At 42.3% G+C, this 72089-nt stretch overlaps 1 protein-coding gene across 1 annotated transcript; it reads right to left on the bottom strand.

The window, feature by feature from the left end:
- Positions 1 to 7258: 7258 nt before the first annotated feature.
- Positions 7259 to 53706, bottom strand: DIPK1C (divergent protein kinase domain 1C). Its single transcript, XM_075270765.1, has 4 exons — positions 53341 to 53706; positions 41149 to 41826; positions 13267 to 13431; positions 7259 to 7550 (listed from the first exon to the last, which is right to left on the bottom strand). The coding sequence occupies exons 1-4, from the start codon at positions 53515 to 53517 to the stop codon at positions 7359 to 7361; spliced, it is 1212 nt and encodes a 403-aa protein (XP_075126866.1). The 5' UTR covers positions 53518 to 53706; the 3' UTR covers positions 7259 to 7358.
- Positions 53707 to 72089: the final 18383 nt, after the last annotated feature.

Raw genomic sequence — 72089 nt, forward strand, 5'->3', positions numbered from 1 at the left:
ATGGTCATTTTGTAATGCATATATCAGCTATGTGTACCTGACTTCTTCTCATGCCTTTTCAGCAATTGGAACTGTTAACCTGGACATACACATACAGTGTTGGCCAAAAGTATTGGCACCCCTGCAATTCTGTCAGATAATACTCATTTTCTTCCAGAAAATGATTGCAATCACAAATTCTTTGGTATTATTATCTTCATTTAATTTGTCTTCAATGGAAAACCACAAAAAGAATTGTCAAAAAGCCAAATTGGATATAATTCCACACCAAACATAAGAAAGGGGGTGGACAAAAGTATTGGCACTGTTTGAAAAATCATGTGATGCTTCTCTAATTTGTGTAATTAACAGCACCAGTTACTTACCTGAGGCACCTAACAGGTGGTGGCAATAACTAAATCACACTTGCAGCCAGATGAAATGGATTAAAGTTGACTCAACCTCTGTCCTGTGTCCTTGTGTGTACCACATTGAGCATGGAGAAAAGAAAGAAGACCAAGGAACTGTTTGATGACTTAAGAAGCAAAATTGTGAGGAAGCATGAGCAATCTCAAGGCTACAAGTCCATCTCCAAGACCTGAATGTTCCTGTGTGTACCGTGCACAGTGTCATCAAGAAGTTTAAAGCCCATGGCACTGTGGCTAACCTCCCTAGATGTGGACGGAAAAGAAAAATTGACGAGAGATTTCAACGCAAGATTGTGCGGATGGTGGATAAAGAACCTCGACTAACATCCAAACAAGTTCAAGCTGCCCTGCAGTCCAAGGGTACAACAGTGTCAACCCATACTATCCGTCAGCGTCTGAATGAAAATGGACTGTATGGTAGGATACCCAGGAAGACCCCACTTCTTACCCAGAGACATAAAAAGCCAGGCTGGAGTTTGCCAAAACTTACCTGAGAAAGCCAAAAATGTTTTGGAAGAATGTTCTCTGGTCAGATGAGACAAAAGTAGAGCTTTTTGGGAAAAGGCATCAACATAGAGTTTACAGGAAAAAAAAGAGGCCTTCAAAGAAAAGAAGACAGTCCCTACAGTCAGACATGGCAGAGGATCCCTGATGTTTTGGGGTTGCTTTGCTGCCTCTGGCACTGGACTGCTTGACCGTGTGCATGGCATTATGAAGTCTGAAGACTACCAACAACTTTTGCAGCATAATGTAGGGCCCAGTGTGAGAAAGCTGGGTTTCCCTCAGAGGTCATGGGTCTTCCAGCAGGACAATGACCCAAAACACACTTCAAAAAGCACTAGAAAATGGTTTGAGAGAAAGCACTGGAGACTTCTAAAGTGGCCAGCAATGAGTCCAGACCTGAATCCCATAGAACACCTGTGGAGAGATCTCAAAATGGCTGTTTGGAGAAGGCACCCTTCACATCTCAGGGACCTGGAGCAGTTTGCCAAAGAAGAATGGTCTAAAATTCCAGCAGAGCATTGTAAGAAACTCATTGATGGTTACCGGAAGCGGTTGTTCGCAGTTATTTTGTCTCAAGGTTGTGCTACCAAGTCTTAGGCTGAGGGTGCCAATACTTTTGTCTGGCCCATTTTTGGAGTTTTGTGTAAAATGATCAATGATTTGACTTTTTTTCATTCTCTTTTGTGTTTTTTCATTGCAAGCAAAATAAATGAAGATATTAATACCAAAGAGTTTGGGCTTGCAATCATTTTCTGGAAGAAACTGAGTATTATCTGACAGAATTGCAGGGGTGCCAATACTTTTGGCCAACACTGTACCTGATGTCTTCTCATGCCTTTTCAGCAATTGGAACTGTTAACCTGGACATACACATAATACAGTCAAAATAAGGTACAAAGAAATAGTTGTTGGAATTGAATAAACTTTATATGTGTGAATGTGTTTAACTTGTCCAAGTTAGCGTCCCGGCTAGTCCCATGAATGCTTGATTAGAGATAAATCTGGCATCAACATACTTGTAGTTGGGACTTGGTGTCACTCTACAGCAACATGGCCACCATAATCTGTACTTGAACCCAACCATCTTTGGATACCAAACACAACTTGGATTTTTCGCTATACACATTACAGTTCCAGTCCACAGCAGTCCAGGTTTCTCAATCAAAACACCACTACAAACAAAGACGACAGTGGCTGTAAGTCAATGGCAAGACATGTAATGAGTGCCGTATGAACATGCAGATAATTCTTCTGCACAGTATCTCTGACTTCTTCCAATTCCTATACACTCTTTATTCCAAGAGCTGCAGCCTCCATAGCTCCATTACATATTCATTGTATAATGGCCAATGTTGGTGGTGCCTACTATGGAGGATATGACTGTCCGCTTCACTGTTGAAAATTACATTTCCCAGGCGCACCCTATTTTATGTGCTTCCTAGCTGGCACATTGACCGTTTGTCTTAATTATTCATGCCCTGTACATGGTCCATCTGTTAGGACTCGCAGACGATAGAGGAGAAAAAGAGAAGCTGAGCATGCCCATAATGGATGAAGATGGAATACAGGATGTATCCAGTGGAAAAAGTGGTAAGGAGAGGGGGATTTTATTTGACTTTTTTTTGTGGTATATGCAATTTTTTGTTGTGTGAATACACAGTATCTAATGGGAGAATTTTTATTTTAATACATAAATTGCCACCCCACCCCCAGCTTGCTCTGGCATCAGATCGATTCTGCTTGGTAACGTATATGAGGGAATTGTAATAATGATATTCACAATCTTATTGTGCTTTATTTCTATAATATCAGAACAGAGACAAGTCATTATTATAAAGGAATCATATCATAAGCATACACAAATGTTTAATTAGTCTCATTTACATTAATGTTTCATTACATTAAATATTTATTTCCCCCTAACCAGTAACATTATCGTTTTGATAAATTCATTATGCGGAATTTCCTATCAACTCCAGAATGGTAAATGACTGAATCAATGGCGCCTACTTAAATGCTTTGTGGATCACTTAATTTTTAATGCCAAAGCACATTGTGAACCATCATAAGGCCTTCTTAATTACAGTGTAAGTGCAATCCATTCACTCAACTGAAGAAATCGATGACACTGATATGTTAAAAGAGCTAAATGTAATTGACTGACAATTTAACTTTTGGGGGCTGTCAAATTTCTCCTCGCTCCTGTGTTTAATGCAAGCTCAGCAAAGCGTACAGACGTGTTGTTCTTTATCACTCTGCGTCCAAGAATAGCAGCATGATACAGTAAATTCCTTGTAAATCACTTTGCGTTTATGATAGTGTATCACATAGTGTCCACAAGCAAAGGGTTAAATATATATACACATAATATGTATCTGGTAATATCTGCAAACAATAGAGGCAGGTGCAAAGAGAATAGAGAAACTGATGCATGTGGGAATCGAAATTAATCTTTGGCACATAGTAATGACTCTCCCGGCCAGTCAAATAGTTATATCATTTGCAGATGCAGGATTTCTTCTAATACACTGTTAGCATATTGGAAAACTTTTATCAATAGTGTTGTAGAATGAACGAATTAAGGAAAGGCAAGAGGTATGCATCTTATTATAGAATACATTTTAGAGCAGGTCTTCCCAAACCTGGATAAATGACCTATAATTGGGTATAAAATGTTTTTTTTCCTTTGGGTAAAGGACCCATTCCTAAGCAATTGCAACAAAGACCATTGAACTGAATTAAAGAGGACCTTTCACCATCTCCTTTAAGTTTACCCTCTAGCCCTCACCGTTCCCGAGCAACAAGTGCAGTTAGTTTTGATGTCTGATGTGCTATTTAAGCTCTATAATATCAGGAGGGCGGTGTCAGGCAGGGGGTGTGATTCAGAGCTCCAATCAGAGGCAGCTAGTGTCACTCCTGGTCTTAATAGTATATCAGGCACCAAAACTAACAGCATTGATTGTTAGGAATGGTGGTTGGTGAGAGAAAAATTCCAACCAGGGCTGGCACCAGAACCCTGACTTGCTATGGTGCCGAGGCTGTGACCTTAGGGGGCCCCCCTGTTTTTTTAAAATTTTCTTAGAAGGCGTTACCTGCTGGAGTAACCACAGCAAGTAATAGGCTCTATTTACTTACTGGTCCCTGCTCCTGCCGACGCCCGCTTGCACGTCCCCTTCATCCTTCCAGGGGGCCTCAGGAATCCCATATCACGTTGCTGATGCTGAACAGTGTCAGGACGCCGCTGACAGCAATGTGATAAGGGATGCATGGGGCTTCCTGGAGGGATGAAGCAGAGGTTCGCCTGATGGTTTCATTGAGACAGAAACGGCTATTATTATTCTCTGGGGTCCCTTCAGACCTCAGAGTATAATGGTCAGAGGCTGAGGGGAGGTCAAACATAAAAACCACTCTTCTTACATCATTGAAGAGGCCCAGGGACCCATGCCAGAGGCCAGGACAGGTGACCAACACTGTTTTTTTTATGTTTGATCACCTCTCCTTGGCCCAATCATTGTACTCTGAGACATTATACTATGGGACCTACTGTGTGGAGGGGCCACTGTAGGACATTATACTGTGTGGATGGGCTGCTATGGGACATTATACTGTGGGAAAGGGCCACTATGAGACATTATACTATGTAGAGGGACCAGTAATGGACATTATACTGTTTGAAGGCCACTTTGGGACATCATAGTGGGTGTATATAGGACGTTATACTGTGTGAGGATTGGAGAGTGCTATGGGGAGAGAGGGAGGGAGCATTTGTGGGGGTCCCACTCAGTTTCTGCATTGAGCACTTCCATTAATACAGATGAAAGCATTAAAAGTATCAGGCCCCGTTCACACAGTGGAATCTGGTGCTGATTTTGTATTGAATTTTACCCCCAAATCAGTGGAGATTTTGCCCTCATTCTGCCTCAACTTGTTTTAAAAAAAATCATCCTGTTCAATGTTACTGCAGATTTTGCAGCTGCTTCATAGGCCGCAGCTTGAGACTCCCCACTCATTAGGCTCACTCATTGGGACCTAGTCAGTGGTGGAAAGCTGCAATGAAATGAGGTTGCTTTGTATCAACCATTGTGAGCCAGAAAATAAAGAGGAATCCAAGGCAGATGCCCGCCACAGATTCCTCTTTACTTTCTAAAGTCTGAACATGTTCTATCTACTTGTATGGAGACAAAAGGAGAGAACAGCATTGAGCTGTATATGGGGACGTAACGTAAGGTGAGTATAGAGTAATTCAGATAGAAAGCTTCTCACCTGATGTGGTTGTGATGCACACAACCACCATAGAGCTTGTGAACCACTTAACAGAGGGTTCTTCCCTAGGTGTTGGAGCTGCAGGACCTGTACCACCCAAGGTGTCGATACGATGCCAGTAGGACCAGAGGAGAATGATCGTGCTTCACCCTTTTTTTTTTTTTTTTTTTCAAAATGTAGATTGTGAGCCCCATATAGAGTTCACAATGTACATTTTTTCCCTATCAGTATGTCTTTGGAATATGGGATGGAAATCCATGCAAACACGGGGAGAACATACAAACTCCTTGCAGATGGTTTTCTGCCCTTGGCGGGATTTGAACACCAGGACTCCTGCGCTGCAAGGCTGCAGTGCTAACCACTGAGCCACCGTGTGGCCCCTCGTGCTTCACCCTTTTATTAGTAAATTTATTTTATTGATGTCCAAAATAAAACCACAACACGTTTCGGGCGCTCTGCCCTTTCTGATGTGTGTGGACTTCAACGTCGAGCTGAAGTACTTGACACAGGGCAGAGTGACAGAAATGCGTTGTGGTTTTATTTTGGACATCAATAAAAGAAGTTTAGTAATAAAAGGGTGAAGCATGGTGATCATTCTCCTCTGGTCCTACTGGCACACTATCTACTTGTATTGAACGGACTGTATTACAGTCCACACCAGTAGGTCTGCCTGTTTTAGCCTGTTCTACCTAAGTAAACACAACAAGATACTTTGTTTGTAAACCCTTTCTCCTGAGTCTCATTCCTGCACCTACCATCATGAGCACTCCAACCTATATCTAGCTTAGGAAAGCTTTCTACTATTAGGGTATGTCTTGGGGGAACACTACTACCACCATCTGACAATCTGCAGGCCCCCTCAGCCCTGCACCAGTCTAAGAGGGGAATCAGAGGATCTGGTTGAGATCCTTACCACTGAGACCACACTGACCACTACTCCCATCTCCTTGGCCTTTCTTTCAATAGACTTCTGCAATTGTATATACATGTTCTAGAGAGGTCCACACTTGTTAAGAACCATTCTTCACTGTTTCCATTGGTCCAATACAATGAGTAACTCCCAGGTCCAAAACTCAATCTGTCACTAACACTTCTGAGACTACAGTAGTACCATTTGTCACAGCCAAGTCTAGGCCTAACCACACAGCCTAAACTGATACCCCCCCTTGCCACAGGGGAGAACCATTACCAATCGACATTAATACTAGAATGGACAGGGTATATTATTTAGATTTATGCAAAAGACATTCTCATTATTGATATAATTCTAGAGAGAGAAATTTCGAGGCTGTTCACACAGAGTAATTTGCAGCTATCTCCTCCCATTATATTCAATGGGAGGTAGTGTAGGACGCAGAAAAAAAAAAAGGATCCTATTTGTTCTTTCTACGGATTCCTCAGCTGATTCTGCCACAGAGCCACAGCATGAGATCACTGTACCGTTCTTTTGCCATTGTATCATAAGACCGATCTAGTAAAGCTTCAGATGCTCAAATCACAGACCCCACCCCCCCATACCCACCATTCTCCCCCCTCCAACCCCAACTCTCCCCCCCCCCCCCCACTTTACTTGCTTTGGCAATGCCAAATATCTATTCGGATGTGCCAATAAAGCTTCTTTGATCTGATTTGTTACCAACAGATAGGTGTTCACTGCGTTCGACCTACAGAGTGCTCGCCCATGTGAAGTGTCTTTCACATGCAGGACAATAGAACTGTAGTAGATCCAAAGCTTACAGCATCATAAATGAATAAATGCTGTAAATTCAGTTTACAGGAGCCAAAATCAAACCACAAAATAAAACTGACAGACAGTATTTCTCGGTCTGAGCACAGATTTGTGACAGGGTCCTGACTCCATCGATGTTAAATACCTATTAGGGGACATTCAATAGATGTGTAAATGAGAACCTTTCCCTATGACCGGGCACTGAATGAATAACTAAACCTGTTTATAGGAATGGGGCTACGGACTGTCCTATTAATGTATCTTTACTAGCTCTCCAGTTAAACATACAGTGATATATTTTGCCGCTATGTTTCCATGAAGTGGTAATAACTATATAAGATACACCATGTTCTCTTTTAAATAACACTGATTTATTTTAATGTCTTGTGCCTTTATATGTAGAAAAGATATATAACTTCTCATGGCCATGCCCAGGTCACTTAGCACTGCCGAGTTCACATATTTCTATGTAGCTGTTTTTGACTTTCTTGTAATAATGAATATAAATCTGAAAAAAGTGCTTCCATATTTGTAGCCTCAGCACATTTCTGTACCGCCTGATGTAGTTCGGCTTGAAGGGGAAGGGGACGGATAGACCCCATGATGCTCAGAGTAAACCAGCGCCTGAATATCTTGTCACAGATGACCTAGAAGAAGAGAAATATAATACATTACTCTATGAAACTAATGACTCTTCTCTAAAACTGGCCAACCTCCGATACATCTTATTAAAGAGATGACACTGCAAGGTAACCTCTGATGTCTATGCACTTTCTCTCTTAAAGGGATTATCCTGGGATTAACAAAGTTTACCAGTGCATTATTAATATACAACTTGGTCTCCTGGGGCCCCATTTACTACTTTGTTTTACAAGTGAGAAGTCTTGGCCACATTTCCAAGCAGAACTTTATGTCTGCCCTGATGTGGTTGTTAGTCTATGTAAGACGTATTACCAGCGTGTGCATGGTATTGACAGACAAGATGTGAGCCCATACAGAAGTATTTATAAAGCTTATGTACTGAGCTACATTCTACCATCACAAATACAATCCTGGACCCAACGAGCATCAAAAGATAACTACAATAGCTGATGAGACAACTAAAAGAGATGTGATCCTTATTGTTATTGATGACTAATCCTTATTAGTTATTAAAATATAATATAAACAACTTCAACAATGAGCAGAGAATATTTTAGAAATGCCAAGTTGAAGTCATATTGTGCTGGTGCAATGAAACAATGAAGGTCATAGTGCCAAAAGCCTGTTACATGATCCTGACCCTAGAGCCAAATACCAGAAATAATGCTCTTAGTCTGGTGTCAGCTGGCAGTCATGTGGTTCTGACTCTATTGCCAAGTTTCAGTAATGTTCTGACATCCCTGCTGCCGTTGGTCCACCATGGTATTTACAGCTGCTGACAGCTGAGGACACATACTGTATGCAGGAGGTCTGAAAGTGCTAAACGCCTCCTAAGCTACTGGTTAGTCCTTGTTATGTTGCTTTGTGCTTAAGTATTGACATTGATTTGTGGAAAAAATTCAGTATACACAGGAGTTTATTAGTATAAAGGGTTTTTAAAGGGAGTCTGTCAGCAGGAAAAATGACATCAGTCTACTGACATTACCTTGTAGGGCTTCTGATATTGTTTCCAAACACGTCTGTTATTCTGGACTGCTGTTTGGTTGCTGAGAATTTCAGTGTTTTATAATTATGCTAATGACATGAAAAGGGCTTTAGAGACGTTCGCTCTGCAGTGTGGGCTTCTGTAAGTGCTGACCCTTACCCATGTGATGTTTTTATGTTTGTCACCTCTCCTGAGCCTCTCTGGTGCGTGAAGAGACCCTGGAGTATAATAATAGCAGTTTCGGTTCAGACGTGTTTGGCATGAACTAAACCGTCAGGTGAAGATTCTTTTCAGAAGGTTGTTTGCTTGCCCAGAAAAATTCAAGCGCCTACTTACTAATTAGAGATGAGCGAGTAGTGAAATATTTGAAAATTCGAAATTCAATTCGAGTAGACCTCAATATTTGACTATTCGTTTGAATATCGAATCCCATTATAGTCTATGGGAAAAACATGCTCATTTCAGGGAAACCAAAATTTGACCAATTGTAGTCACCAAGTCCACAATGACACCACAAGAAATGATGCCAACACCTCTAGAATGCAACTGGGACAGCAGGGGAAGCATGCCTGGGGGCATCTAACACGCCCAAGTCCCAGGATTATTATTATTATTATTATTATTATAACTGCTGGTGCTACTGATTTAGCCAGCCAATGACTGTATACGTTTTTTTTCCATTGCCTATGTTGTCCTACTTCCTGTCCCACCTCCCCTGCATAGTTATTGGTGTAAAAAAAAGCGCCAGGGAAGGTAGGAGGGGAATCGAATTTTTACTGCGTTTACCGCGTGGTATTCGACCGAGTATGAGTATTTCAAATACCGTAGTATTCGATCGAATACATACTCAATCGAATACTACTCACTCATCTCTATTACTAATCCCTTATTCTGCCCACTGCTGCCTCTGCTTCCCCTTCAGCCCTCCAGGGAGCCCTGTGCGTCCCATATCACCTCCCTGTCAGCAATGTCTTGAAATTGTTCAGTGTCTGTGACTTGGAACGCACAGAGGCCCCTGCAGGGCTGAACGGGAAGCCGTGGGCAGGAGTGGGGATTGTTAAGTAAATACCGGGGCCGGTGCCTGCAGGAGTAAAAGAAAAAGCAGCAGGGGCCCATCGGACCACTTAAGGTTGTGAGCCCTGTAGCAGCCACTACGGTTGCTATGGCAATAGTTATACCACTGACTTGGGGATATTAGCCTGTATGTGGTCACTGCTGGGGTACATTAAACTGCATGTTGCTACTACTTTGACCACTGCTGGGGGATGTTAAACCATGTAGGGCCACTGCCGGGCACATTGAACTGTACCAGGCATCTGCTTGGGGACATTAAACTGTGGGTTTCCAATACTGGGGAACATTAAACTATATGGGGTCACTGCTGGGGACATTGAACTGTATGGGGCCACCACTGGAGTTACTTAACGATAAATTTGTATTGTATAGAAGGAATGCAGCCCATCAACTTCAATTTTTTTTTTTTTAATGTGTAGCCCATTTACCTGGCCGACTTTGAGACCCCTAATTTACAACAATGGCATTTTATTAATCTCATATAAGCAATGCAGATTTTTGTCTATAAGAAAATTGACTTATGTTGTGAATATTAAAATCCACAGCATGCCAAATCTTTGTGTATTTTCACTGCAGATCTCAGAAAAATTACCCCAAAAAATCTACAATAAATCACAGATTTTGATGCTGAAAGTCAAGTGTATGTGTCCTTAAACTCATAGTGGTCGGGACTTTACATAAGATATTACAGAATCTTTGGCTATACAATGAACACGGTTAAAACAAAACCCATTAAAAAAATGGTGCAAATGCAGTTTTTATCTAATTCCAACCCATTTTGTTTTTTTGTCCAGCTTCCCAGAATATTGTAAGGCTATTATAAGGTACTGTTATGGAGTAAGTCCTCATAAGCTCTGGGAATGGTAAAAAAGTTATGGCTTTTGCAAGCTTGGGAGTAAAAAATAAAAAATGTCAGGGAAGGATTAAGCATAAACTGCATATTATGAAGTTTATCTTTTGTTGCTGTGTATCAATACAATAAAGGGAATTTCCAGGTTTACACTACTGATGGCCTATCCTTAGGTTCCTTAGGCCATTAATATCTAATGGGTGGGAGCGACTCTAGGCCCCCTCGCTGATCAGCGATTTGTAGGGGCTTGTGAATGATGTGTCCTCTTCATTGTTTACACCTCATGCTCTTTACATTGATCAATCTGATATAAGGATATACCATCAAACAGAAAACCTCTTTACTAGGTTCCGCAGGGCAATGCATGTTCAAGAATGCATTATGAGCGTCTTCAAGTAATATTTTTCCTACTATTTTCCCATATTTTACATTTATATACTTTATTATTAAGCCACAAATAATTGAGTGGATTGTTTTTGTTGCTTTATGCGTCCATTTCCAAATTATAGCCTGCGGTGTAGTAATGGTTGAAGATGTGTTATTTTCAGCTAAATATAAAGTGCCTTGTATGAAATATCACCACAGGCAGCTAATGGTGGCTAATAGCTGAGCCATTTCTATACATCTGGGCTGATTTCCAAATTATTTCAGAACTCTTCGGAGAAAAACTGATTTTAATATGATATTAAACAGAGCCTGGAGGCCAAAAGTGCAGAGACTGTGTGCTGAGGAAATCTGAAAAAATCCATAAACAGCATGTACTGAATAGAAGTGATGAGTGGGCAGCGTATCGACCTGATGCTCCGCTTCCCCACAAGTGGCCAAGATGCAGTAATACGCAGCTTTGTGAGTAGGTGAGTGGTATCTATATATACACACAACTATATATGTATGTATAATAAAAACTGAAGCAACTGATGCTTGTATTTCATGTTCTCAGTAACAAAGGCTTATTCATTTTATATAAACTGTCATTCGGAGAACTCAAGGCTATTTCAGATGAGACTTGGATGAGACATGACCTCTTACACCATGTTCTTTCTGATTTCTAGGCTTCAGTAGCTTCTGTTGAATGAAAAGGATTACCTTGATTTTGGAGATGGATTTATTACAGCTTTTAAGCATGGAACATGAATCACAAAGATATGGATTTTTTCAGCTTAACCTCTTCACTAGCTTTCTACAAAAATGTAAGGGAAAGTCTTCACAGAATGTAAGCTGGACAGACAAGACTCTGGCGCGGTGGGGTTGAGATCTGGGGTGTTGGACAGAATATTGGCTCAGTTTTCAAAAATGTTTTTTAATGACTACATGGTTTCGGAATAAAACTGCTGTTTACCTGTACAGTTGCATAGCCATTAAAGGAATTTTCCCATCTCAGAATTTATGGCTACATCCAAAGCACATGCCACAAATGCCTAATGGATCTGACGTCTGGAATGCACATCTATCTCAAGAACAGGGCTTAATATGTGGCAGCAAGTGAATGGAGGAAGGCCATGAGTCTCCCCTTTCACCTTATTAACCCTTTATTTTAGACCAGGATCATCAGAGGGGATTGAAATTATAAATGTTATACTTCCATGCTTGGCTATTTTAAGAACTCCTGTAAAAGTAAAAGAAGAGAGACCCCATGTACAGTTAGATTTACTTACATAGTCTCATTATATTCTTTACTTTATTATTTATATTATTACCATATACTTTTTTTTTTTTTAATTAGGTCTCCATCTGAAGGGGTTTTCCTGCAAAGTTGGTTTGTTTTTGTTTTTTCTCCTATCAGTATGTCTTTGTAGAATGGGAGGAAAAACACGTTTACATGGGGAGAACATACAAACTCCTTGCAGATGTTGTTCCTGGTGAGATTTGAACCCAGGACTCCAGCACTGCAAGGCTGCAGTGCTAACCACTGAGACACCGTGTTGCCCCTTGCAAAGTTGGTTTTGATTAGGATCACTCAAATGTCCATATGTGAACTCAAACCAACAGTCCATATATAGAATGTAGCTGATAAAGGTAATAGGACAATAAAGAAATAATAACCATTAGAACAGTTTGTTGTTATACTCTTACTACTAACACTAGTGTCTCCTTGCGTGGGGGGGATATTTAGTCTCCTCAGGCACCAAAACTTGGACGCAATCAGCACTTTTGCCCCTCATATGGCTATGTCCTTGATAGTGTCTGAAAACCTCGCTGAACAACATAGATTGACTGTCAGATTTATTATGAATGGCCGTACAGTTTGAGGGTAAAACTTCTGTTTTTCTGCATAACTGCAGAACCATTAAGGGTCTATTCACTGAAGTGGTATTCCCATTTTGGCATTTATGGCTACATCTATAGGATATGCAATAAATCCCTGATATACGTGTACCCCACCTCTGAAATCTACATCTATTTCGAAAACTGGGTCCTGATTGTAGATGCAAGTAAATGGAGAGTGGCATGAGGAGATCTCCTCTGAAAATGTGCTCAAACTTCCACAACTTGTATATCTGAAACAGGAGACCAGGTAAAGAATTCACAACCCTTTTACTAAATAATATCTGCTTTGATGATCCCCATCTCAAATGAAGGGGTTACCAGGAGACCTTTTGTTTTGTTTGCAGGAATGTTGTTTCTAAAACTTACATTTAGTGTTCCTGTAATTACTATGAAATCTAAGTTATATTACCTGTTAAGATATACATTTAACAAAATTACAAGTTCCATGAAAACCGCACTTCAGTCTATAGTGAGTCATTATCAGAAACATACGCAGCGTCCAGTATTACAAAACACATCTGTACTTTGCTTGTGAGCCACTTACTTGTAGATTACTATTCTCTCTTTGTGCTCCGCACATGAAAGTCTTCAAGTCACAAGTTGAAAAACAGTCAAAGAAGTTGCAGTCCTTATCAGACGTACATTTTTGCTCCAGTATGTTCCGCATCTTGGGTTCAAAAAATGCCATATCCATATCGATGGCCACCACCTGCAACCAATCACAGATAATGGAGTCATTTTTATTCTTCATGACAACCTTTACATGGAACATTCCTTGCACAAGCTCCAGGCACATGTTTCTACAGGAAGGCCCCTGGTTTATGATATAAAAGAATCATGGATTTTTAACATAGAGGTTACTGGTTGAGGCAAATACTCAGTCTATGTTCTGCATTTTCATGTGTAATGAGAATAATCACATAATCAGTACAGTATAAAGAATATAATGTTCATTGAATGTTTGTCAGCCATGAACGTCACCAGATTCCACTCAGATGTGTTCTCTGAATACTATTTTGTAGGATGCACAGGGTATTATGCAGGGCTGTGAAGTCGATAGGCCAAACCACCAACTCTGACTATTTTTCCATGGTCTGACTCTGACTCCTTCATAAATGTTCAGCCTAAATCATTAAAAAGCCTGTGAACGGGTTCTTATGAAATAAACAACAAATTATGCATCAATTTAGTTATACAATATTAATATTTGTGTAATATAATTAAAATAACTATAGGGGTTTCCACTTTCAGACAAGTTATTGTTGGTATAATGAAAAGTTTTGCATTTCTCCAATATACTTCTTGTATGACTTCCTCGTGGTTTTCTAGATCTCTTCTTGCTGCCATTCTTTGTTTAATCCCAGTAGATAAATATCAGCCCATGGTCATGTGATATACACAAGGTGCACGGCTTGTCACAGTCACAGCATAGTACAGACATTTGTTGTGCAATGAGCTGTGCACCTTGTGCCCTTCACATGACCATGGACTAGAAATAAGCAGAAGAAATGAGAGCAAGCAGAGATACAGAAAGTATATTAGAAAATTGTAGAGGAGTGGGTTCACACTATGTCCATTACACTCATCCATCATAGGATAAGAGCAACAGATATTAAAGGGATTCTATTATTAGGATCTAGTTTTGACTTACCACCACGTCGGAATAGCCTTAAGAAGGCTATTCTTCCCCTACCTTTAGAATTCTTCTCCACAGAGCAGTTTCTTTAATATTCCCAATTTTTGATGTATGACCTCCATCTTCTTCTTGAGACCACCTTTTAGCCGCCTCTTCATCCAAAAGCGCAGACTGCGCATGTCCGTTGGCCATTTTCCTGTGGCCGAAGAGACAATCGTGTAAGAGGCCTTAGGAAAATGGCCGATGGATATGCACAGTCAGCGCTTTCGGATGAAGACGCGGTGAAGAGGCGATCTAGAAAAGAAGATGGACAGAGTCGCTAGAGAGTCTTCAGGCAGCACAGGGGACACCCCCAGTGCTGTTTGAGTGCAGGGGGACCGCCCTCTGTGCTGTCTGGAGACTCATTTGCATACAGAGACAACCAGGAATACCGTCGGAACGGCGACGTGGAGAAAAATTCAAAAGGTAGGGGAAGAATAGCCATTCTTAAGGCTCTTCCAACGTTTTGGTAAGTCAAAAAGGGATTCTAATGTTAGAATCCCATTAAGTGACTGATGCAGATAAATAGATAAATCTGCCTGCATTCACCCTTATGTAAAAACATGATGTCAAATTTCTTCCGGCATGTTTTTTACTTTGACAGAAGAAAAAATTCTGTAACATAACAGCAGTGTGAACATCCCCTACCTTTTCCTTATACAAATACTGTAATAACACTTGTCTCTTAATATATGTCTGAAACTGGACAACGCCTTTAATCATTTTATTTTGAAGCCATTCTATACCATTTTTTTGACTCAAACTCCAGCCAAATTTAAAGACTACTCACGGATGCATGCATAGTCTTCACAAAGGGGTGGGCTTTTGAAGAGGTTTCAAAATTTCATTTTTCCTACTCTAGTTACTATATTAAAGGGTTAGCCTTGTTACACAGACAACATAATGTAATGTTTACTCCAGCCCTGGCCATTAGTACTTATTCTTATGTCCAAGTTTTTTGGATTTTTATAACATTGCAATTACTGTAACGTAGTTTGTATGTAAACTGATGTTATGAGCAGCCTGGGGTCACAAACTGGGCCAAGTTTCACTTTCCAAGATGAGCAGCTGAAATTCCAGTATGATGACAACATCTCAAGAGGGAAGATTTTCCTCATTATGCAAGCTACATTCAGCTTTATCTACGGTGTATGTGTACACAATGATTCCAATATTTTTATGGGTCTCTAACTTGACCCCGCATGTAATGTTTTCCACTCTTTCTTGTACACAACAGATTTCTGTTTGTTGGAATGGTCAAATATGTAGGAGAAGAGTGGATAGAGTCTACTACTCCAACAATACTGTATGGTAGCCAATGACAGGATGAGCTGAGATACAATGTGTAAGGGTCTTCCTAAAGGATGAAATGTCACATAATAGTTTAAGGTGACATCTCTTTCATTTAGTGATATTTTGGTTATTTGCTTGGTGCATTATGCACCATAACACCCGGGTGCAGTACGCCAAAATAGTTTAATACATCTTGTAAAGGGGTTCTTCAATCCCAGAAACTGATGTGTACAAGTGCATAAAAGGGGCATGTTAAAATAAGAAAAGGTTACTTGTCCCTTTATGATCCTCTGCTGCTCCAATTCACAGGCTGCCAGGTTCTGAACACTAGTTCATAGAAAGGATATCCAAGAGTTAGAAAAGGTACCAATGATGGACACAAAGCTGATAAGAGACATAGCGGACCTCAGCCATGAGGAAAGATTATAAGAATAGGATTTATTTAGTCTTCAGATGGTCTACACAAGAAATATGAAGTAAAAGGGTTCAATTAATTAATTTGGTGTAGTGTAACTTTACGATTTAATGAACCAACTAGGATTTAAGCTGGGAACAGAGATAATTTCCCCTAAAACCTAATGACCTAACACTTACATCCTCTTTTATCAGAACCTCCCACGCTCGTATACAAGACTTCTCCCGAGCTGCACCACTTCTCTGGAATGCTCTACCCCGGACAATCAGATTAACTCACAATTTCTACAGCTTCAAGTGCAAACTAAAGACACATCTTATCAGACAGGCCTATCACAATTCCTAATGTAAACCCTTCCGTACCATCATTAGAATCCCCAAAATCTGACCTTCCTCTGTTCCAGCTCCCACATTACCCCACATGATATGATGCCATTTCAGGCTAACTTTATATGTCCAAGCACCATCCACATGTTAAAGGACATGACTGGTGACGGCTCATAGTTCTATGTTTGTGTATTGACAGTAACCTCTATTACAAAATTGTCTGACCACTGTATAAGCAATGCTGCCCCTGCTACCTCTTGTGTCACCCCCTCTACCTCATAGATTGTAAGCTCTTGTGAGCAGGGCCCTCAGTCCCATTGTGTGAAATGACTATTTCTTTGTAATGTATCTTTCTGTTTGTATTTGAACCCTACAAGTTGTACAGCGCTGCGGAATATGTTGGCGCTATATAAATAAAAAAAATGATTATTATTTAAAGTTTGTACGTTCTCAGAACCTTCTTGCAGGTGCTGGGTACATCTGTGTAAGATTTCCTCAGCTCTTGCTCAGTATCAGTAGGCAGCAGAGATGAACTCCTATTGAGCTCTGCTCACTTTGTAGCAACGTATGTGATACAGTCTATGAGAATAATTTTTGAACTGCCCTCATACCTACAACCAAACCTATAAACTTTGGACCTACACCTCATAGTTGGGTACTGAAGGTAATTTTTTTTAGAGTTTAGAGAAAGGGAATAGAGTACACTTTTGGTAAAAGAGATATTCAATGACAGGGACCAAGAACTGTTGGCCAATGGAGAACCATCTGCTAGTGTTCTCATTTATTGGCTTCCATTGGTCACAAGGCATATGAAAGTCTTTTTCTGTGGTATCACAATGATAGCTGATCATTAAGAGAGGTTATCAGTGTATGATCTGTGAAAATCCAACCCCTGGAAGCTTGACCTGGGGAAACATACAGTCCATGGCCCTTGCTGGAGCGCTGCTGCCTCTTATTTCTCCTGGATGGTGGGAGTTCAGAGGTATGATTCTTTAAAGAGGTTATTCTGTACTGTACATCTCACTCTACTATCACAGTAAATAATGGTGTTTCTCTGGCATTTGTCCCATACAGGTATATCCGATCTGCATCTGTGGAAGCAGAGTGGTGATACAGGAGTATTCTCTTTGTAGGACATGCTTGGGTGCATATTCTGAATACCTGATTGTGTATTGTGGGTATAGCAGGATGCAACAACATAAATCCTCTACTATATAGCACCCAAACCACTTTTTATATTTCTATTAAAGTGAGTCACCTCCTGCAAGTGTATTCAACTGTAATCACCATGTTACAGAGCACACTACAATGATAAGTAATATACTTCTTATGTATGTCATTTTGAAGAAAATCAACTTTGAAGTCTTATACAATTTAGGCAGTTGGTGGACTGGGGGCAGGACTTCAGCTGTTGGTGCACTGGGGGCAGACCTTCCACTGTTAGTGCACTAGGGGCAGACCTTCAGCTGTTGGTGCACTGGGGGCAGACCTTCCACTGTTGGTGCACTGGGGGCAGACCTTCAGCTGTTGATGCACTGGGGTAGACCTTCAGCTGTTGATGCACTGGGGCAGACCTTCAGCTGTTAGTGTACTGGGGGAAGACCTTCCACTGTTAGTGCACTAGAGGCAGACCTTCAGCTGTTGATGCACTGGGGCAGACCTTCAGCTGTTGATGCACTGGGGCAGACCTTCCACTGTTAGTGCACTAGGGGCAGACCTTCAGCTGTTGGTGCACTGGGGGCAGACCTTCCACTGTTGGTGCACTGGGGGCAGACCTTCAGCTGTTGATGCACTGGGGTAGACCTTCAGCTGTTGATGCACTGGGGCAGACCTTCAGCTGTTAGTGTACTGGGGGAAGACCTTCCACTGTTAGTGCACTAGAGGCAGACCTTCAGCTGTTGATGCACTGGGGCAGACCTTCAGCTGTTGATGCACTGGGGCAGACCTTCCACTGTTAGTGCACTAGAGGCAGACCTTCAGCTGTTGGTGCACTGGGGTAGACCTTCAGCTGTTGATGCACTGGGGCAGACCTTCAGCTGTTAGTGTACTGGGGGAAGACCTTCCACTGTTAGTGCACTAGAGGCTGACCTTCAGCTGTTGGTGCACTGAGCAGTTGAATCATTATGTGTATAACCAGTCTTGTATAAGATGGTGTTAAATTACTGACAGTATATATAAGCAGTGGGAAAGAGGGGCAATAACAACCTAAATCCTTTAATAACATAAACCCCAGATTTTCAAAAACCTTGAAAAAGCTGTCATTTATGTTCTGTTTGGCTGGAGGATGTCTTAAAGTCTATCAATATAATAGATAAAACATTTATCAGTGGGATGCGAATGCTAGGAGCCCAAATGATTCTAAGAATGGACTGCTGCTGATATACATATTAATTTTACTTCACATGACTCTATACTATACAGATACATTAAGAAACCGAAAAGTGCAATACAGACTGAAGATAGATGCCTCACTATTGTAGGTTAGAACCATTTTTCATGGACTAGAATAATGTTTCCATTAGGCAATTGGAATTAGTTTCTTCTGTTTGGTACAGAGTTGCTTTGATTATCCTGAAAGTGAGACAAATGCAGGATGTAGAGCCAAGGACAAACTGGAATATGTAACAAGCAATATGTTAATTATGTTAATTGAAGCAAGGCTTCCATAATCCGGTTTTCTTTCCAATCCCATAATAGTACCTTTAATACAACATATCCTACGGGAATCAAATATTCATCCGATTTTTTTTCTCTATCAATCCATGTGTCAAACAGTCCATTCTACCTCTATGAGTTTGTGGGATATTCAGGTCATTGTTGTCAGGTCAACAGCAAATTTTAACCAAAATGTAACAGACAACAAAACATTTAAAACAAGCAGGGAAGAAAGTACCAAGCAAAGAAAGTGTGATCACAATGGTTACTTGATTTTCATCTCAAGTATTTACAACCAACGGGCAGTGGTTAGCAATGTAGCCTTGCAGCGCTGGAGTCCTTGGTTTGAATCCTGCCAAGGACAACATCTGCAAGGAGTTTGTATGTTCTCCCCGTGTTTGCGTGGGTTTACTCCGGTTTCCTCCCAGACATACTGATAGGGAATGTAGATTGTGAGCCCTATATGGGACAGTGGATGTCAATGTCTGTAAAGCGCTGTGGGATATGATGGTGCTATACAAGTAGGCATAATAAATAAATAAATAACCAAGAAAAATTAAAAAATCCACTAGGATTTAGATATCTGGATGAAACTTGTTTTATTATGCCAAACAACACCTGTAACAAATTCTGCCCAGATGTCATTTGTTTATATAATGTTCAAGAGCAGTATCAGAGAAACAGGTAAGGGCGGGTTCACACCAGCACCCGATCTCCGCTTTGCAGGTTTCCGTTTCCTGCCCGAGAAACTGGACAGAAGACGGAAACCGGCAGGCAGTTTTCAAATCTATTCATTTAAATAGGTTTGCAAAGTGTCCGCCCGCAAGCACCTGTGAGCATCTTCTGCTCTCTGCGGCGAAACCATTTTGGTTTTAACCGTACACAAAGTTGGACATGCAGGACTTTGTGTCCGGTTAAAAAAAACTGGTTTTGCCGCGGAGACCAGAAGTCGCTCACGGGTGCTCAGCGGCAGACACTGAATGCTGGGTTTCCATCTCTTGTCGGCAGAAGACAGAAACCCACAAAGTGGAGATCAAGTGGAGTCAAGAGCGGTGATGGGTACTTTTTAAGTTTTGGCTTGTTGGATCCATGGACGAACCACGGAATATTACTGGTATCCAAACAGATAGCTAGTAAGAATTATCTGATCAGTTCCATTCTCAGAACTGTGCTCTAAATATATTTTGTAAATATAATTATTTTGTATCCTTGTTGTATTGCACAAAAATGGATACTGAAATGAAACATTTTGCCATATTTTTGTCCCACAAGAGATATTTAGACACTTCAAAATGTGTTCATATACATGTTTTGTTAAAATGTTTTATCAAAAACATAGAAAAAAGATGTGAAATCTAATGTGCAGAGGAAGTGGTTCCAACTTTGTAGTTTATGCTGTCAACTGTTTTTGAAGAGAGAAGATCACTTTCGAGAGTGGCTACAGTTGTATTTAGGCCATCGTGTAACTGTTCACACTAAACATCCTGTCTTCACCACCACTCATAAGCACAGGGCACTTTACCCCTGAATACAATGGGACTTTGATGGTTCAAGGCATTTTCTTAGTTTTATGTAGGTGCATTCATTAATGCTGTCAGTGCCAGACTGTCTAGAAACACATCTCTTTTACAAGGGTTATGGTAATGCCCAGTTAGTTTACTTATACATTTCTATATGGAATAACAGAGGAATAGCAAAATATGGTTATAAAATGTTCTAGAATTATTTTCTGGTGATTACAATTATTTACTAAAACAAACAGGTCAAGAGAGCTGACGTCTTCTATAAAGAATGAATAAAAACTCTATTAAAGGCAAGGATTCTGAGTTAGTCAGTACTAAGGCCTCATGCACACAACTGTGAGCACTGTCAGTATGCTAACCATGTTTTTCACAGCTAGCCCGCTGACCCTTTCATCCATATTGTTCCATACACACGATTGTGTTTTTTCACTGTTCTGTGTACGTAGCTGGGAGCAAAACTCAGGACAGGTCTCCGCCTTCATAAGACTCCCGGATGTCAGAGCAACAGGTTGCCTTCTGTGACATGAAATGTATGGTACAGGGGCAATGAGGATTGGCCACAGGGACAGTTTCAATACTTTGAGGGGGCTTACATGTATTGTATTAATGCTTGCAATCAGATTGGACTCGGATCGTGGGCATTAGCTCCAGGTCTCCACTGTACATTACACTGGCCCTGCAGATGATCTGGCATCCACCGTAATAGTATGGCAGATGTCACGAAGGGGTTTGCACCCTCTCCTCCTAGCCGAGGGCTTGCAGCATTGCATCTTCTTTACCCTCATAATTCAGACTACATTTGGACTATAATATGCACCCCCCCATTTTCCTCCCAATGGGGAAAAAAGTGTCTTATAGTACGAAAAATACTGTATATAAAAAAAAAGAAAAAAGTTGCAACAATAAAAAATGACATCAAAATAAAGCCCGCATCTGTCAACAAAAAAAGACACAAAAATTATTTGACTAATCTGAGATTAAAAAAAAAGGTTTTAGCCTTCAAAACCGCAAAAACAAACCTGAAAATGTGTCCTGTCCTGAAATAGGGAAAATAGTCCAATACTGAAATGGTTAAAGGGATTCTACCATTAAAAACTCTTTTTTTTTTTGTCGCTAACACGTCGGAATATCCTTAAGAACAGCTATACTTCTCCTACCTTTAGATGTCTTCCTTGCCTCGCCGTTCGGTTAAAATTCCGATTTCCGATTAGTTCTCTCACAGCACTGGAGACAGCACTCTCAGACAGCACTGGGTGCGTCCCCAATGCTGCGAGAGAACTCTCCAGTGCCGCCTCCATCTTCTTCTGGAACGACTTCTTCCGGCGCAGGCGGTGAAACTTGTAGGCCTCGGGCAGAGCTGACTGCGCATGGCCACAGGCCACAAGAAAATGGCTGCTTATTGTGTAAGCGGCCATTTTTCTTGTGGCTGTGGGCATGCGCAGTCGGCTCATCCCGAGGCCTACAAGTTTCACCGTCTGCGCCGGAAGAAGACGCATGAAGAGGACATTCCAGAAGAAGATGGAGGCGGCGCTGTCCGCCCCCAGTGCTGTGAGAGAACTCATTTGCATACTGACGGAAAACAGAATTTCAACCGAACAGCGAGGCGAGGAAGACATCTAAAGGTAGGAGAAGAATAGCCTTTCTTAAGGCTATTCTGACGTGTCAACAACAACAAAAAAAGTTTTTAATGGTAGAATCCCTTTAAAATGTCTGCAGAGCCTGTATAAAGCCACTATCTGTTACTATATGGTCACTATATGATGGTAATATTGGTATACCATTCAGTAAAATTTAGTTAGTGAGCAGCTGGATAAGCCATTTCAGATTAAATCCCTAATAAACTATACTTGTAAAGCTGGAACAGATTACAGTACACTGCCCCTTGTACCAACCTGAGTCTACAGAAGGCATGTCACCTGCATGTTCTAGATAGGCATTGAGCTAGGAATAAATACGGAGTAGAGATGAGCGAACAGTGTTCTATCGAACACATGTTCGATCGGATATCAGGGTGTTCGCCATGTTCGAATCGAATCGAACACCACGTGGTAAAGTGCGCCAAAATTCGATTCCCCTCCCACCTTCCCTGGCGCCTTTTTTGCACCAATAACAGCGCAGGGGAGGTGGGACAGGAACTACGACACCGGGGGCATTGAAAAAAATTGGAAAAAGTCATTGGCTGCCGAAATCAGGTGACCTCCATTTTAGACGAATAGTGGATTTCAAATCCGGGTCATATGAGAATGTGAACTTTGTGACTATGAGACAGGGATAGCTGTACAGGCAGGGATAGCTAGGGATAACCTTTATTTAGGGGGGAATGTTATTAAAAATAACTTTTTGGGACTCTATCGGGTGTGTAATTGTGATTTTTGTGAGATAAACTTTTTCCCATAGGGATGCATTGGCCAGCGCTGATTGGCCGAATTCCGTACTCTGGCCAATCAGTGCTGGCCAATGCATTCTATTAGCTTGATGAAGCAGAGTGTGCACAAGGGTTCAAGCGCACCCTCGGCTCTGATGTAGCAGAGCCGAGGCTGCACAAGGGTTCAAGCGCACCCTCGGCTCTGATGTAGGAGAGCCGAGGGTGCACTTGAACCCTTGTGCACCCTCAGCTCTGCTACATCAGAGCCGAGGGTGCGCTTGAACCCTTGTGCACACTCTGCTTCATCAAGCTAATAGAATGCATTGGCCAGCGCTGATTGGCCAATGTATTCTATTAGCCTGATGAAGTAGAGCTGAATGTGTGTGCTAAGCACACACATTCAGCTCTACTTCATCGGGCTAATAGAATGCATTGGCCAGCGCTGATTGGCCAGAGTACGGAACTCGACCAATCAGCGCTGGCTCTGCTGGAGGAGGCGGAGTCTAAGATCGCTCCACACCAGTCTCCATTCAGGTCCGACCTTAGACTCCGCCTCCTCCGGCAGAGCCAGCGCTGATTGGCCGAAGGCTGGCCAATGCATTCCTATGCGAATGCAGAGACTTAGCAGTGCTGAGTCAGTTTTGCTCAACTACACATCTGATGCACACTCGGCACTGCTACATCAGATGTAGCAATCTGATGTAGCAGAGCCGAGGGTGCACTAGAACCCCTGTGCAAACTCAGTTCACGCTAATAGAATGCATTGGCCAGCGCTGATTGGCCAATGCATTCTATTAGCCCGATGAAGTAGAGCTGAATGTGTGTGCTAAGCACACACATTCAGCACTGCTTCATCACGCCAATACAATGCATTAGCCAGTGCTGATTGGCCAGAGTACGGAATTCGGCCAATCAGCGCTGGCTCTGCTGGAGGAGGCGGAGTCTAAGGTCGGACCTGAATGGAGACTGGTGTGGAGCGATCTTAGACTCCGCCTCCTCCAGCAGAGCCAGCGCTGATTGGTCGAGTTCCGTACTCTGGCCAATCAGCGCTGGCCAATGCATTCTATTAGCCCGATGAAGTAGAGCTGAATGTGTGTGCTTAGCACACACATTCAGCTCTACTTCATCAGGCTAATAGAATACATTGGCCAATCAGCGCTGGCCAATGCATTCTATTAGCTTGATGAAGCAGAGTGTGCACAAGGGTTCAAGCGCACCCTCGGCTCTGATGTAGCAGAGCTGAGGGTGCACAAGGGTTCAAGTGCACCCTCGGCTCTCCTACATCAGAGCCGAGGGTGCGCTTGAACCCTTGTGCAGCCTCGGCTCTGCTACATCAGAGCCGAGGGTGCGCTTGAACCCTTGTGCACACTCTGCTTCATCAAGCTAATAGAATGCATTGGCCAGTACTGATTGGCCAGAGTACGGAATTCGGCCAATCAGCGCTGGCCAATGCATTCTATTAGCCCGATGAAGTAGAGCTGAATGTGTGTGCTAAGCACACACATTCAGCACTGCTTCATCACGCCAATACAATGCATTAGCCAGTGCTGATTGGCCAGAGTACGGAATTCGGCCAATCAGCGCTGGCTCTGCTGGAGGAGGCGGAGTCTAAGATCGCTCCACACCAGTCTCCATTCAGGTCCGACCTTAGACTCCGCCTCCTCCGGCAGAGCCAGCGCTGATTGGCCGAAGGCTGGCCAATGCATTCCTATGCGAATGCAGACTTAGCAGTGCTGAGTCAGTTTTGCTCAACTACACATCTGATGCACACTCGGCACTGCTACATCAGATGTAGCAATCTGATGTAGCAGAGCCGAGGGTGCACTAGAACCCCTGTGCAAACTCAGTTCACGCTAATAGAATGCATTGGCCAGCGCTGATTGGCCAATGCATTCTATTAGCCCGATGAAGTAGAGCTGAATGTGTGTGCTAAGCACACACATTCAGCACTGCTTCATCAAGCCAATACAATGCATTAGCCAGTGCTGATTGGCCAGAGTACGGAATTCGGCCAATCAGCGCTGGCTCTGCTGGAGGAGGCGGAGTCTAAGGTCGGACCTGAATGGAGACTGGTGTGGAGCGATCTTAGACTCCGCCTCCTCCAGCAGAGCCAGCGCTGATTGGCCGAATTCCGTACTCTGGCCAATCAGCACTGGCTAATGCATTGTATTGGCTTGATGAAGCAGTGCTGAATGTGTGTGCTTAGCACACACATTCAGCTCTACTTCATCGGGCTAATAGAATGCATTGGCCAGCGCTGATTGGCCGAATTCCGTACTCTGGCCAATCAGCACTGGCTAATGCATTGTATTGGCTTGATGAAGCAGTGCTGAATGTGTGTGCTTAGCACACACATTCAGCTCTACTTCATCGGGCTAATAGAATGCATTGGCCAATCAGCGCTGGCCAATGCATTCTATTAGCGTGAACTGAGTTTGCACAGGGGTTCTAGTGCACCCTCGGCTCTGCTACATCAGATTGCTACATCTGATGTAGCAGTGCCGAGTGTGCATCAGATGTGTAGTTGAGCAAAACTGACTCAGCACTGCTAAGTCTGCATTCGCATAGGAATGCATTGGCCAGCCTTCGGCCAATCAGCGCTGGCTCTGCCGGAGGAGGCGGAGTCTAAGGTCGGACCTGAATGGAGACTGGTGTGGAGCGATCTTAGACTCCGCCTCCTCCAGCAGAGCCAGCGCTGATTGGTCGAGTTCCGTACTCTGGCCAATCAGCACTGGCCAATGCATTTCTATGGGGAAAAGTTAGCTTGCGAAAATCGCAAACTGACAGGGATTTCCATGAAATAAAGTGACTTTTATGCCCCCAGACATGCTTCCCCTGCTGTCCCAGTGTCATTCCAGGGTGTTGGTATCATTTCCTGGGGTGTCATAGTGGACTTGGTGACCCTCCAGACACGAATTTGGGTTTCCCCCTTAACGAGTTTATGTTCCCCATAGACTATAATGGGGTTCGAAACCCATTCGAACACTCGAACAGTGAGCGGCTGTTCGAATCGAATTTCGAACCTCGAACATTTTAGTGTTCGCTCATCTCTAATACGGAGAGATTTCTGCTCTGAGGCCAGCAGGATAGTGAATGCAGCTCTGAACGATAAAACAAGAAGAAATTAAGGTTAAAGGTTACCACGCATTTTAGAGCATATCAAATTCTTGCAAATCATGATTTAAGATGTATTTGTATAACTTAGTTTCCGCCACACCTTTCCCTTAAGTGATCTTCTGAAGATTCTATTGTACTGGTTGTATAAACTGATATATTAATCATGAGGAACCAAGAAGGTCACTTTGGTTTTGAAGAAACATAAGAAACACATGTATAGGAGTAGCAGCTTTAATTTCTGAGCCCTATATTTATTAGCTGTGATAAATGGAGGATGAATAACATGTTCTGGTTTTCCTTCATAGAATGAAAAAATGATTGTAGAAAGTAGATGAGATTAGGAAAGTACATACTTTTAGTCGCAAAGGAACTATTCTGCATATCAAGCTTTTTACAGCTGGTTATAAAGAACAAGTTAAAACTTGGACTGAACCCAAACCAAACATCTGATCCCCAGCTGGAATTGCTTAGTCTTATAGTAGTTTCATCACATAAAATTAAGTTCAGAGTGATCTACACATTTTACAGGTTTTAACAGGCTGTTATCAGGACTAAACATCTTTGGAAAGTCTTTACCCCAATTGCCATCTAAACTAGTTTGCTGGATTATGATATGTAGGGATTAGAACCTAATAAGGATCTTAACCTAACACCATTACAGTAAAATTGGTGAAAAATAGTCACCTTCCGAACCAAGCCAAACCGTAATACAACATAGATTCACAGGAAGGAACATATAAGGTGTGCACTAGGTGACAAGGTCAAATACTGAGCGTTCTTCACAGTTTAGTGTCATGGCTGGGTGATATGGAGCGCCCCCTCTGACAGTGCAGGACAATGGATGAGTATTGTTGGGGGAACATTCCTCACAGCCCAGCTAGACTGTCAGGAACGCCCTTCTGACAGTGGGCTGAGATCATTGCCGTTATAATGAGAACATGAAAGGTTCTCTTTAAATAGACACACTCAACCTTATTTACTTATTTAATTCCAATTTTTTTATTACTGCTTTCAGTCATGTACAGAACTAATTTGAGATTTCTAAAGGCTACTTGCTATTTCCAATTATAACTAAGAATATTCGGACAACTATTAGACAAATCCTTGTTAAGGACGTTTAACCTGAAACGGACCATGTGCCATAAATGTTTGGCGCTTAGTTCTGGGCAATAAACCCATGCCAAGATTAAAGCTCCTGCAAATTACCTGAAGCAGCATTAGTGAAGAAGACAAAAGTAGTTTATAGCCTCTTCACCCTACATAGCGGTCAATGAGAACTACGTAACAAATAGGAGTGTCAGAGTTGCAACGAACCTCTCTCTAGTTCCCTGTCTCCTGTCCTGCTACCTCCTGCCTCTGTCCCGGTATACCTGTATTTCCTTGGATGTGTGTGACCCGGTTTGCCTTAGAGACCTCTCTTCAGTGATCCTGATTTGGCACCTTCCTGATCCCCTGTGTATGACCTTTGGCTTCTACCTGACCTCCCTTTTGGATCCTGATTTGGCTACTTCATTTACCTCCTGTGTATGACCTGGCTTCCTTGACTACACTTCTGCCTCTGCCTTTTGCTACCACGTGACCTCCAGTTATCGACTCGGCTTACTTGACGACAAATCTGCTCCTTGGGTATCTGCGTGACTCCCCTGGATTACCCTCCTGCTCACCTACAACTCCAATCCATCCTGCTCTTGGGATGTCACTCTCAGGTTAGTGTCTGGGTCCTTCTGGGTCCTCCTACTTGGGGTTCGCTGGGTGTCGCTCTCTGGGCAGTTGCAGATCCGGGCCTTGGACTTTTACCAAGTCCAACTCCACCATCAGGAGCTCTGGTGAAGAATTCTGGGACCTGGTTCCACTCTGGTTAGCAGAGCATAGCACACCCAGGACTGTTTTTTCCCCAGCGCTTGGGGATTCTAGTTGCCCAGGACTGTTATTTGTTGCATCAGGTTCCTAACACTAAATTGTTAAAAAGTGTCTAGTCATTAAGGACCTTTTAGACCTGGTTATTAAGTGGTTAAAGACAACCCATCTTGTCACAAGGACAGGACTCAAGGACTTATATATACTGGTGATTTTTTTTTTTTCTCTTATCATAGAGAAAAAGGTCTGTAAATTGGACTGATGTGTATAGATTTTATTATTGCATTTTATTTATTTTTTTACATAGGATCATTTGTATTTTGGATGTGACATGGAGTCGAGTAATCCATTCATATAACTGTAGACAGCAGCAGATGAGAGCAGCATCCAATTACACGCAGCAATCTAGATAATGTGCTACACAACATTTTTCTTTCCATTTATGAATGAGGAAAGCTTCCACTACAATTGATCTGCCCCGATATTACTTATTCTAATATTTGCATCAGTATTGACACATAGTCTAGAAAATGTGTACAGTTGAGTTTGGCTGATTTGTTGAGCCATAAGGCACCTTGCAAGAAACCTCTAGCTGACTAAGGAAATAAAGCCATTCATCTCTGCCAAAAGTTACAGAGCCAGCTATTTAGTTTGGAGGCTGCATTGCAAAGAATGTGTATTTTTCACCCTAGTACAGTATAATGTATGAATAATATGCATTCATCTCACAGAAAGATGAATAAGACAAACACTTTGCAGGCACAGGGGTCATCCAGTCTGCACTGCAGGAGAATTTCTGTCTACAGATGGTGGTTATTAAATACAATGTCTCATTGTGCCCACCACAGCTAAATCTTTAACTTTCCAGTTGAGCACAAATTAAAGGAACCTAAATACGGGTTGTTGCTGCCTAAATATGGAGGAAATCTCCTGTATTGTTCCTCCAAGTTTCCATGTTTTTGAGTTCATTCAGAAAATACAATAATATTCTCCGCATGAGGGGTAGACAAAACAAGCTCATTGCATGCTTGGATTTCCTTCAGTATTTTGGCTCTGGGTCGTAGAAGTTAGAAGAAAGAAAAACTTTACTTTTCTAAACATTTCCTTTCTGCTTTTATTGTAAGTATGACCTTATAAAGATCAGTCTGAACTAGTTTGTAAGGTACTGCTCTTCAAGTCAAGTATACAAGCTGAGCAGGCAAGTCAATACATTGATCTTCCAATACCAAATGTTGGAATCGATAAAAATCTAGGCCACCCACAGTCCACATGGGAAAAATGTATAAGCCAATGTCACGACTTCAATAGGGATCATTTAAAGACAGAGTTACAGATCTGTCCACATGAACAAGTCGGAAAAAGAACAAGCCAAGGAAAAGTTCAGTGAAGTGACCAGAATTTAGCTTTATCTGTTTCTCAGGGTCATTATTATCCACAGCATGTATTATAGCCTTTTTCTTAGTATCATCACTAGATTAACAAGAAGTAATGGACAGGTCAAAGGGATTGTAGGATTGGACTATACAGGGGTCGTTTATAGCCAGTTCCTATGGAGTTACATAGCTGTGCAAAGGACAAATCATGGTAGGATATATTTTTATTCATTATTTTAATTCATTATTTATATTCATTATTCATACAAGTCCCCATACCATTGAAAAATATGTATAAAAATTGTCATATTTCATATAAAAGTACTTTGCAAAATATCATTTTCACCCATTGGCTAGCCTGTATATGTCACTATAAAAAAAAATATTGAAGTCTGAGGCACCATGTCGCGGAAACACACCTTTTTTTGTTGCAGATTTTATGGCATTTTTTATGAGTCAAAGCCAAGAATGGATTGATCAGAAGGGAGAAGTCTAAGAACTTCCTATATATTTTCCATTCTTTTTGTAGACATTCTTGGCTTCGGCTCAAAAATGCGCAAATCTGCAACAAAAAAATCTGTGTTTCCACAATGTGGGGCCTCAGCTGAAACCCACTTTTCCATACCATAATTTGAGCACTGTTGCCACTAAATAGGTCTTGAAACCCATCTTCATCCAGGATGAACATCTTCAGTTTCTCTATATCTATCCTATAGATGTTTATTGCTACATAAGCATGCATGACCTGTCTGCCTAACAGATGGACCATGAACAAATAATTTCTTTTTGGAGGAATGTAATGTAAAAATGTAATGGAGCTATGGGGAGGGGGGTGCAGATCTCGGAAGAGACAGCATTGTGGGTGAAGTCACAGTTGCTGTGCAGATAATTGATCTGTGATCCTTGCAAAATTTGTTTTGCGAATATTCGCAAGGTTTGCTCGCAAGTTACAGTTCTATTAATATACTCTGGGGTCTAAAGAGATATGAGGAAGCTCAGGGGAGGTGCAAACAATATAAAAAAAACACTGATATTCAACTTTCTAGAGCATTTGGACTTCTTTTCCGATATCTGGTCTTCAATCACTGGTTTTGTGGCCTGGAGTCTCCTTAGTCATGCTAGGGTCACAACTGAACCCTGTAATTGGGCCTCAGCGGTGATGTGGGTACAGACGCTTAGACCTATGAAATGGAGGCCGAACGCACAGGCGAGGTGAGTATCAGTGTATATTATCTTGTTTGCACCTCCCTTGGGCCTCCGTTTAGTATTACTCCATTCTGAGTAGTACAATAATGATTCATGGCTGGTGAAACCACGTTTTAGGAGAATCGGAATGAGCCTGGCTCTTTCAAACTGGCCACTTAGCTCATCTCTAGTGCAGATGGTTTAGCAACATGGTAGCTAAAGTTTGTAATAAAAGGTTGTATGTTGGGAATATCCCTTTAAGCATCAGCGCTACAACAAAGCTCTTACAGATATTTTTTCTTTGCACATTAACCTTTATCTAGCCCTATAAGATGGTAATATACTGTAGATACAGACGATGAGATAATATTGGAGAGGATTCGGACCTTCTCCTTTCAAAACAAAAGGGAACAACAGGTTATATAAATAGTATATTTCCAAAATGTGGAAAATGTTACTGAGCGATACCTGTTCCTCCTTACACGACCATGTGTACTGGCCATGTATGGATTGCTGCTCGGTAAACTACATACCTCTGCCTCTTGCCAGTACTTGACAGACAGTAATGACGAATTAACCTTCTACTATATAATTATAATCCAGACTATTTGTGATACATTGAATATAAGAAGATCGTAAAAAGCTTCCATCTGGGGCTTTGTGTTCTCAGGGACCTGCATAGACAAGTTGTGTTACCTAAACTGTGATGCACAATAGTTATGATTTCTTGAGATATGGCAGAAAGAAGCGTACATAGCAGGAAGGGAGCAGTGATAATGGCATTGTTCAGCAGAGATTAGCGTTTGTCAAGTCATATCTGCTCTTCGTACATAAACAGTGTTCTACAATAATTAAACTTTGCAGCTTCAATGAAAAATTTAAGCTGAACAAACAGATCCTGTCTAAATACAAGAAAGCTGCATAAGCGGATGCTACATGACTAGCGTTGAAGATTTTGCCAGCTCTCACTGAAGATCATTCCTCCTCCTTTATGGCCAGGAACAAAAACAAGCACATACTTTGAGGATGATTCTTAAGATTAGCAATGCAAACACGGTCATTTTATCCAACAAAATGCTGTACAAATCCAATTGATGGGTGTGGATCAAGAACCAAGTAATGAAGGGACAGATTTTCAATCTGACGTAGTCATGACTGAAAGCCAACAAGAATATAGCATTGGCACATCGACCGAAGAGTTCATTGTGACTATTAAATTGGTTCAACTACAGTAACAAGCATATATTTCATTCCTGATAGTGGAATTGTGTCACTTCAATGACTAATCCACTTGTATAAATCCTAAAAGAGATGCACAATATTGCTTTTCTATTTCCAAGGACCTTTTTTCACTTTGAATATCCCTATATGATACACTTGAGCATAGCATCCCATGTAGTGGCGTAACTAGGAATCGTGGGGCCCCCATGACGAACATTTGACATGGGGTTTCCTCCCCCCAAGAGTGGTATGTTGGTGTGCAGGCTGTATGTGAACAAGAAGGTGATGTGGGGTGCAGGGTATGTATGACAAAAGAGAAAATGAGGGTGAAAGTAAGAGCAGGGAATGGGGTGTAAGCGGTGTGTGAGCAAGAGGGGGGAATGAAGGTGTAGAATGTGTGTGAGCAAGGGGGGGGAATGGGGGTGCAGGCTGTGGGTGAGCAAGAGGGTGATGTGGAGCAGGGAACCCCCATTCCACCACACTCTTGCTCACCCAAAGCCTGCACCAACCATTTCCTCCACTTGCTCACATAGGGGAGAAAGGGAGGTGCAGACTGTGAGCAAGAGGGGTACATGGTTGTGCAGGCTGTGTGTGAGAAAGGGGGGAATAGGGGTGCAGACTTTCTCACTCGCAGCCTGCACACCCATGTACCCCTCTTGCTCACAGTCTGCACCCCCAATACCCCTCTTGCTTACAGGCAGCCTGAAACCCATTCCTCCCATTGTACACTGACCTGTACAATCCAGATAGCTCCGCCCACACAATACTCTGATTATATCTTAGGAGCTTAAAAGACCTTTGATGACGTCATGACACTCATCAATAGTCCTGTAACCTACTAGGATAGATGCCGACACAAGGTATCAGGGCTTGGGGATAGCGGGCAGGAGATAGAAGTTTCTCTGGCTGCTGTTATCATGCAAGTGCTGGGAGGCAGGGGTTTGAACAACAAGTCAATCTTCAAGACTGTTCTGGTTTCAAACATAAGAGACCACTGAGGACTATGATTGGGCCTGAACAGTCATGTGGGTTACATTGGTGTCGTTATGCATCATGGTGTCATATCCCGAAGCCGACACCACAGCCTGGGGAGGTAACACTGTTTGTTATGTTTAATCACTCTGTGCCTCTGCATATTATACTCTGAGACCTGAAGACACGACAGATTATAATAATAAGAGTTCCATTTCAGACAAAACCACTGGGCGAACCTTGCCCAACAAATACTTTCAATGTCACCCCTCAGGGACTTGACAATCTGCTGCCTGATCTCACCTCATGGTAGATGCGGCCCTCTTCTAAAGAGCTCTGGGCTCCAGAAGTTGCCCAGGTTGGTCCAGTGCTGATGCCAGGCCTATAGCCACATGAATGTGAGAGAGAGAATGTTCTATACCTATTACAAAGTTTTAAATATGTATTAAATAAAATATTTGGAGTAGTAACAATATGTGTTCCTTAAACCTCTTTTATAAAGCTCACTACTTGCAAACCCATACCTAGGTAGGGTCTGGGATTCAGTAATATAATCCGGAATTCCTGGCAGTGTCTTGGAACAAAACAAATACAATACACAACCCTTCTGCCTTGCTGATCTGTGACATTTTGATACAGGAAGAGATCACTACATCCAACAGGGTGATGACTGACAGCTCAGATTGAAATTCCTGTTAGGGAAGCATGGAGGAGATATGTTATCTCTGCCAACAGAGCATAGATGTTTTATACCTGTTTTATTCAGCAGTGTCAGCCTGAGTCTAGGTTGTACATATAAGTCAGAGTCTTTAATCTAATGGGAAGTTGTAGGCTAAAGTGTGTAAAACATGGGCCAACATTGAGACTAGTCATATCCTATTTAGTGCAGGGAGTATCTGAAAAAGCATCCAAAGTCAGGGTAAAAAAGGTAACCAGGTAACCCACGCTATATTCTGAATATCAGTCAGTATTTTGAAGATCACAGATACAGGGGCAATGGATACATATATGACATGGATACAATATAAGTAGACAAATATTCTTACATCCCTAGATAAGAAATCATTTCAAAAGCCATAGAAATATTTAAATGCAAGGAGTAAGTTAAAAACGTATTTTAATACTGTCACCTTATTGCTGTACAAAGAACTGATACTTGCTCAATTAGTCTGGCTCATCTTCTTTCAATAAAAGCTTATTCCCATGAACATCATCATTTTACAATTTGTAGATAATTAAAAGTTAAACATTTTTGTAAAAATAAGTAATTAATATTTTGCAGAGGTTTAAAGATTTTCTATAAATATCTTGTGGTAACAATCTGGTGTCTTGATCGGTTGCCAGTGGATACGACCATGAATGCAGGAACTTTTCTAAGGTCAGAAAATTCTGGTCTGATAACTTGTCCTCAATAAAAAAAAAAAATCAAGGCTGGGTTTTTTACAGTCCCAGACCATAGAAAGTTTCAGCATTCGTGGTCGTAACCATTGGTAACCAATCAAGCCAACTGACCATCACCACTGAGATAGTTAAAAATTCTGCAGAGTTTTAAAGAGTTTTCTAACTACTTATATTTGCAAAAATGTTTAACTTTTAATCCAACTAATATTATAAACATGAAAGTTTGTGTGTTTTTGTGTTTAGATATTTGTTTCTCAATCACGCAAAAACTGCTGAATGGATTTGAATTAAATTTGGCAAATAGATAGTTTGTAACCTCAATTAACACCTAGGCTACTTTATATTCTGGTAAATGACATGGCTTCACGACTGTTATGAATTTATGTTCATATACTATATTACACTGCTCCTGCAGCAGCTTATCTCAGGTCCCAGGTCTGTTATCTCTCTGTGTAAACACACGCTAACCCTCAGTGGATTGTGCACATGCACATGCATTTGCATATCATCTGATCTGCTCCAGTGTTGACAGACTGACATGGGCAAACACCTTTTATCCAAACTGTTTGCCAATTTTAAACATACCGGGAAAAAGAAAATCTAATTTGTCGCAAACAACGAGAGCTATGAAGGAAGCCAGAAGTCAACAGAGTTCTCCTTAAGCGGAGCTGAGGAGCATCATCGACGCCAACAACACACTCATTCGCGAGGAATGAGTTCAGTAGCAGGCCTGCTTGACAGCTGCCAAAACGCCAGAGCATGCGGATCATCAACACCAACAACACGCTCATTATATGGCATCCCAGTAAGCTGCCGAGATGTCGGAACAATCACAGGCACGGTGTGAGGAACAAGTTCAGCAGCAGGACAGCTTGAGAGCTGCCGAAATGCCGGAGCAGGCAAACCATCGATGGCAGCAATTTGCTGAATATAGGCAGATCATCGATGCCAACAACACTCAGACGAAGTCGCAGGCAGAGGCTAGTTATCTATCAATATAGATATGACTATGTTCATGGGAATACCCCTTTAAGTCAGATGTTAAGGGGCTATGAATATTGTTGTTTCTAGCTCTATTTCCTAATAGTTATTTTTTTTCTCCCTGTCAGACTCTTCAAACTAAAGGAAATATATCAATGAATCTTTCTATGTGAAATATTCAATATAATTATGTAATAGGCTTTTCTAAGCCAGAAAGTAAGTGTTTTCCCCTGTTAATCTGCTTGGCCATAACTGCAAATATATTACTCAGTATTGCTGAGACCATAAGATCTGAACAGTGTACATATTCTTAAAACACTGCAGTTAAGAGAGAATCATCTCTCTTTCTAATCTTCAGTATACCCCCCTCCCATCCCATTGCCCATATACAGTTGGACTACTTTATGGCATATGATCTGATTAAAGAATTGGAGCCAGGCATAAGCTGCATTTGACCGCAAGAATAATTCTGTAGACCCTTGATATCCCCTATTATACAATGACAAACATTTGTAATACACTCTTCTCACACAAAGAGCTCAAAGCGTCACAAGCATTAGTTTACCTATTTGTATATTTATGGCCTGTGGGATAAAACCCATACTACTTACAAGAAGAATATACAAATTCCTTGCAGATGGTCAGATTTGAAGCCAGGACCCCAGTGACCACTGAGCCACCATGCTAGCAATGGGTTCCTTATAGAAACAAGACTAATGAAGACATTAATGCTCAAGCAGTCAGCGTACTACAAGCTACAGATGACTTTGTAATAATGTCCGCATGGTAGGGGTCCCTCACTAGGTGAAAGGGGGTAATCAAGGTAAGCACTTTGAGGTCTGGCCTTTTGGGATATTTGGAAAGGACAGCCTGATACTGTAACATGCAGTGCAGCAAGTTTACAGGGTTCGCATACACCCAAAATCACTAAGTGCACTCCCCATTCCTGTATTTGTAAAACTGTTGTACCACAAGGGTAGAAATATAATACTAAAGCAAACCAGAAATGGCCCAGATATTTGCATTTATGGGGCACAAGTACCCTTTTATTCTGAACTACTCCACTAAAGTTCAGTCTAGGGCTACCATCAAGAAGGCAGCCCTATCAGCGATCTAAAACTTCCCATCTATGTCTGTGAATACAGACATAGCTGTCAATTATTGGTAGGACCCCCTCCTTGACTTTTCAGTTTGAATTGAATACATGACAAGTTATACTGAATCTTTTCCAATAAAATTATACATGGGTCTGCTCATCTCCTGCTCTATATCATGTTGCCTCCAGATTGGACTGCATTATTCATGTGACAAGAACCTTTAAAGGGATTGTCTAGGCAAAAATGGACAAACCTTTGAAAATTTAAATTAGCTGAGGGCACTGAAATTTTTTTTAAAAAAATGCATACTCACCTATTTCCGTTGCTACAGTGTCTTTTGCCTGGACATCCCTTTTAAGTGCTTTCAAAACCTTAAGATTATATATTTTTATTAATATTTATAACAGTAGCATGCAGGGTTATGTTAATTTTTAATGTTTCTGATAATACTGTTTTTCTGTGAGAGAGGATTGGGGAGTATAAAAAAAAACAAGTGTACTCAGTGGCGTAACTAGGAATGGCGGGGCCCAGTGGCAAACCTTTGACATGGGGCCCCCCCTCTAAAGACCCTGACCGACCGACCCTTTTCCCCCGCTTTCCTGCAGGCACTATTATACCCCATAGTGGCTCCTGTACACTGTATTATACACTATAGTGGCTCCTGTACACAGTATTATGCCCCATAATGGCCCCTGCACACAGTATTATGCCCCATAGTGGCCCCTGCACACAGTATTATGCCCCATAGTGGCCCCTGCACACAGTATTATGCCCCATAGTGGCCCCTGCATACAGTATTATGTACTGTAATACATAATACTGTAATAATTTCACTACCCTTCATCCCCAGGCAGCTGCCAGCACTGTACTGTGTGCTGAAAGCCTGCCCTGCACACAAGGGTTAAACTCACCAGTCTGCTGCACTGCACTCACTCAGCTCTACTCACTCCATCCCCCGGCATACAGTCCTATGAAAAAGTTTGGGCACTCCTATTAATCTTAATCATTTTTAGTTCTAAATATTTTGGTGTTTGCAACAGCCATTTCAGTTTGATATATCTAATAACTGATGGACACAGTAATATTTCAGGATTGAAATGAGGTTTATTGTACTAACAGAAAATGTGCAATATGCATTAAACCAAAATTTGACCGATGCAAAAGTATGGGCACCTCAACAGAAAAGTGACATTAATATTTAATAGATCCTCCTTTTGCCTCAAGTCGCTTCCTGTAGCTTTTAATCAGTTCCTGGATCCTGGATGAAGGTATTTTGGACCATTCCTCTTTACAAAACAATTCAAGTTCAGTTAAGTTTGATGGTCGCCAAGCATGGACAGCCCGCTTCAAAGCATCCCACAGATGTTCAATGATATTCAGGTCTGGGGACTGGGATGGCCATTCCAGAACATTGTAATTGTTCCTCTGCATGAATGCCTGAGGATTTGGATCATTGTCTTGCTGAAATATCCATCCCTGGCGTAACTTCAACTTCGTCACTGATTCTTGAACATTATTCTCAAGAATCTGCTGATACTGAGTGGAATCCATGCGGCCCTCAACTTTAACAAGATTCCCGGTGCCGGCATTGGCCACACAGCCCCAAAGCATGATGGAACCTCCACCAAATTTTACAGTGGGTAACAAGTGTTTTTCTTGGAATGCTGGTTTTTTTTGGACGCCATGCATAACACCTTTTTGTATGACCAAACAACTCAATCTTTGTTTCATCAGTCCACAGGACCTTCTTCCAAAATGAAGCAGGCTTGTCCAAATGTGCTTTTGCATACCTCAGGCGACTGTTTCTGGCGTGCTTGCAGAAACGGCTTCTTTCTCATCACTCTCCCATACAGCTTCTCCTTGTACAAAGTGCGCTGTATTGTTGACTGATGCACAGTAACACCATCTGCTGCAGCAAGATGATGCTGCAGCTCTTTGGAAGTGATCTGTGGATTGTCCTTGACTGTATTATGTATGATATTTTTCTTGGCCTGCCACTTCTGGGCTTAACAAGAATTGTCCCTGTGGTCTTCCATTTCCTTACTATGTTCCTCACAGTGGAAACTGACAGGTTAAATCTCTGAGACAACTTTTTGTATCCTTCCCCTGAACAACTATGTTGAACAATCTTTGTTTTCAGATCATTTGACTGTGGGCTGTCCATGCTCGGCGACCATCAAACTTAACTGAACTTGAATTGTTTTGTAAAGAGGAATGGTCCAAAATACCTTCATCCAGGATCCAGGAACTGATTAAAAGCTACAGGAAGCGACTAGAGGCTGTTATCTTTGCAAAAGGAGGATCTACTAAATATTAATGTCACTTTTCTGTTGAGGTGCCCATATTTTTGCACCGGTCAAATTTTGGTTTAATGCATATTGCACATTTTCTGTTAGTACAATAAACCTCATTTCAATCCTGAAATATTACTGTGTCCATCAGTTATTAGATATATCAAACTGAAATGGCTGTTGCAAACACCAAAATATTTGGAACTAAAAATGATTAAGATTAATAGGGGTGCCCAAACTTTTTCATAGGAATGTAGCTATCTTTTTCCTGCGCAATGTCTCCAGCCCTCCCCCACTGTCAGGACACACACTGCTGAGGCTCTCCACCTCCCAGAATCGACACCTTAGGTGGCCTCGGGCCTCAAAAAATAAAATGTATTGTTTATTTCTTTTTTTGGTATATTAACTAGTGAGGGGGCCCGGGCCCCCTAAGGTGTCGGGCCCTGTGGCAGCTGCTACCACTGCTACCGTGGTAGTTACGCCACTGAGTGTACTGTAAGTTTTTCAGAATTGATATATGGAAATGTGATTAAAAAAAAAAAAAAAAATCTACTACAACATAAAGCTGTATTGTGGTGCAACATCACCACAATAACCTTCAGATAACGTTCTAATACTAATCAGATGCTTATGGTATATGGGATGTTTTGCAGAACTCTCCACCAGCTTACCCTTCTTTCACATCTGCGTTTGATGTTCTGTTCGGGATTCGGAATGGGGACCCCCCAAACGGAATACCAAATGCAATTGCAAGCACTGTGCAGTAAAAGCACATGGACCCTATAGACTATAATGGGGTCCGTGAGCTTGCCGCGCATTGCCAGCACAAATTGTGCGGACAGGAAAGTAGATTGTGAATTACTTTCCTGTCCGCATGATCCCTGCAGAGCTCTGACGGCAAGTACACAGACCCCATTATAGTCTATAGGGTCCGTGTGCTTTCATTGGCACACTGCTTGCAGTTGCGTTCAGTATTCCATTCAGGGGGGTTCTCATGCCGACTCCCCTGGACGGAATCCAAATGCAGATGTGAACATGGCCTTAAGGAATAGAATCATGCCAAAAAAATTTCCTGGACCCAAGTGTTTAGAGTACCGTCAAGTTTGGAGTAAAGGTAAGCTTTAACACTGTATTTACCAAGATTTTCAGGATAATTTCCATTTTCAATTTCCACTTTTCACCCTAATACAAACTGAATTATAAAATAAAGATCATAATATTATAAAAGCCACCTAGCTCTTTACACTCACAGGTAATATAACAGTATGGTGCATCAAGGTTTGATGTTTTGTGTAAAAGTACATACATTTATACAGTATTTGTAGCTAAAAATCAGACCAAGCAGGGCCCTGAATGTACACTTACACTTACAGTGACATTTGTTGCGCAACCTAACATCACACATTTGACATCCTGCAATAGTGATGCGGCAATCACACAAAAATTGCACAATCTTGTCTGACTATCTGCCACGTGTAACACTGCCATCATCGACAGTAATTGTGTCGCATGCGAAAGCGAATCACAAGCAACTACAATTGTTGTCTTTACAAACTTTGCTGAAAATTTGCTTAAGGGGCATTTACACTTGCGCCGCTGTCCTCCCACTGGAAAGACTAGCTTGGGGACAGCTCGCTGGTGGTCAGTTTAAAAACCCATTCATTTCAATGGGTTTTTAAAGCAAAACCCCTGTGTCCATATGCAGCCTCTCCACCGTTAAACCGTTTTTTGTTTTTTTTACATGGACACTTCTTTTTTTTTATGTGTCTGCAGATGTACACAGTTTATTATAATCTTTAATAAATATTTTTTTAAAAAACAAGAAATGTTGAATGAATCCTTGTCGCAGTGAAATCACAGCACAATTACATTGTGTGATATTGCTGCCACATTGCCTGACTTTAATGTGACGCAATGTGGCAATGATGTTTCATCTAATTGGTAAATGAATAAAATTTCTACTTAAATTCTAGTTAAATTCAAACATTTTTTTTATAGGACTTTGGCAGTGGTAGGGTTAAACCAGGTAGCGTTCCCATTAATTTATTCACTTTAAGGCTAACGGTTGGTTCACACTAGCGCTTGTATTCCGTCCACAAGGAGTCCGCATAGAGACCCCCCCGGACGGAACGCAATCGCAATCGCAATGGCAAGCGATGTGCTTGCAAAGCACATGGAGCCCATAGACTATAATGGGCACCATGTGCTTGCCGCGCACTGCCCGCAAAAATGAATTGTGCGGGCAGTGCAAGGCAAGCACACAGAGCCCATTATAGTGTATGGGCCTCTGTGTGCTTAACTGCACAGCGCTTGCATTAGCGTTGGTATTCCGTTCGGGGGGGTCTTCATGCGGACTCCTTGTGGACGGAATACAAGCACTAGTGTGAACCAACCCTAAGGCTAAGGCCTCACATTGCGGAAACGCAGCTGTTTTTGTTGCAGGTTTTGTTGCGTTTTTTTTTAGCCAAAGCGAAGAATGGAAAGGGAAATATATAAAAAGCTTTTATATTTCTATCTTTTGCTCAATCCACTCCTGGCTTTGGCTCAAATAACCACACAAAATCTGCAACAAAAAAACTGCATTGCTGCAACATGGGGCTTCAGCCTAACTATGGCTGTGAGATACAGGTTAGTCAGTGGGAGAGAAGAAGATCTGTTATTACAAGAAAATAAACTTACAGTCAGGTCGCTTCTAATAGCAAAGTTCTCCGGTTTGACATCACAAAGGTGGAGCCGATGAGAGAACTCGTTGTCAAACTGATGGACCATATCTAAGAAACTGATGGCAATATCAAGGAGAGCGTTCATCTTTTCCTCACCTGTTTTGCACTGACCAACAACTTCTTCCAAGGAAAATAGATTTTGTTTCCAAGAGTGTCCAGCACTAAGAAATTCTACTGCATAAAAGTGTCCACAGGTCCCAACTATATGTAGGACATGTCTACTAAAGTCTTGGAGCAAATTAAAAAGTAAATATTCTTCTTGCTGGTATAGAGACCACATACTTGCAAGTTCCACTTTCCAGTTCTGACTATATTTCCTCTCATGCCACAAAGGTAGTAATGTGTTGTTCGGCAAGTCCAAGCCTAGAGTATTTTTAATTTCTACAGCTACCATCACAAGAAGTTCTGTGTCTGTCAGAGACTGAGAATCAAATTCATCCAAGAATACGGGTGCTTGGAATTTTGAAAAGGCGTCATTTTTAGATTTCAGGATGATCGATGTGCCTTGCCAGTCCGCCTGCAGAACTTTTTTGCCCCGTTGGTAGTAAAGGCATTGCTTGTAGAGCAGCTTTTCAGTCACACACAGATCTTCACATAGATCTCCGGTCACAACTCTGCTGTTGTAATCATAACACTACACATGGAAGATGAAAGAGTTTAAAATTAGGAAACATGAATATTAAACATAGTAATATATACTGTTTTATAGTTATACCATTTATAGCATCAATATTATCAATTTACAAAAATAATCGCAGGTTTCATTTGCATATGAGACATGCCGGGTTAGCAATCAAAATACACAAACACACTCATGGAATTCAAAAAGTAACAAAAACGTCTCCATGGCGACAGACTACACACAAACCTTGTGTAGTCTGATAATGCAGTCACATGCCCATCAGTCAATAATTTCTTGCTGATGTATAAGATGTAAGAGACAGTAATTATAGCATCAGCCTTCACAAGGTTTGCAGTCGGTTACCGTACAGTGCATAGGTCCACATGGAAACAGTAGTACTTAAAGGGGTTCTCCTCCTATATCAGCCAGGCTGTATGCAGTGAATGCTTCTCACTTCCTGTATTCCTCTCCTTCCTCCTGCTGAACGGGACAAACAACACTTCTACAGGTCAGATAATCTGCAGATTCTTGTACAGAATGGACTCCATGTTATATGTGTGTTTATTTAGAGAAATAACATACAGGGCTTTATCAGAAAAGTGCAATTATCTGAACGGATCGCCCTGCCACAAGTAAGTGATGTCATTTGTCCTATCTCCCAGATCTGTGGTTATAGCAATGAAGTGTAAACAATGGGAGGAAAAAATTCACATAGCAGGCAAACAAAGCAGAATTTCTAAAGCAATGTATTTAGAAAAAAACTTCAATTTACATAAGCTACCAGAATAGATAGGATCCTTGAGATGGGACAACCCCAATAGGATATATTTAATCAATACTATTTGTAGCTGTATTAAAGCAATAAAAACTAACTGCAATTGTGCACATATAGCATTTCTGTACTGATATAATGTCCTATTATCTGTAATTTACTATTTTTGACAAGTTAATTCTAAGCAGTAGTTGGAAAGACAGAAAACCGAGTTCAGTAAAAGGAATGTGGATGATAAGTGGCTTGAAGGCACGTCAACATAAGGCTACATTCACACAGAAATTGAATAAACATTTTTTTTTCATGGTTGTTTTGTATCTGCAGGGAATCTGTTCCACAGATCACTAAGAGACTTGATACGTTAAAACAGACAAAAATATTTATAAAATATCTATTTTTGGACAGTCCATTTAAACTTTGAAAAGACACATTGAAATCAATATATAATATAAATGGCCGGACCAGTGCAGGGACCAAGACATTTATAAATCTGTCGGAGGTAGGAACTGGCATAAATTTCCATTCTAACACGTGCCAGGCGTGATTTTTAGTAAAGCAGCCAAGCCAAGGTTTCCCTTCGTTGATACACCCCAATCCCTACCCTAGTATGCTCAAATTTGCAGAATATAGTGAGTGAGTTGCAAATCGAGGCTTGAGTCCTGCACCAAACATGCACATCAATATCATCCCAATATCATCAATATCAATTATCTGCCTATCTGAAGCACCTATGGTTGGCAATAGCTTTGTTGTAAGAGATGGTGTTACAAGAGACCAGAGCTTTGGGAGCTGCATTAGAGGCTGAAACACATAAAATGGAGGACTGGTGAGAGCTCCTGTTTTCTATTGTACTGAACCTTGCAAATCAACTGTGATCTATTCCTAATAAGACATTTAAGTTGAATACAAGCTATATGGGTGTAAGGGAATTGCTAGTTGGGCAATTCTCTCGTGCTGCTTCTGAAACAATAGAAGAAGGGAAAGACAAAGACAGTGAACCCTAAATTTGACCAAGCCTATGTCCCTACCTGCTTCCCACACTCTCCTAGTGACAGGAGCAACTTGGCGATGGTTCCTTCTCTCAATAAGTGTATATAGAACAAGACAAGACAAACAACATATAAGAAGAGTCAGCAAGCCAAGAGTCAAAGCCAGAGAGACAAAGCAGTACAAAATCGTAAACCAAAAGAGTAGTCACAAGGGAAGCCAAAGGTCAGAGGTCGGTAATACAATAGTAAGAGAAGTAGGAAGCTAGTGAGGACAAAGTCAAAGGACAGAGTCAAAATAGCTGACAAACCTGTGTGGGCTGATGGCCTGTATATAGGAAGTCCGGACCTGCCCCAGACTTGATTGGCAGACAGACTGTCAATCACACAGACAAGGCTAAGATTAACTATTGATGGACAGAGTTAAACAAGGTGCAGGAGATGGGTGTGGTGGAAATTCAATTACAGGGTATAGGTGATAGAGCAGTGTTCACACAGAACAACAAAAAACTCTAAGCAAAGAATTAAACTGAACACACCTCCTGCGCTGCAGCGGGCGAGCAGAGGGTGGCGCAGAGACCCGAAGAGACAGAGACGTTACAATGGGCCTTTGAGGTTTGTGAGGATTCTACTATACAGACTTGTTTTCTATCACTCCAGGACAAAGTTGTTTCTTAATTTTGCTGTACATTATATGTGAAAGGTGGGAATCCGATGGTTAGCTTGTTGCAGTGATAACTTTGAGCACTCTGTTTGCAATTTATTTTATATTAGGAATGATAAATTCCCCTCTAATGTGTTCTAAAAATGTATGGCACCCGTGCAAAAACAGCCATGAGATGAGTAAATAAGGCCTAATACATATACTGGGAAAATGAAAGACCAAAACAACTACATCAGTGTCAGTCATTGTCCAAGTAGACTTAGTTTCTCACCTTCATAATAAAAAGGTGCTCTACTTATTACAACAGTTGTCCGCTGATCAATCCTGGCAGCACAATTGTCTCTTAGGCAATCAAACTAAAAGCTAAGTGTGAGTTTGAGATTCAGAAACTGTATTACACTTGTCAATAAAGGTGATTGCTTTAACCATATTCAATCCTAAGAAATGCAATAAAAATATAATATACTTGGGGCATTAGTGGCAGAAATACTTAATCTAAAGCTGACCAATACAAAGATGCACTGGCTTTAGTTACATAGATTCAATGAAAAAAATCACAAACTGATAAACAAGTCCTTTAATTCCTGTTAATGTAAAGTCTAAACTCTGGTTAAAATGTAACTACTCATTAAAGGGATATTCCCATCTCTGTATTCCATAGGATTTGCCATAGATACCTGACAGATGTGTTCCCACCTCTTGCACAGGGAGTTAGATAGACAGAATAAGAATATATCATGGCTTCCACTGACTTGTACTGTTACTGTTGTGGCGGCGGAGGCCTCGAGCAGGAAAACACTTTTCCTAGACTCTGCTTCTCAATGATTTGCTTCACTGATCAGGAGTATATAGTTTCATTTGCTGCACCTTTTATCTCAATGAGCCAGAGGCAACATACTGCAGTATTTAGATAAACAGTAGAAGTAAAATCATGTGAATATGATAGTGAATGGTCAGAAATGTGTGACTGCTTGTGTATCATCCTATGGAATTCTGTATTAACCACTATATACCATTGATTTAATCCAGTTCATAAAATGACTTTCACTCAAATACCTGCTTTCTGTACGGAACATTTATAACTCACCATACAGCTATAAGATATACATTACATAAGAATCTTTAATAAAAAATAAAAAGTAAAACCCATCAAAATTGTAAATCCAATTACTGCGGTACGTTGTACAGTATATACAATATTTCTTGTTGTTGTGTGATATGTAGAGTTTTACAATATAATCCCTTGCCTCACTGTACAAAACCTAGATTTAGTCATAGGGCACACGCCTTTTCTTTTTCTATTTAAGGCTCCTCTTGGCAGACTCATGTAACATTAGAGCAGCAGTAGCTGGACTATGGCCTGCTACATATTATACAATACAGCTATCGATTTATAGGAGGTTTATCCGGGCTGATCCGAACATTTTTGGCAGGATCTAACATAAATCAATGTGACCTGCAGGCCACCAGGGAAAACAGTAATTGGTTGAATTCTATTATTTCTCCTGGATGAGGAGGCTCCAGATGTGGTCATCTATTCATGCATTTACCATAGGAATACTGTAGCTCTGCCATTCTGCCAACCCACACAAGCATGTTGAGGGAAATCTGTAGCCGTAGACCAGATGGTTCTATCTACTACTATCACACAACTTATCTTATATAGCATCTTGTGCTGTAATGATATCCTATCTCTGTAATGATACCCTATTCATACAAAACAAATTATGTGTAATACTACTTATTCAGTTTAAGTGTTGGATTTATTAACTATATGAGTAATGAATACTATATGAGTATATATAACTACTCATGGAAGTACATGATAAAAGGAGAGATAAATATTAGCCTTGTTTAGGCATTAGATGAATTTTCCGATTAATGTCTCATTCACATAACAGTGAATAATAGCTGCGTGAAGGCTGCTTTTCGAACGTCACATGGTCATTTTAAAACCCAAGAATGTCTAGGGGTCTATTCACGTATATTAAAGCGGTTGTCTGGGATAAATTGATATTGCTAATCTATTGATAAATTGATATTGCCTACTATCTAAATTACTTAGTGTTCCAAAATCTTTATTTACCTAGGTCACCAAGGCGGTCATGTAAGCGCCCCAGGCACATCCTGATTTTCCAGAAATGGAACTTCACCTATACTAACCCACCCCCTACCCCATCATACTTACCTATCTTCCAGTCCTGATCTTCTGCGTATGGGATGCCACATCTTCTGGGCGGCTGAAGTGCCAGCATGTGCAGTACCCAGCACTGTGGCACTAATATACAGGCATGGGTGGCTGGCAGATGTCAAAAAGAGGAGGTGCAGACCACTCAGAAGAAGTATTGTCCCATGTCCAGAAGGTCCGAAGTGGAGCAGGTGGGTAAATATGATGGGGTGGAGGATTTGACTTAGTTAGGAAGGACTAGTAGTGAGCCGGCTAGCTAGGGAAACAGGGAGGTGGTGTGAGTGAGAAAGGGAGGGGGAGGGAGTGTGATAGGGAGGGAGTAAGAGAGGGAGGCGGTGTGAATCAGACCCAGGCACCATGGTAGTTGAAGAAAAACACAGAACAGGAGGATGCCTCTATAAACAAATGCAGATGACGCCAGAAGCTCACAAAACCCCCAGAAACACTCACAACACTGCTAAAGGTTTTTGGGTGCAATTTTTAGCCTATTAATAGCATTAATAGACCTTTATTGAAAAAAAAAATTCCAAGTAAAGCCCTTTAAGTCATAAATCTTTACAGGTATGCTATAAAAACCCAAAGTGAAAGACTTGGCAACTACTAAAGTCACTGATTTTGCTATTCTGATTAGATCCACCATAAGGCATAGTTTATGAGGATATTTAGTTAGATATTCCATGAAGTCTCAGGGTAGATTTTAACTTTTCTAACTGTTGGCAATCCTTTAATTTCTTCCCTCTATAGAGATTATTTGTAAATTCTAATAGTAATAGTAGCTGGCCAAACAATTTCTATAGTGCCATTCTCAGAACCAGAAAAACATTTATCAAAATGCTTGAAGACTGGCATTTTATAACACATAGCATAGCTCCCAACTGTCCTGGATCTGGAGGGACAGTCCCGATTTTACACTGCTGTCCCACCATCCCGGATAGCTTACAGTTTGTCTCGCTATGCCCCTTAAATCCCACTATGCCCCTGAAGTGGTAGGGTAGGGTAAAAGCTAAATGGTAGATGCTAAATCCTAGTGGGTTAAAGGACCTTTGATAACATCATGACCATGTGATCAGACTCTTGTGTGGGAGAAGCTATTCTGGGTATAGAAAGGCGTTACACAGAAAAAGGAAGCTGCTGGGAACGGAGGCTGATGGAAGGTAAGGAGGAGAGAAAAGACAGCATGTGTGAGCAAGAGGGGGGAACTGGGGGCAATATTAGAGAAAAAGGGGGACATTAAATTGGTGGAAGATGAAGAGGGCGCATTAATCTGGTGGCAGATAAAGGGGGACATTAAACTAGTGGTACCACGGCCGTCCGTAGCTGAGAAATTGACTTGGTAAAAACCCCACATTATGCAGTAAAGGCTTCTGGGAAAGTCGGGCATGATGTTCAGGGTGCTTCCTATAGAGGGCAGCATAACAGAGGCACTGTCTCCCTATTTACATCTTGGGAGACAGATTTGCATTTTCCTCCCACTTTTCATTAGAAATGAGAGAAGTAAACAGATCACAGATTATAGTGGGAATAGAGAACGCACCACAATTTGCATCTTTTATATTCCAGAAAACAGTTTATTATTATTGTTTGGTGAATTGTTTCTACTGATGTGATATGTTATCTAGAATACTGTACAGTAATCTACATGCCATACAACTGTAAGTAATACTGTTACTACAACAGCAAGTATTGAACATTGTGTCTACAGCGGGCACACAACATCTGTGATAACAAACATGGGGTGCACAGGATCTCAATTGTGTGAGTTTTCTATTATCAGGTATATTATGACATATGTCTAAGCCTATAGCTTACACCTTTGTGTTACATGAATGACAAGGTGTGATTTCAGTTTCCCAGACCTGTAATTTACCATAAAATGACAAAAATATAAAACAAAAAGGTTGCACCTGAAGTCTGCCGCCTCTCTGACCTTAGAGGGCCCGTATCCATTACTCAAGCATTAGCTCAATAGCTGTGGGCTATACCCTTTCCTGTTTATGGTGAAAAGGCTGAAGAGAACAAATCTGAAATTTTACAGCAGAAAAAAAACACAGACATTTAATTCTGGCAAGGTTTACAATGACATTAATTTCTGTCACTTTTGGAATAAGCTAAAAATTTTAATAACTATTTAGTTAGTGTAATTCTAAACTATATAATATAGGGGATTTTCTCTTTAGGCAGCACATTTGTACAAGTTCTAGCAGTATACATACATATCAAGTCCTGATCAAGTAGAAAGGCTTCTAAATGAAGATCTTACTGTTTGAAAACCCACTGAAGCAGATATACGAAGCTAGACTCTGTGCGCCACATTATGTATTATGTGCAGTTTTACCTTGACCTTTTAAGGAACAAGGCTTAGACTAGGTTCACATGCATTGGAGACTCTGCTGCAAAAACCATTGAAAATCAGCAGAGAGAAAAGTCCTGCACTGACCCCATAATAGTGTCCTGAGTAACCATTGTTTTAGCGATCCAGCTCTCTGTTGTGCAGACCTGAGAAGTGGAGAGCCCAGCACAGGTGTAAACCTAGCCTAAGTGAGAATTGGGCGCGTCTTATTGAAACAGATATGGCTTAACATGTTACATGGTTTCATAGTAGATGAGGTTGGATGAAGACATCAGTCCATCAAGTCCAACCTATAACCCTACAGTCCTCTACAGTGTTGATCCAGCCCATGAGTCTCATGCCAATTGCCCCATTTCAGGAGAAAAAAATTCCTTCCTGACTCCAATCTGGCAGTCAGTATAAAAACCCTGGATCAACGTGTCCTTAAAATCTAGAATCCATAACCTGTAATATTGTTCTCTTCAAGAAAGATTTTAAAAAGATGGCAATACACTTTAAATAGTTGTTCAGCCAATGGCTATTCCTCTAACCCCTCTTCTTACCTCTCCTATACACCTGCATGCTTGGCCGACATAGAGCCTATAGGGAGCACTACAGTTCATTTGCACAAGCAAGAGTAAATACCTCCCTCCATAATCTAATGGTGTATGGCACAATTTCTTCCTGATGGATTCATATGCTATGAAATTGTATAAAATTGGAGGCATAAAGAGGTACAAGGCCATGTACATCTAGTCATGTACAATACAGAGCCATAATACAGCCATGAGCATGAAATGCAGTCTGTTGATGGATTCATTTGTTCCCCGGCAGCCCTGTGTGATATAAATCCCAGCTGAAGTATGCCATTATGATAATAATTACATTATTGTATTTGCTCATTTAGTCTTTAATACAGTCTGATAAGTAGCTTCAAGGTGAAGAAACACTTTAAACTTGAAAAACCACTTTCTATCATTCTCTTTGTGTTTCCTTGTATTTCATAGCAAAATTAATTCCTTTGTAATAAAAATGTCATGGTTATTGTGCATAAATAAGAATTTTAATGACTTTTTAAATGTGAAAGCCTTATTATGGTTTAGATTACATTTGAATGTATAATTTGGGGGAGATAAGGAGCAAAGTGCATGATATATATATATATATATATATATATATATATATATATATATATATACTGTATATATATAAAGAGTAAAGCATGCGACGCCATCTTAACCAAGTCCAATCATAATGACACAGCCTTACTGCTGGGTGTCTTCTACAGACATGACACTGTTAGGTAAGGTGAGCGGCCATGGGGTGAGCAGCGTTCAAGAGCAGTGACAGCAGGTCTTAGAAAAGAAGGAGGACTGGAACTGAACCACAGACAAGTGGTTAAAGGACTGCACCATTATCTTATGCAGGGCAATACCCCAGGCCTGCCAAGCATCCTGGTTCAGTCACATTATAGGCATTGTATAGGCTGTGAGGCAGCTGATTGTCATAGGAAAGAGAATAGAGGAGAAAATGATACAGGTATGTTGTATAGGGCTTAAGGCTCAAAGGCTGGTCTTACACGACCGTATTGAATGTACGGTCAGTAAGTTGCCGATCAGCAACACTAGTTGCTGATCGGCAACATAGACTCCGCAGACGTCCGTGTCCTGCCGCACTCGCCCATAGAGTTCGTGCAGTGCCGCAATTCACGGCTATTACGGGCATGTTCTATAAATTGCAGACCTCTGTTGCGGCCCGGCCACACCACGAATAAAATATCCGGTTGTGTAACAGGCCTCATTGAATATAATGTGTCCGCAAATGGTCCGCAATTGAAAACCCTCAATTGCGGACCATTTGCGGACTTACATTACGGCCGTGTAAGACCAGCCTAAGGGTTTTACTATCAAGCCTTATTCACACAACAGTGAAAAACATCTGCTTGACTACTGTTTCTGCAATGGCCATTGTACAGCCATTTCGAGAACACATTGATTTCAATGTGTCTATTCACATGTCTGTTCTTTGAGGGACTGTATTTAATGGCCTTCAGTAATTGATCTGCTTGATCTTGCTTCATTTTCATACACACAGACCTGATAGAAATCAATAAATCCATTTTTAATGACTAAAAGCGGATTGACGTCTGTGTTATACCCTTTAAGAATGGATTAGTGGATTGGTTCAAAAAAGAAAGACCAATAAAATTCATCAGTTTATTTTATATGAAAACGAATGATATTCGCCATTACAGAGACACAACGGATGCAAAACAGCGATTAAATGAATCAAAAAATATTACTATTGTGTGAATAAGGCCTTAGTGTCTGTGGTTTTGCATGAAGCGCTCTGTGGGAGTCCTTCAGCAATAACAATAACTTCCAGACCTCAGTGGTTTGGATTTCTACCTGCTGGCAGAACCGAAATTGAAATCATCCCGGTCAGAGATAACAAGAAAAACGTGCTGATACTAAACTGACAGCATGTGTAGAATTAGGAAAATGTGCTACTTTGCCAGAATTACTGCTTCAGGCCAAGCACAGAAAATTGATAATATTAATTATTTCTTCCCATTTAGCTAAGATAGTTTTAATTATTCTATTGCTTCCTCAGCCTTCAGCGGAAACATCCCTTATTCTAAACCAGAACTGCGTCCAAAACTTATAGTCTAACTTCTGCTGAAGTCCCAGCTCTAGCTAGGGTACAATACTAGCTCTGTTGGGTTTACATAAGAAGCCATGGGGGTCTTGTAATTTATCAGTGACCATCATTTTTTATCTTTTTTTTATAGAAGTTTCTCTTTGTGAATGGTCCCTTTTGGCAGTCGCAATTAGGTTTCCATGAAAACACAAAGCCTAGTTGTTCCAGCCATGGAGTTTTATTGTTGGCTATGAACTCCATCCACCAGTGCTAACATGCTTGTCACAATGTAACTAGTGATTCCGGCTAATAATGGAGAGACAGCTTTAATTTGCTAAACAAACACTAAAAATAAAATCTATATAATCTGCTCATTGTCTTACAAAATACTAATGAAGTCCACAAAACATAATGCCAAAGGGAATATTAAACCAGCTAGACTTGCATATATAGCAGAAATGCAACTGTTTTCAGTGGAAAATATGAGATCATGATAGCGCTTATTATTTGCTATCGGCAGCAGAAATGTTATAATATGTTCAATTAAAAACCTGTTATAAAATGGCTTTCTGACGTCTGTATTTTTGGACTTTAGGTACTGCCCTGCCAGGACCTTCTTACTCAATGACAGGACCACTGAAATAGAATCTTTTTACATTTATTTTATTATTATAATATGCTACTTCCATCCGGCTTGTTAAAAGAATGAATTCAGGGTATGAATATCAGCCACATCATTACCAATGGTAAACTCAAGTGTATCGGCAGATTTACAATATGGTTGGATTGTGAAACTTTGTGCAAAAAAATTCACTTTTGACAAAATCCCTCCAATAATCCAGCCTAAACTGGAGTCACTGAACACTGACATGCGCTAGTGAAGCAGAGACAAAAAGCAACCAGTCAGCACTGACAATAATAAATAGCATTACCCATAAGGAAGTGAGTAATGATATCGAAAAAAGTAAGCTCACAAAGACACATCCACTATGGCCAGAAATGTAGTAAATCTAGTAAAGCTGCATTCAAAAGCAGTGTCTGACCTTGGACAAAGTACAGATCTGCCTGCATGTAGGGGAACCATCTGGTCCTCATTTCAGGTAATATTCATGAGCCACAATCAACTTCTGAACAGAGCTTTTAGGAAGCCGTAATCTTTCCAGTATTTTCCATTTCATCTGAACTGAGCATAAGGAAAGGTCAAATATATTTAATCCTATATACGCTCCCAAAAATATGTCGCTAAACTAGTCATCCCTGTTCTTAAAGGCGAGGGTAAAAAAAGAGATTTTGTTGCAAATTTAGGTAAGTTTTGGGACAGCCTTTATTTTACCTGCGAGCAGCATATTGAGGGTGAAAGTTCAGAGTTGCCATGGATGCCACAGAATGAAGCAATGCAATAAACATATATTTAAATCCAATAATATTTAATATAGAAAAGAAAATGTTTTATTATCTAATTGTTTTGGATTTCTCCTTATATTATATATCAACAATTCAACCCCAATTTAAATAAGCATCTCTTATAAGGGCTCTGCAGTGCCATCTAGTGTTCATTTTGTGCAACTGCTCTAGCTTTACTGACAGAAAACTTTCTAGTTTTCTGCATTAAGCCTGATAAAAGGTAATACAATAATAACTACAAGGTAGCATCAAAAGATACTTAAAAAAACTAACAATGTAAAACCCACCTGACACCTCAGATATACATTAGAAATTGTTCAATCATATCCTAAAGATGCCAGTTTTGGAAAGTAAACCCTTTCCAATATCAGTCATAAAAATATAAGATATCATACACATTATAAGTTCAGGTATATGATGGGATCCTGAGCTAACTGGTTTGCAGCAAGTTACTCATGAGAAGGAATCCCAAATCCTAGCTTACTATAGGACCAGCACAAGCAGTGATAAGGATACAACATATATACAGTGAGTGATACATACCAGTCCTGCCAGGATCTTCTTACTCTCCTCATCGGTGCAGCGATCAGAAAACATACTCCTGTGGACAAACAGAAAAGTGCTGACAAGAAGCCAGCAAGAAGCCCAGAAGAGCAGGACAAGGAAAGTGTTCTTCTTGCAGATCTTTATTCTCAGCCATTTGCCGGGGAATATTCTCATGGTAAGATCAGTGTGAGTGTGCCATCTTCTGAGGATAAGAAGCTGCCTGCTGCCTGTATATACTGTATCAATGGAGGAGGCTCAGTGAGTGGCACCTAGAAAGTAAAGGCTCCTCAGCCCCCCAAGCCCCTGCTCCCTCATGGACAACTGGACTCCTGTGACTACCTCGCTGTGCAGGAAAACTGAGATGTGCTATTGAACTGAAGCCACGTAGTTCCGCCTTCTTTTGTAGGCTGTCAAGCAGAAATCCAAGTTAACAGGCAGTCTGCAAGCTTGACACAAGAGAAGAAAGGCAGTTGTATGCTCCACTTGTTATACAGATGGGCAGACCTGTACAGAGCTGTCAGGGAGAATGATGGATCTGGCAGGGAATTCCTCTGAGCCAGTGTCCACAGATAGCAGTCTATACAGTGAGCTGCTGCTCTATTATTCTAGTTTATAGTGTGCACCCCTTCCATCATGTACTTAGCTTCATCACTGCTAACTGCACTGTAATCCCTGTACATGCTACATTATCTACAACCTAAATGGTATTTGTGCAGAGATTCAATTACATCCATATTTCTTCCCAGCAGAAGTAAGAATGCCTAAAAGGGAATAAAGTCATAAATAAATGATTAGTGTAACTCTCTTACTGCCTCTGAGTGGTATACAGTAAATTGTACAGCAAATATGTATTATACTGTAGTATGAATCTTTAGCAGACTGACAAGTTCAGTATAGTTGGAAAAAGAGCAAATACCACAAGGGCACTTTGTTGGCATACATCAGATCTAGAGAAGCCTACAGATATATCTGGCATATGTATTTGGAGATTTTCATGGTGTAACATACATATGTGTATTGTAGCAGATGATGATTTAAGTCCTACAATATCCTTATAACAGTTCCAACCACAGTATCCCAATAGCAATAACTGTCAGTGCCATCCACAGTGCACAGTATGCCAAAGTGTAACCATTATCAGCTACAGCACCCATCAGTCAGCGAACGTGCATCCAGTATCAGTCACAGCACCCATCAGTCAGCGAACGTGCATCCAGTATCAGTCACAGCACCCATCAGTCAGCGAACGTGCATCCAGTATCAGTCACAGCACCCATCAGTCAGCGACCATGCATCCAGTATCAGTCACAGCACCCATCAGTCAGCGAATGTGCATCCAGTATCAGTCACAGCACCCATCAGTCAGAGACAGTGCATCCAGAGTCAGGCACACCACCGATCAGTCAGAGACAGTGCATCCAGTATCAGTCACAGCACCCATCAGTCAGCGAACGTGCATCCAGTATCAGTCACAGCACCCATCAGTCAGTGACAGTGCACCCAGTGTCAGGCACAGCACCCATCAGTCAGCGACCATGCATCCAGTATCAGTCACAGCACCCATCAGTCAGCGAATGTGCATCCAGTATCAGTCACAGCACCCATCAGTCAGAGACAGTGCATCCAGAGTCAGGCACACCACCGATCAGTCAGAGACAGTGCATCCAGTATCAGTCACAGCACCCATCAGTCAGCGAACGTGCATCCAGTATCAGTCACAGCACCCATCAGTCAGTGACAGTGCACCCAGTGTCAGGCACAGCACCCATCAGTCAGAGACAGTGCATCCAGAGTCAGGCACAGCATCCATCAGTCAGCTATAGTGCATCTAGTGTCAGGCACGCCACCCATCAGTCAGTGACAGTGCATCCAGTATCAGTCACAGCACCCATCAGTCAGCGACAGTGCATCCAGTGTCAGGCACACCACCCATCAGTCAGTGACAGTGCATCCAGTGTCAGGCACACCACCCATCAGTCAGCTATAGTGCATCCAGTGTCAGGCACAGCACCCATCAGTCAGCTACAGTGCATCCAGTGTCAGGCGCAGCACCCATCAGTCAGCGACAGTGCATCCAGTGTCAGGCACAGCACCCATCAGTCAGCTACAGTGCATCCAGTATCAGGCACAGCACCCATCAGTCAGAGACAGTGCATCCAATGTCAGGCACAGCACCCATCAGTCAGCGACAGTGCATCCAGTGTCAGGCGCAGCACCCATCAGTCAGTGACAGTGCATCCAGTGTCAGGCGCAGCACCCATCAGTCAGCGACAGTGCATCCAGTGTCAGGCACAGCACCCATCAGTCAGCTATAGTGCATCCAGTGTCAGGCACAGCACCCATCAGTCAGCTACAGTGCATCCAGTATCAGTCACAGCACCCATCAGTCAGCTACAGTGCATCCAGTATCAGGCACAGCACCCATCAGTCAGAGACAGTGCATCCAATGTCAGGCACAGCACCCATCAGTCAGCGACAGTGCATCCAGTGTCAGGCGCAGCACCCATCAGTCAGCGACAGTGCATCCAGTGTCAGGCACAGCACCCATCAGTCAGCGACAGTGCATCCAGTGTCAGGCACAGCACCCATCAGTCAGCTACAGTGCATCCAGTGTCAGGCGCAGCACCCATCAGTCAGCGACAGTGCATCCAGTGTCAGGCACAGCACCCATCAGTCAGCGACAGTGCATCCAGTGTCAGGCACAGCACCCATCAGTCAGAGACAGTGCATCCAATGTCAGGCACAGCACCCATCAGTCAGCGACAGTGCATCCAGTGTCAGGCGCAGCACCCATCAGTCAGGGACAGTGCATCCAGTGTCAGGCACAGCACCCATCAGTCAGCGACAGTGCATCCAGTGTCAGGCACAGCACCCATCAGTCAGCTATAGTGCATCCAGTGTCAGGCACAGCACCCATCAGTCAGCGACAGTGCATCCAGTGTCAGGCACAGCACCCATCAGTCAGCTATAGTGCATCCAGTGTCAGGCACAGCACCCATCAGTCAGCGACAGTGCATCCAGTGTCAGGCACAGCACCCATCAGTCAGCTATAGTGCATCCAGTGTCAGGCACAGCACCCATCAGTCAGCGACAGTGCATCCAGTATCAGGCACAGCACCCATCAGTCAGAGACAGTGCATCCAGTGTCAGGCACAGCACCCACACATTCAGTCTCAGGTCCCCCTGAATCAACCACTGGGCTCCCATTGTCCATCATAGTACAGCCAATGCCAGATAAACTGCCCCCAAAGTAGAAGACAGTGACAGTGCATCCAGTGTCAGGCACACCACCCATCAGTCAGCTATAGTGCATCCAGTGTCAGGCACAGCACCCATCAGTCAGCTACAGTGCATCCAGTGTCAGGCGCAGCACCCATCAGTCAGCGACAGTGCATCCAGTGTCAGGCACAGCACCCATCAGTCAGCGACAGTGCATCCAGTGTCAGGCGCAGCACCCATCAGTCAGCGACAGTGCATCCAGTGTCAGGCACAGCACCCATCAGTCAGCGACAGTGCATCCAGTGTCAGGCACAGCACCCATCAGTCAGCTACAGTGCATCCAGTGTCAGGCGCAGCACCCATCAGTCAGCGACAGTGCATCCAGTGTCAGGCACAGCACCCATCAGTCAGCGACAGTGCATCCAGTGTCAGGCACAGCACCCATCAGTCAGAGACAGTGCATCCAATGTCAGGCACAGCACCCATCAGTCAGCGACAGTGCATCCAGTGTCAGGCGCAGCACCCATCAGTCAGGGACAGTGCATCCAGTGTCAGGCACAGCACCCATCAGTCAGCGACAGTGCATCCAGTATCAGGCACAGCACCCACACATTCAGTCTCAGGTCCCCCTGAATCAACCACTGGGCTCCCATTGTCCATCATAGTACAGCCAATGCCAGATAAACTGCCCCCAAAGTAGAAGACAGTGACAGTGCATCCAGTGTCAGGCACACCACCCATCAGTCAGCTATAGTGCATCCAGTGTCAGGCACAGCACCCATCAGTCAGCTACAGTGCATCCAGTGTCAGGCGCAGCACCCATCAGTCAGCGACAGTGCATCCAGTGTCAGGCACAGCACCCATCAGTCAGCTACAGTGCATCCAGTATCAGGCACAGCACCCATCAGTCAGAGACAGTGCATCCAATGTCAGGCACAGCACCCATCAGTCAGCGACAGTGCATCCAGTGTCAGGCACAGCACCCACACATTCAGTCTCAGGTCCCCCTGAATCAACCACTGGGCTCCCATTGTCCATCATAGTACAGCCAATGCCAGATAAACTGCCCCCAAAGTAGAAGACAGTGACAGTGCATCCAGTGTCAGGCACACTACCCATCAGTCAGCTATAGTGCATCCAGTGTCAGGCACAGCACCCATCAGTCAGCTACAGTGCATCCAGTGTCAGGCGCAGCACCCATCAGTCAGCGACAGTGCATCCAGTGTCAGGCACAGCACCCATCAGTCAGCTACAGTGCATCCAGTATCAGGCACAGCACCCATCAGTCAGAGACAGTGCATCCAATGTCAGGCACAGCACCCATCAGTCAGCGACAGTGCATCCAGTGTCAGGCGCAGCACCCATCAGTCAGTGACAGTGCATCCAGTGTCAGGCACAGCACCCATCAGTCAGCTACAGTGCATCCAGTATCAGGCACAGCACCCATCAGTCAGAGACAGTGCATCCAATGTCAGGCACAGCACCCATCAGTCAGCGACAGTGCATCCAGTGTCAGGCGCAGCACCCATCAGTCAGCTATAGTGCATCCAGTGTCAGGCACAGCACCCATCAGTCAGCTATAGTGCATCCAGTGTCAGGCACAGCACCCATCAGTCAGCTATAGTGCATCCAGTATCAGGCACAGCACCCATCAGTCAGAGACAGTGCATCCAATGTCAGGCACAGCACCCATCAGTCAGCGACAGTGCATCCAGTGTCAGGCGCAGCACCCATCAGTCAGTGACAGTGCATCCAGTGTCAGGCACAGCACCCATCAGTCAGCTACAGTGCATCCAGTATCAGGCACAGCACCCATCAGTCAGAGACAGTGCATCCAATGTCAGGCACAGCACCCATCAGTCAGCGACAGTGCATCCAGTGTCAGGCGCAGCACCCATCAGTCAGCTATAGTGCATCCAGTGTCAGGCACAGCACCCATCAGTCAGCTACAGTGCATCCAGTATCAGGCACAGCACCCATCAGTCAGAGACAGTGCATCCAATGTCAGGCACAGCACCCATCAGTCAGCGACAGTGCATCCAGTGTCAGGCGCAGCACCCATCAGTCAGTGACAGTGCATCCAGTGTCAGGCACAGCACCCATCAGTCAGCGACAGTGCATCAGCTACAGTGCATCCAGTGTCAGGCGCAGCACCCATCAGTCAGCGACAGTGCATCCAGTGTCAGGCACAGCACCCATCAGTCAGTGACAGTGCATCCAGTGTCAGGCACAGCACCCATCAGTCAGCTATAGTGCATCCAGTGTCAGGCACAGCACCCATCAGTCAGCGACAGTGCATCCAGTGTCAGGCACAGCACCCATCAGTCAGCGACAGTGCATCCAGTATCAGGCACAGCACCCATCAGTCAGCGACAGTGCATCCAGTGTCAGGCACAGCACCCATCAGTCAGCTATAGTGCATCCAGTGTCAGGCACAGCACCCATCAGTCAGCGACAGTGCATCCAGTGTCAGGCACAGCACCCATCAGTCAGCTATAGTGCATCCAGTGTCAGGCGCAGCACCCATCAGTCAGCGACAGTGCATCCAGTGTCAGGCACAGCACCCATCAGTCAGTGACAGTGCATCCAGTGTCAGGCACAGCACCCATCAGTCAGCGACAGTGCATCCAGTGTCAGGCACAGCACCCATCAGTCAGCGACAGTGCATCCAGTGTCAGGCACAGCACCCATCAGTCAGCTATAGTGCATCCAGTGTCAGGCACAGCACCCATCAGTCAGCGACAGTGCATCCAGTATCAGGCACAGCACCCACACATTCAGTCTCAGGTCCCCCTGAATCAACCACTGGGCTCCCATTGTCCATCATAGTACAGCCAATGCCAGATAAACTGCCCCCAAAGTAGAAGACTTGCCTCCAAATACTCCTGCAATAAATCTTCTGGGACTGAAATGCAATATTAAGTGTATACATGAATTGAATGCGCTATTGCAACATTTACTGTAATACTTTACAATTGAATACATTGTAAATGTGAATTTCTTAACTCATATTTTGATTAAATAAATGGAGGTCCAATGGACAAGAATGGTGATAACATACAATAGCATAGAATACCACAAGGATGCCAGCCTCTTTTGGTCTAGCTAGCCCCAGCCGCTCCAGACTCACTAGCCATATAGACTTACTGGCCACCATTATCTGTACACTTATAGTCTAGATGTACTAGCACTTAGTAGGACACAAGAGGTCTGTTGTAGCAAATCCTGATTCCTGTGGTGTTACTGGGATATTTTATAGAGCTAGAATAGGTTTTAATTCCAGCTATGTTCTTTACAGTAATCCCATCATTTCTTATATAGCCTGTGGCATTTGCTTTCTTTTCTTTTTATAGGCATTTTATTGTTTCCTGGCTTGAATGCCTGTTTTTTTGTTTCATTCTTTGCTAGTTTTTCTATCCCTCTTCTACATAGTTCACTTCTGCATCCCTTGTGTACCTTCACATGTGGTTTCAGCATATTGAGTTGCTGTTTATGTACTTGCTCATGATGTGCATTATTTTTATGATCTCTCCAGTGGTGTATGTCGCCACACCAACAGCTACTGTACACAAGCTGCTGCCTGTAGGTAGACCAAGTGTTTCATATTTGTCCATCAGTAGTAACATAGATTTTCCCTAGATTTTCCATATTTTAGCAAATAATCCAATGTTCTTTGATTATGGAAGTCACCCTGTGCACTATAGGGCAGGGCAGTGCTCTTCTCCTGTAGGGTCTTCAGCACTGTTCATTATCAGTTTCTTACTTTCTGAATATAATGCCATGACTACAATAAAGACTAAACACTGAGAGGGATTGTAATTGAGCAGCCCAATACAAATGTCTGCACCATTTTGGCTTTTTGGGAATCTGGGTGACAACCCTATGGGGACAGCTAAATTGAATACTCTGTAACTTTACACCAGAGGAACTTATTTTTCTAAGTATGCTTATTTTATTTAGGGGAAAGGTCTATGACCTGTGCCTCTGCTGCTATTGCAGAACTACAAATCCCAGCATGCCAAAATGCTCCAATTCCACCTGTTATGTGACTTGTCACCATCAATTAAGTTTCATTACTACATCTATGACTGGTATTGAGCTGTTTATCTGTTATACTATGGATGGATAAAAAATCAATTTAAGATGAATGTATGTGGATGAAAATTTAGTGTACTCAGTCAAAAACGAGGGAAGAACAGCAGAATGTGGACCGCTTCAAATATATTTTATTGCTGTTTCATAATCTGCAATTTACATCATCTTATGAATAAACCTTGTATATCACAATGAAACCCTTACCCGAGGAACAAGTTTTGATCATGGAGTATGTCAGAGTAGAAAAGGTGTCACCTAAAAATAAAGACCCTGAAGGTTACATGATTACAGGAGGACAGAGCATGGTGTTGTCCACAGTTATCCTTTTTGGTTCTTATAGAACAACACAGACACTTTTTTTTACAGAACAGCTTTATGCATAAGGCCCATTTTAGAACTTTTCATCAAAAATAAATGAACAAGCAAAAATGTGCTTAAGGTTACATTCACATCTTTGCCGGAGCATCTGTTATTATTATTTATTATTATTTATATAGCACCATTAATTCCATGGTGCTGTACATTATTATATTAATCCCATGGTGCAGTACATTTGAGGGCTTACATACGGTACACAAAATATACAACCACACATAATACTAACAATGACGAATGACACAGGTTGTGGAATGCTTTGTATGTTAGCGTTAGTAACTTGAACTCTATTCGCTAGACAACGGGTAGCCAGTGAAGGGACTGGCAGAGGGGAGCAACCGATGAAGAATGGGGGGATTAAGCGAATACCACAGTTTAAGATGGACTGGAGGGGGGTGAGGGTGTTAGCTGGGAGTCCATGGAGAAGGGTGTTGCAGTAGTCTAAGCTGGAGATTATGAGGATATGAGCTAGCATCTTTGTAGTTTCAGGGGTGTGAAAGGAGTGGATTTGGTGGATGTTCTTGAGTTGCAGCCAGCAGGAGGTTTTGAGGATTTCGATGTGCAATTTGAAGGCTAGGTCAGAGTCCAAGGTTATCCCAAGGCAACGGGCCCATGGGACACGGGTAAGTGTGGTTCCATTAACTTTGATAGATGGGTCAGCTAGAGGGGCCATACGAGGTGAGGTGAAAATGATGAACTCAGTTTTCTCCATGTTGAGTTTGAGAAAGCGGGAGGAAAGAAAGGAGGCTATGGCTGCTAGACATTCTAGAACTCTGTACAACAGGGAGGTAATTTCTGATCCGGAGATGAATATTTGAGTGTCGTAAGCATAGCAAAGGTATTGAAAACCATGACAATCCAATGAGTTGGCCCAGGCCGAGGGTGTCGATGGAGAACAGGAGGGGTCCTAGGACGGAGACTTGGGGGACACCTACAGAAAGAGGGCATGGCAATGAGGTGGTGCATGAGTGGTAGACGCTGAATGTGCAGTCGGTGAGGTATGAGGAGATCCAGGACAAGGCCAGATCTGAGATGCCAAGGAATGAGAGCGTTTCTAACAAGAGGGTGTGGTCGACTGTGTCAGAGGCAGAGGAAAGGTCAAGAAGAAGGAGAAAAGAGTAGTGATGCTTGGCTTTGGCAGTTAGAAGGTCATTCATGACTTTGATTAGAGCAGTTTCTGTGGAGTGATGGGGTCTGAAGCCTGACTGTAGTCTGTCAAAGAGCAGATTCCATCGCAGTGTCTTACCTGAGAATCAGTGGAAGAAAAAGTCATGCACTAAGGAATTTATCCTTCACCAGTTTTAGTTCTAAAATGACACTCATTATAGTCAACTTGACTCTGTGTGTAACTGCTATTTTATGAAACTGCCTCTCCATTCTTCTAGACCATAACAACGGAGAGGCGGCGTTAGTGTAACCCTAGTCTCAGTTTCCAATACATGGAGGCAATTGATGCAGAGTTGTTAAAAGGGATTCTCTGGACCTATGTAGTGTACATTGTATAGTAATTGTACTTGGTATTGTAGTTCAGCCCCTTATAGGAATAAGCTGCAGCATGGTCACATGGCTCATGAATGTTGAGTCATTGGTCTGAGAGATATCACCAAAAAAGATTCAACAAGATAATAAAGAAAAGTCCCATACAGAAGAATACATTCTTGTGGAAGTGAATTTCAATTACTGTTAATTAAAGGGGTTTCCATCATTTAGATTTTTAGGGTTTATCATTAGAGTAGGTCATAAATATCTAATTAGTGAAGATCAACAGTTGACCATTAGGTGTATGGTGCCACTTCCTGCACCTTCATTATAAACAACGTGGGGCTGGAAGCAGATAGCTCCGGTCCCTGTATAGTGGGCAAACGCTGGTACTACAGTTCACTTCTCAATGAAGTGAATGCAGCACCGCACCTCTCATGAGGCGACCTGAAGCGACCACTTCAGGCGGCGCTATGCCGGGGCTCCGGGGGGGCATTTTTGCTGTCCTAAGTCAGTCCAGGACAAGCTGTCCTGCACTGGCTTAGTGTCACCATCACCGAGCGGTGGATTGGGGCGGCCCTGTGGAAGCAGCACTGCTCCAGCGGTCGCCCCTCACGCTTAGCAGAGAGCAGGTCCTCTCCTTGCCTGCTCTCTGCCTTGCCGCCCGCTCTGCCCCCTCCGCTCAGGTCCGCCCCCTCCTCGGGGTGGGGGGGCAGCTTTCTGACGTCCGCCTCAGGTGGCACAAAGACTAGGTTCATCCCTGAGTGAATGGAAGCTGGGCTGCAGCCATTATTCAGTCAGTTGCTTCTGGCCCTATGTTGTGTATAGTACAGATGCCAGAAACGGCCTTGTACAACTGATTAGAGTGAGGTCAGATTCAGCTCCCAACCAGTCAGATATTTATGACCTATCATTTTTGAAATGGCGGACAAACGTGACCATGTGTAACCCGAATGACAGAGACTGCAATGCTAATGTGAACCTGGCATCACGATAATATATAATAAGGCCTATATTTATAACAAGGCTTCGCTCTACCTTTTTACTTCCAGATTGTATAATGTAAGAATTTGTGGTTAGTTAGATGCCTGCCTTGTCCACCTGGAAGTGGTCTACCATCTACCGCACCTGTACAGTAGTGTAACTTCTATCTTCTCCATTATACAGAATATCATGATCAGTATACAAGAGTATAATATGCAAGATTCATTCTGAAATGAGTAAATTACTCAACCTGATTGGTCGAATCTTCAATGAGCACTAAGAGATTTCAGCTCTAAAACTTGTGAATTTGTGAATAGAGTATGTAATGCAGAACAGCACAATATAAGTAATAAAACACTGTGCTGTGCTGGGTACAGTTAGAGGACCTTTCACCTACCCTACCATCTAACTCCAGGTCTTTGTGTCCTTGAATAAGCAATGTTCCACTGATTGTGGCACAATAGGAATTATTTGTCTAGTTTGATTGTAGCTCTGAATTTCACCCCCTTGTCAGCTATGGCCAAAGTTGGAAGGAGCCATAACACTAATACAAGAGCTGCGGCCTCTTCAACGCTTACCAGGCATGTTGCCATCTATTTTATAGTGACTGTGTGGTACTGAAGTTTTACTTTGTCCCAGTCAAATGAATAGGTCCAGATAAATCCATTACAGAATATACGGCACTGTGTGTGGTAATGAAGAGGCACTGGGGCTGGCAAACTTGGTCTTCAAACACTTGATGGACATACTGCTAGGAGTCAGACCTCCCCGAATCGGACATTGATGACCTACCCAATATTAAAAACCTAGAAAACCTTTTAAAGAATAAAATAAGTGCATTACTGATGGTTTTTTTCTGTAGAAAGATCTTTGTGGAATAGACACAATTCTATACTTTTTTCAGAAAAAGGAAGGATGAGATATATCCCTTATGCATGGCCAGTAAGATGTACTAAGTAAGATTTTTCTGCCTTTCCAAAAGTGCTGTGAGGACAGAAAATAGCGTAAGGTCTCACTATAGCATTGTGGTCATGCGTTCATAGAGGATACCTTATCATTTGTGAAGTAGAAGCATGCCAACTCACATGCTAGAGGCCAAAATGTAACAGGAAAGCATACGTGATAATTATATGACTCCCTGAATGTACAACAGAAAATATTTCTCTAATATGAATTAATTATTAGATCTATGGGATACACATTTTTATGAATGTTAATAAGGCAGAAAGTAAGGAAATGCTCAGTTGGTCTCAGCAGGATAGCTTCAGTAAGCAGATGTTTTTCATAATTATAGTAAAATATGTTCACTTGGTCAGTCGGCAGTGTTCTTTCCATTGAGTCCCTAAAGAAACAAGGAATGTCTAGAAATTACATTCTCCTAAATGTTGTCAATTCAGATGGGAAATAGATTATAGATATAATGATAGATAGACAGTAATGTATAAGGAACAAGAAAATACACACACATATAAATATATATATATATATATATATATATATATATATATATATATACACATATATATATATACACATATATATATACTGTATAAAACAGTCATCTAAAGAGCAGATGGATTTCTGCAGTATTGAGTTTTGGAAACTCTGAAAACATCCGGAATGATGATGTTATAATTTTTGGTCGGTTCCAGTATATTAGAGAACAGTGGAAGAACAAGTTGTAGGAAGAAAGTTGTTTCCTTAATATTCCCTTAAGAAAGTTTTTAAAGCCAAAAATTCTGTTATATTCTTTACTTACTGTTCCATTTTTATTTGAATAACATGCATAAATACAGTCTATTGTTTCTGAAAAGCTTCAGTATGGTGTAATATTCATGTTCATGTAGATATGTTAAGACTCCATTCAGTACACATTTTACATCATTTTACATCCGCTTAGCAGACCCATTTAACAGATGCCATCCACACACAAACACAAATGATTGGCTATCCATTTTTTGGGGATGAACACAAGAGTATGGTATACTACTTTTTTGTGTCTTTCCAAAAAAACAGACAGAAAGTGACCCCCTTTTTTTTTTAAACCTTGATCTCTATATGAACGGATGGCCATCCATTTGCGTCTGTTTTTTTGCATCTGTTCGGATCTGCTAAACAAATTAAAAAAATTGGATCTGAATGGAGGCTAAAGCCAGATACACATGAAAGAGGTGCAAAACCTACCAAGAAAAAAAATTCCATTTTCACAAATCCCCCATACAGTTCAGTGTATGGAGGGATCTGTGAAAAAGGCCAAAAATATGACGAGCTATATTTTGACGGTTCGTGACAATGGACTGCCAAATAAAGGGTCATGTGAATTGCCCCCAATCACTTATAGTGACATCAATGCTGTCGTGTCACATCCTTTAAAAAACCTTTTTTAAAAAAAGGAATCAAACAGCCAGTTTTCACTGTCATATGAATGTAGCCTAAGATAGTTACTGACTGATTAGATGTTCCACTGCAAACATATAAGCTTGGCTTTGGCTCAGTGTGAATGATTTTTCAGTAGAGGGAAGGGAATAAGCCTCTGCCAAAGCCAAGAAGCAACATAATGAAGGACTGGGCATGTTAAGGTCTGCATACTTAGCCCAAATTCACACAACTAGGTTTCAGCCATAAAACTTAGTCCATGTTTGCTGGATTCAGGCCTTATGCGCATGGCTGTGGTGTTTTTTTATGGACCTAATGTCCATGAAAAATGGATGTGTCTGTCAGATTATGCGCACAGATGGCACTTATTCACATGACAGCAAATAATGGCCATGTGACGTCTCAAAAACGGAATTTCAATGGATCTATTCACATGGCACTGCCTACGTCTGTTTTGATGGACAAAGGTTTGATGGCCGTGAGAAACGGATTGTTTCAAAAAGAAAAAAACTAGGCATGTGAATACCCACATTCAGTTCAATCTATTCTCCAAAATAGACTTGTGAGGCAGGGTTCACAAGGTTGGAGACTGTGTCACAGAAACCACCAAAAATCAGCAGAGAGAAAAGTCCTGCATAGACAACCTTCACTATAGTCAATGGTTCATCAATGTCCGCGTATAACCACTGAAACAGAAGTCCAGCTGTTACAAGAAGAACCCTAAGGATAAGGCCCCACGGGTTCTTCCCGCAGCGCTTTAAACAGAAAGTTCAGAGTTTTCATCCGCAGACTTTCTGTTACCATTATATCTACGGGAAAGCCGCCAGTGTTCCATAGATATAATTGACATGCTGCGATTTCCAAAACCGTGACGGTTTGGGAAATTGCAGCGTGTCCACGCTGCGGTTTTTAACGCAAAGTGAGCATTGCATTCCCATGAATCCCATACACTTTGCAATTACTGTAAAAAGCCGTGATTTTTCCCACGGCGTTTCTGATCCGTGGGGCCCCAGCCTTAGCAAGGAATCAAAACTGAACACACCTCCTGCGCTGCAGCATACAAGCAGATGGTGCAGAAGTTCGAATGGGTGCAAACAAAACAGCGACTTTTCTGCATTGTGTGTTGTTATAGGGACCTGTGTTGTTTGTGTGAGATACCCTCGATTTAACTCAATGCTTGGTTATACAGTTAGAAAATGTGGACTACCCCATAAGGTAGCTGCAGGTATAAAGAATTTTATCAAACAGGATAAGCCTATAGATGAATAGTGGCAGTGGCGTAACTACCACCATAGCAGCGGTAGCAGCTGCCACAGGGCCCGGGACATTAGGGGCCCAGTGACAGCTGCTACTGCTGCTATCATTATGCTCGGAGGTCTTTTCGGACCCCCGAGTATAATGATCGGGGCCCCCTGTTGGTGGAATACTTTCCACCAACAGGGGGCCCCGAAGCTGCAGCAACGGCTGAGACACAGGAGCTGCAGCTCTGGCTCCTGTCAGCGCTTCAGGACGTTCCCCCTCTCTCCCCCCTCCCTTTCTCTGCTGTCCTCTGCCCACCAATGAGAGGAGGAGGCGGGGCTTATCCCTGCCGTCCTGCACAGAAGAGAAGAGGAAGAAGCTGGTCTAGGAAAATGAAACTGAAGATACACAGGTACGTACTGAGGTTACTTATTACTATCAGGCATTTGGGGGGATTACTTGTGTTTTAGTAACTCCATGTGCCTCATAGTAATAGCAGTTAACCCCATCATCTCCCTCACATTAACCCCTGTTTGCCTCACCATAAGAGTTACTGATATGTGAGACATTTGGGGGTAATAGTAATGAAGATACTTTATTATTACCTCCATGTCTCTCACATATCAGTAACTCTAATGGTGAGGCATACAGGGGTTAATGTGAGGGAGATGATGGGGTTAACTGTTATTAATATGAGGCACATGGAGTTACTAAATTGTAATGCACAGGACCAGATTTTTTTTTATCCACAATTTGTCCTGGTATAGCGGTCAGCGGTGACAGTATTTAGTCCTGTAGGGGCCACTAAGGGACATAATACTGTGTGCAGGGGCCACTAAGGGACATAATACTGTGTGCAGGGGCCACTAAGGGACATAATACTGTGTGCAGGGGCCACTATGGGACATAATAGAGCGCGCAGGAATGCGTAGGAGGGACTCGGTCGAGATCTTCGGTGTCGGGGGGGCCCCATGTCAAAAGTTCGCCACGGGGCCCCGCCATTCCTAGTTACGCCACTGAATAGTGGGCTCCTACCGAAGAGCTGTACCACCTGCACTGCCATGACAGCAGCCCTAAAACCCCATCACACAGCTTTAGGTCTCACACACAATTACACCGGGGTAATAGAAGTGTAGTCCTAAAGCACACCCCTACAACGCTAAAAAGAGTAGCAAGAATGTGTTAATGTAAAAAGGGTTTTGGTTATGGATTTTTTTAACCAAAACCAAGATTAAATCTTTATGGATCCAGTCCCTGTTATAAATAAGAGCGTTAATTCTTAAACTTGCTTTGCCGGTTGGTTGACTTCTGAAACAATTGTAATTGCTTACCACACACAAGGGAAACTGCAAAGACTTTATCAAGATGATTAAATAAAGATTCATTGATATCAAGTTAATGAAATAGGACCCAGCAACATGACCCCTTCCTCCAAGTACGAAATGCTGTTTACAAACTTCCCTCTTAATTTATTATGGCAGGTGCCTGCGCCGCACTAACTAATTCATTACAATGATGCAGTTACAACATCAGCTAATTAATTCTGCACAGGTAGCTGCAACCGTACATGAAGGAACCGGGGTGAGGAGGTCTCTGGTAACTACATGAAAAACACAGAACAAAACATGATTTTACACTGTGAGAATGCTTTATTTTATGCAGAAGATAGATGGCGCTACTTAAAAAAAAAAGCATTTGGTGAAATGTTAAAGTGCACTGAAATAAACACATTGGTAGAGAGAAGTCCTCTATCCTGTCCCTCCAAACTGCTGCATTTAAAAAAAAAAAACAAAAACAAAAAAACCATTCTCACTTAAAAATACATAACCCCACAAAGTCAAGATGGCTCTCCCAGATTACTATTATTTGTTTGGACAACTCTGATATTTGTATACTTGGGTACTCCTTGGAACAATACCCAATGCAAAGAACTGCTTACATTATTATTTGAAGCTAAATTCTATGTGGCCAATTCTGGAGGGAAGTAACCACAGGGATCTCCATTGTCGCCAATACATAAGTTGGTGACACCAACATGGTGAGCTGCCAGAGAGTTGGCTCAGGTTGGTGACAGTTGATATGCCTCTGTGGAATACCCTTACTGGAACACTTTCATTCTCTGGACTGCATGGGCCTCTGGCATGATGCTGAAGTGCTGTTTCTTAATGATATTAAACACCACAATGTACTTCTTGCCTTTAATGATCTTAGACATTAGTATCCTATCCTACTAATCCTATCCTACTAATCTCCCTATATTATAAAAATGAATTTCTGTCTGTCTGTCTGTGCTCTAATGCGAACCAAACGACTGGACCGATCTTCACCAAATTTGGTACAGAGATACTTCAGGTATCCGGGAAGGTTTAAGACGAGACTCCAACTCACTCGGACGTACCGTTGCTGAGATACAGCATTTCAAACACAGTGCCCCCCCTTAGCCAATACAAACCTGCAAGACTTTCACTCATATTCCAACTGCAATACACATGGTCACTCCACATGCGCAATACAACACTGATATCCAAGCTGAGATACACGCATCAGAGGATTAGATACACAGATCAGCAAACAGTATCATACTCCAGAAGATTAGATACACGCGTCTGCACACAGTCCCACAAACCAGAGGATTAAATACGCACTTCTGCACACAGTTCCACACAATGAAGGATTTGATACGTGCGTCTGCACACAGTTCCACATGCCGAGGGATTAGATACACGCGTCTGCACAAAGTACCACACCCCGGGGGATTGGATACATGCGTCTGCACACAGTACCACATGCCAAAGGATTGGATACACGCATCTGCACACAGTTCCACGCACCAGAGCATAAGATTTGCACGTCTGCACACAGTACCACATGTCGTCGGATTAGATACGCGCGTCTACACACAGTTCCACACTCCAGAGGATTAGATACGCGCGTCTGCAGACAGTTGTACACACCATAGGATTAGATACACGTGTCTACACACAGTTCCACACACCAGAGAATAAGATATGCACATCTGCACACAGTACCACATGCCGCAGAATTAGATATGTGTGTCTACACACAGTTCCCCACGCCGTAGGATTAGATACGCGCCTCTTCACACAATACCACACAGGGGAGGATTAGATACGTGTGTCTGCACACAGTACCACACTTTGGAGGATTAGATACATGCCTCTGCACACAGTACCACAAGTCAGAGAATTGGATGTGCGTCTCAGCACACAGTACCACACGGGGGAGAATTAGATACGCTCATCTGCACATAGTACCACATGCCAGAGGATTAGATACGCGCATCTGCACACAGTACCACACAGGAGAGGATTAGATACGCACATCTGCACACAGTACCAAATGCCAGAGGATTAGATACACACATCTGCACACAGTACCACACGCCATAGGATTAGATACGCGCGTCTGCACACAGTACCACATGCCGTAGGATTAGATACGCGCGTCTACACACAGTTCCACACGCAATAGGATTAGATACATGCCTCTTCACACAATACCACACAGGGGAGGATTAGATACGTGTGCCTGAATTAAGTACCACACTTTGGAGGATTAGATACATGCCTCTGCACACAGTACCACAAGCCAGAGAATTAGATATGCGTCTCAGCACACAGTACCACACAGGGAGGATTAGATACGTGCGTCTGCACACAGTACCCCACGCCAGAGGATTAGATATACGCGTCTGCACACAGTAACACATGCCGTAGGATTAGATACGTGCGTCTACACACAGTTCCACATGCCGCAGGATTAGATACGTGCCTCTTAACACAATACCACACAGGTGAGGATTAGATACGTGTGTCTGCACACAGTACCACAAGCCAGAGAATTAGATACGTGTCTAAGCACACAGTACAACACGGGGAGGATTAGATACGCGCGTCTGCACAAAGTATTAGGATTAGATATGCCTCAGGATTAGATATGTGCCTCTTCACACAATACCACACAGGGGAGGATTAGATACGTTTGTCTGCACACAGTACCACACTTTGGAGGATTAGATATATGCCTCTGCACACAGTACCACAAGCCAGAGAATTAGATACGCGTCTCAGCACTCAGTACCACACGCCAGAGGATTAGATACGCGCATCTGCACACAGTACCACATGCCGTAGGATTAGATATACACGTCTACACACAGTTACACACGCCGTAGGGTTAGATATGCGCCTTTTCACACAATACCACACAAGGGAGGATTAGATACGCACATCTGCACACAGTACTACATGCCGTAGGATTAGATACACGCGTCTGCTTACAGTTTCACATGCCAGACAATGAGATACGCACGTCTTCACACAGTTGTACATGCTATAGGATTAGATACATGCGTCTGCATACAGTACCACATGCTGTAGGATTAGATACGCGTGTCTACACACAGTTCCACACGCCGTAGAATTAGATACGCTCCTCTTCACACAGTACCACACTTTGGAGGATTAGATACATGCCTCTGCACACAGTACCACATGCCAGATAATTAGATACGCGTCTCAGCACACAGTACCACACTGGGGAGGATTAGATACGCGCATCTGCACAAAGTACCTCACGCCAGAGGATTAGATACACCTGTCTGCACACGGTACCACAACGCCAGAAGATTAGATACGCGCATCAGCACATAGTACCACATGCCGTAAGATTAGATATGCACATCTGCACACAGTTTCACTTACCGGAGGATTAGATACGTGCCTCTTCACACAATGCCACACAGGGGAGGATTATATACACACATCTGCACACAGTACCACACGCCGGAGGATTAGATATGTGCATCTGCAAACAGTACCACACCAACAAGGATTAGATACTTGAGTCTAAACACAGTACTACACGGGGAAGGATTAGATACAGCTTTACTCCAGGTATCCATAACAACTGATCGTAGGTTTTTCACTGATATCCAAAATGAGATACACACAATCACA

This window comes from Leptodactylus fuscus, chromosome 4 (assembly GCF_031893055.1).
Source record: "Leptodactylus fuscus isolate aLepFus1 chromosome 4, aLepFus1.hap2, whole genome shotgun sequence".
Lineage (NCBI taxonomy): Eukaryota > Metazoa > Chordata > Amphibia > Anura > Leptodactylidae > Leptodactylus > Leptodactylus fuscus.

Bases quoted from the DNA above. Each gene is read 5' to 3' on its own strand.
- DIPK1C (XM_075270765.1), bottom strand. From the start codon at position 53,517: ATGAGAATATTCCCCGGCAAATGGCTGAGAATAAAGATCTGCAAGAAG. The intron at 41,827-53,340 runs GTATGTATCACT...TTCCATGTGTAG, and splicing joins AGAAGATCCTGGCAGGACTG to TGTTATGATTACAACAGCAG. The intron at 7,551-13,266 runs GTAAGTGGCTCA...CTCTTCTTCTAG, and splicing joins GAGAGAATAGTAATCTACAA to GTCATCTGTGACAAGATATT.